Source organism: Phyllobates terribilis, unplaced genomic scaffold, assembly GCF_046119375.1.
Source record: "Phyllobates terribilis strain yellow unplaced genomic scaffold, ASM4611937v1 Scaffold_8__6_contigs__length_399053987, whole genome shotgun sequence".
NCBI lineage: Eukaryota > Metazoa > Chordata > Amphibia > Anura > Dendrobatidae > Phyllobates > Phyllobates terribilis.
Window position 1 is genome coordinate 233,229,679 of NW_027362768.1, and position 72,089 is coordinate 233,301,767.

The following is a 72,089-nucleotide window of genomic DNA, read 5'->3' on the forward strand; positions in this document are numbered from 1 at the left end:
CTATGCTTTATTAAATTGAATTTATGTTGTTTTATCCTATGCTTTATTAAATTGTATTTAATTTGTTTCATCCTATGCTTTATTAAATTGTATTTATGTAGTTTTAGCCTATGCTTTATTAAATTGTATTTATGTTGTTTTATCCTATGCTTTATTAAATTGTATTCATGTTGTTTTATCTTATGCTTTACTAAATTATATTCATGTTGTTTTATCTTATGCTTTATTAAAATGTATTTATGTTGTTTTAACATATGCTTTATTAAATTGTATTTATGTTGTTTTGTATATGCTTTATTAAATTGTATTTTAGTTTTTTATCCTATGTTTCATTAAATTGTATTTATGTTGTTTTATCCTATGCTTTATTAAATTGTATTTATGTTGTTTTGTCCTATGCTTTATTAAATTGTATTTATGTTGTTTTATCCTATGCTTTATTAAATTATATTCATGATGTTTTATCTTATGCTTTATTAAATTGTATTTATGTTGTTTTAACATATGCTTTATTAAATTGTATTCATGTTGTTTTGTCTATGCTTTATTAAATTGTATTGATGTTGTTTATCCTATGTTTCATTAAATTTTATTTATGTTGTTTTATCCTATGCTTTATTAAATTGTATTTATGTTGTTTTGTCCTATTCTTTATTAAATTGTATTTATGTTGTTTTATCCTATGCTTTATTAAATTGTATTTATGTTGTTTTATCCTATGCTTTATTAAATTTTATTTATGTTGTTTTATCCTATGCTTTATTAAATTGTATTTATTTTGTTTTATCCTATGCTTTATTAAATTGTATTTATGTTGTTTTAACCTATGCTTTATTAAATTGTATTTATGTTGTTTTATCCTATGCTTTATTAAATTGTATTTATGTTGTTTTATCCTATGCTTTATTAAATTGAATTTATGTTGTTTTATCCTATGCTTTATTAAATTGTATTTAATTTGTTTTATCCTATGCTTTAATAAATTGTATTTATGTAGTTTTAGCCTATGCTTTATTAAATTGTATTTATGTTGTTTTATCCTATGCTTTATTAAAATGTATTCATGTTGTTTTATCTTATGCTTTACTAAATTATATTCATGTTGTTTTATCTTATGCTTTATTAAATTGTATTTATGTTGTTTTAACATATGTATTATTAAATTGTATTTATGTTGTTTTGTCTATGCTTTATTAAATTGTATTTATGTTGTTTATCCTATGTTTCATTAAATTGTATTTATGTTGTTTTATCCTATGCTTTATTAAATTGTATTTATGTTGTTTTGTCCAATGCTTTATTAAATTGTATTTATGTTGTTTTATCCTATGCTTTATTAAATTGTATTTCTGTGGTTTTATCCTATGCTTTATTAAATTGTATTTATGTTGTTTTAAACTATGCTTTAATAAATTGTATTTATGTTGTTTTGTCCTATGCTTTATTAAATTGTATTTATTTTGTTTTAACCTATGCTTTATTAAATTTTATTTATGTTGTTTTAACCTATGCTTTATTAAATTGTATTTATGTTGTTTTATCCTATGCTTTATTAAATTGTATTTATGTTGTTTTATCCTATGCTTTATTAAATTGTATTTATGTTGTTTTATCCTATGCTTTATTAAATTTTATTTATGTTCTTTTATCCTATGCTTTATTAAATTGTATTTATGTTGTTTTATCCTATGCTTTATTAAATTGTATTTATGTTGTTTTAACCTATGCTTTATTAAATTGTATTTATGTTGTTTTATCCTATGCTTTATTAAATTGTATTTACGTTGTTTTATCCTATGCTTTATTAAATTTTATTTATGTTGTTTTATCCTATGCTTCATTAAATTTTATTTATGTTGTTTTATCCTATGCTTTATTAAATTGAATTTATGTTGTTTTATCCTATGCTTTATTAAATTGTATTTATTCTGTTTTAACCTATGCTTTATTAAATTGTATTTATGTTGTTTTATCCTATGCTTTATTAAATTGTATTTATGTTGTTTTAACCTATGCTTTATTATATTGTATTTATGTTGTTTTATCCTATGCTTTATTTAATTGTATTTATGTTGTTTTAACGTATGCTTTAATAAATTGTATTTATGTTGTTTTATCCTATGCTTTATTAAATTGTTTTTATGTTGTTTTATCCTATGCTTTATTAAATTGTATTTATGTTGTTTTATCCTATGCTTTATTAAATTGTATTTATGTTGTTTTATCCTGTGCTTTATTAAATTGTATTTATGTGGTTTTATCCTATGCTTTATTAAAAAGTATTTATGTTGTTTTATCCTATGCTTTATTAAATTGTATTTATGTTGTTTTATCCTATGCTTTATTAAATTGTATTTATGTTGTTTTAACATATGCTTTATTAAATTTTATTTATGTTGTTTTATCCTATGCTTTATTAAATTGTATTTATGTTGTTTTATCCTATGCTTTATTAAATTGTATTTATGTTGTTTTAACCTATGCTTTATTAAATTGTATTTATGTTGTTTTATCCTATGCTTTATTAAATTGCATTTATGTTGTTTTATCCTATGCTATATTAAATTGTATTCATGTTTTTTTATCTTATGCTTTATTAAATTGTGTTTATGTTGTTTTATCCTATGCTTTATTAAATTGTATTTATGTTGTTTTATCCTATGCTTTATTAAATTGAATTTATGTTGTTTTATCCTATGCTTTATTAAATTGTATTTAATTTGTTTTATCCTATGCTTTATTAAATTGTATTTATGTAGTTTTAGCCTATGCTTTATTAAATTGTATTTATGTTGTTTTATCCTATGCTTTATTAAATTGTATTTATGTTGTTTTATCCTATGCTTTATTAAATTGTATTTATGTTGTTTTATCCTATGCTTTATAAATTGTATTTATGTTGTTTTATCCTATGCTTTATTAAATTGTATTTATGTTGTTTTAACCTATGCTTTATTAAATTATATTTATGCTGTTTTATCCTATGCTTTATTAAAATGTATTTATGTAGTTTTATCCTATGCTTTCTTAAATTGTATTTATGTTGTTTTAACCTATGCATTATTAAATTGTATTCATGTTGTTTTATCTTATGCTTTACTAAATTATATTCATGTTGTTTTATCTTATGCTTTATTAAATTGTATTTATGTTGTTTTAACATATGCTTCATTAAATTGTATTTATGTTGTTTTCTCCTATGCTTTATTAAATTGTATTTATGTTGTTTATCCTGTTTCATTAAATTGTATTTATGTTGTTTTATCCTATGCTTTATTAAATTGCATTTATGTTGTTTTAACCTATGCTTTATTAAATTATATTTATGTTGTTTTATCCTATGCTTTATTAAATTGTATTTATGTTGTTTTATCCTATGCTTTATTAAATTTTATTTATGTTATTTTATCCTATGCTTTATTAAATTGTATTTACGTTGTTTTATCCTATGCTTTATTAAATTTTATTTATGTTGTTTAATCCTATGCTTTATTAAATTTTATTTATGTTGTTTTATCCTCTGCTTTATTAAATTGTGTTTATGTTGTTTTATCCTATGCTTTATTAAATAGAATTTATGTTGTTTTATCCTATGCTTTATTAAATTGTATTTATGTTGTTTTAACCTCTGCTTTATTAAATTGTATTTAGGTTGTTCTATCCTATGCTTTATAAAATTGTATTTATGTTGTTTTAACCTATGCTTTATTAAATTGTATTTATGTTGTTTTATCCTATGCTTTATTTAATTGTATTTATGTTGTTTTAACGTATGCTTTATTAAATTGTATTCATGTTGTTTTATCTTATGCTTTACTAAATTATATTCATGTTGTTTTATCTTATGCTTTATTAAATTGTATTTATGTTGTTTTAACATATGCTTTATTAAATTGTATTTATGTTCTTTTGTCCTATGCTTTATTAAATTGTATTTATGTTGTTTATCCTATGTTTCATTAAATTGTATTTATGTTGTTTTATCCTATGCTTTATTAAATTGTATTTATGTTGTTTTATCCTATGCTTTATTAAATTGTATTTATGTTGTTTTATCCTATGCTTTATTAAATTGTATTTATGTTGTTTTATCCTATGCTTTATTAAATTGCATTTATGTTGTTTTAACCTATGCTTTATTAAATTGTATTTATGTTGTTTTATCCTATGCTTTATTAAATTGTATTTATGTTGTTTAATCCTATGCTTTATTAAATTTTATTTATGTTGTTTTATCCTATGCTTTATTAAATTGTATTTACGTTGTTTTATCCTATGCTTTATTAAATTGTATTTATGTTGTTTTATCCTATGCTTTATTAAATTTTATTTATGTTCTTTTATCCTGTGCTTTATTAAATTGTATTTATGTTGTTTTATCCTATGCTTTATTAAATTGAATTTATGTTGTTTTATCCTATGCTTTATTAAATTGTATTTATGTTGTTTTAACCTATGCTTTATTAAATTGTATTTATGTTGTTTTATCCTATGCTTTATAAAATTGTATTTATGTTGTTTTAACCTATGCTTTATTAAATTGTATTTATGTTGTTTTATCCTATGCTTTATTTAATTATATTTATGTTGTTTTAAATTATGCTTTATTAAATTGTATTTATGTTGTTTTATCCTATGCTTTATTAAATTGTATTTAATTTGTTTTATCCTATGCTTTAATAAATTGTATTTATGTAGTTTTAGCCTATGCTTTATTAAATTGTATTTATGTTGTTTTATCCTATGCTTTATTAAATTGTATTCATGTTGTTTTATCTTATGCTTTACTAAATTATATTCATGTTGTTTTATCTTATGCTTTAATAAATTGTATTTATGTTATTTTAACATAGGCTTTATTAAATTGTGTTTATGTTGTTTTGTCTATGCTTTATTAAATTGTATTTATGTTATTTATCCTATGTTTCATTAAATTTTATTTATGTTGTTTTATCCTATGCTTTATTAAATTGTATTTATGTTGTTTTGTCCTATGCTTTATTAAATTGTATTTATGTTGTTTTATCCTATGCTTTATTAAATTTTATTTATGTTGTTTTATCCTATGCTTTATTAAATTGTATTTATGTTGTTTTATCCTATGCTTTATTAAATTGTATTTATGTTGTTTTAACCTATGCTTTATTAAATTGTATTTATGTTGTTTTATCCTATGTTTTATTAAATTGTATTTATGTTGTTTTATCCTATGCTTTATTAAATTGTATTTCTGTGGTTTTATCCTATGCTTTATTAAATTGTATTTATGTTGTTTTAAACTATGCTTTATTAAATTGTATTTATGTTGTTTTGTCCTATGCTTTATTAAATTGTATTTATGTTGTTTTAACCTATGCTTTATTAAATTTTATTTATGTTGTTTTATCCTATGCTTTATTAAATTGTATTTATGTGGTTTTATCCTATGCTTTATTAAAAAGTATTTATGTTGTTTTATCCTATGCTTTATTAAATTGTATTTATGTTGTTTTATCCTATGCTTTGTTAATTTGTATTTATGTTGTTTTAACCTATGCTTTATTAAATTTTATTTATGTTGTTTTATCCTATGCTTTATTAAATTGTATTTATGTTGTTTTATCCTATGCTTTATTAAATTGTATTTATGTTGTTTTAACCTATGCTTTATTAAATTGTATTTATGTTGTTTTATCCTATGCTTTATTAAATTGTATTTATGTTGTTTTATCCTATGCTTTATTAAATTGTATTTATGTTGTTTTATCCTATGCTTTATTAAATTTTATTTATGTTGTTTTATCCTATGCTTTATTAAATTGTATTTATGTTGTTTTATCCTATGCTTTATTAAATTGTATTTATGTTGTTTTAACCTATGCTTTATTAAATTGTATTTATGTTGTTTTATCCTATGCTTTATTAAATTGTATTTACGTTGTTTTATCCTATGCTTTATTAAATTTTATTTATGTTGTTTTATCCTATGCTTCATTAAATTTTATTTATGTTGTTTTATCCTATGCTTTATTAAATTGAATTTATGTTGTTTTATCCTATGCTTTATTAAATTGTATTTATTTTGTTTTAACCTATGCTTTATTAAATTGTATTTATGTTGTTTTATCCTATGCTTTATTAAATTGTATTTATGTTGTTTTAACCTATGCTTTATTATATTGTATTTACGTTGTTTTATCCTATGCTTTATTTAATTGTATTTATGTTGTTTTAACGTATGCTTTAATAAATTGTATTTATGTTGTTTTATCCTATGCTTTATTAAATTGTTTTTATGTTGTTTTATCCTATGCTTTATTAAATTGTATTTATGTTGTTTTATCCTATGCTTTATTAAATTGTATTTATGTTGTTTTATCCTGTGCTTTATTAAATTGTATTTATGTGGTTTTATCCTATGCTTTATTAAAAAGTATTTATGTTGTTTTATCCTATGCTTTATTAAATTGTATTTATGTTGTTTTATCCTATGCTTTATTAAATTGTATTTATGTTGTTTTAACATATGCTTTATTAAATTTTATTTATGTTGTTTTATCCTATGCTTTATTAAATTGTATTTATGTTGTTTTATCCTATGCTTTATTAAATTGTATTTATGTTGTTTTAACCTATGCTTTATTAAATTGTATTTATGTTGTTTTATCCTATGCTTTATTAAATTGCATTTATGTTGTTTTATCCTATGCTATATTAAATTGTATTCATGTTTTTTTATCTTATGCTTTATTAAATTGTGTTTATGTTGTTTTATCCTATGCTTTATTAAATTGTATTTATGTTGTTTTATCCTATGCTTTATTAAATTGAATTTATGTTGTTTTATCCTATGCTTTATTAAATTGTATTTAATTTGTTTTATCCTATGCTTTATTAAATTGTATTTATGTAGTTTTAGCCTATGCTTTATTAAATTGTATTTATGTTGTTTTATCCTATGCTTTATTAAATTGTATTTATGTTGTTTTATCCTATGCTTTATTAAATTGTATTTATGTTGTTTTATCCTATGCTTTATAAATTGTATTTATGTTGTTTTATCCTATGCTTTATTAAATTTTATTTATGTTGTTTTAACCTATGCTTTATTAAATTATATTTATGCTGTTTTATCCTATGCTTTATTAAAATGTATTTATGTAGTTTTATCCTATGCTTTCTTAAATTGTATTTATGTTGTTTTAACCTATGCATTATTAAATTGTATTCATGTTGTTTTATCTTATGCTTTACTAAATTATATTCATGTTGTTTTATCTTATGCTTTATTAAATTGTATTTATGTTGTTTTAACATATGCTTCATTAAATTGTATTTATGTTGTTTTCTCCTATGCTTTATTAAATTGTATTTATGTTGTTTATCCTGTTTCATTAAATTGTATTTATGTTGTTTTATCCTATGCTTTATTAAATTGCATTTATGTTGTTTTAACCTATGCTTTATTAAATTATATTTATGTTGTTTTATCCTATGCTTTATTAAATTGTATTTATGTTGTTTTATCCTATGCTTTATTAAATTTTATTTATGTTATTTTATCCTATGCTTTATTAAATTGTATTTACGTTGTTTTATCCTATGCTTTATTAAATTTTATTTATGTTGTTTAATCCTATGCTTTATTAAATTTTATTTATGTTGTTTTATCCTCTGCTTTATTAAATTGTGTTTATGTTGTTTTATCCTATGCTTTATTAAATAGAATTTATGTTGTTTTATCCTATGCTTTATTAAATTGTATTTATGTTGTTTTAACCTCTGCTTTATTAAATTGTATTTAGGTTGTTCTATCCTATGCTTTATAAAATTGTATTTATGTTGTTTTAACCTATGCTTTATTAAATTGTATTTATGTTGTTTTATCCTATGCTTTATTTAATTGTATTTATGTTGTTTTAACGTATGCTTTATTAAATTGTATTCATGTTGTTTTATCTTATGCTTTACTAAATTATATTCATGTTGTTTTATCTTATGCTTTATTAAATTGTATTTATGTTGTTTTAACATATGCTTTATTAAATTGTATTTATGTTCTTTTGTCCTATGCTTTATTAAATTGTATTTATGTTGTTTATCCTATGTTTCATTAAATTGTATTTATGTTGTTTTATCCTATGCTTTATTAAATTGTATTTATGTTGTTTTAACATATGCTTTATTAAATTGTATTTATGTTCTTTTGTCCTATGCTTTATTAAATTGTATTTATGTTGTTTATCCTATGTTTCATTAAATTGTATTTATGTTGTTTTATCCTATGCTTTATTAAATTGTATTTATGTTGTTTTATCCTATGCTTTATTAAATTCTATTTATGTTGTTTTATCCTATGCTTTATTAAATTGTATTTATGTTGTTTTATCCTGTGCTTTATTAAATTGTATTTATGTGGTTTTATCCTATGCTTTATTAAAAAGTATTTCTGTTGTTTTATCCTATGCTTTATTAAATCTTATTTATGTTGTTTTATCCTATGCTTTATTTAATTATATTTATGTTGTTTTAAATTATGCTTTATTAAATTGTATTTATGTTGTTTTATCCTATGCTTTATTAAATTGTATTTAATTTGTTTTATCCTATGCTTTAATAAATTGTATTTATGTAGTTTTAGCCTATGCTTTATTAAATTGTATTTATGTTGTTTTATCCTATGCTTTATTAAATTGTATTCATGTTGTTTTATCTTATGCTTTACTAAATTATATTCATGTTGTTTTATCTTATGCTTTAATAAATTGTATTTATGTTATTTTAACATAGGCTTTATTAAATTGTGTTTATGTTGTTTTGTCTATGCTTTATTAAATTGTATTTATGTTGTTTATCCTATGTTTCATTAAATTTTATTTATGTTGTTTTATCCTATGCTTTATTAAATTGTATTTATGTTGTTTTGTCCTATGCTTTATTAAATTGTATTTATGTTGTTTTATCCTATGCTTTATTAAATTTTATTTATGTTGTTTTATCCTATGCTTTATTAAATTGTATTTATGTTGTTTTATCCTATGCTTTATTAAATTGTATTTATGTTGTTTTAACCTATGCTTTATTAAATTGTATTTATGTTGTTTTATCCTATGTTTTATTAAATTGTATTTATGTTGTTTTATCCTATGCTTTATTAAAAAGTATTTATGTTGTTTTATCCTATGCTTTATTAAATTGAATTTATGTTGTTTTATCCTATGCTTTATTAAATTGAATTTAATTTGTTTTATCCTATGCTGTAATAAATTGTATTTATGTAGTTTTAGCCTATGCTTTATTAAATTGTATTTATGTTGTTTTATCCTATGCTTTATTAAATTGTATTCATGTTGTTTTATCTTATGCTTTACTAAATTATATTCATGTTGTTTTATCTTATGCTTTATTAAATTGTATTTATGTTGTTTTAACATATGCTTTTTTAAATTGTATTTATGTTGCTTTGTCTATGCTTTATTAAATTGTATTCATGTTGTTTATCCTATGTTTCATTAAATTGTATTTATGTTATTTTATCCTATGCTTTATTAAATTGTATTTATGTTGTTTTGTCCTATGCTTCATTAAATTGTATTTATGTTGTTTTATCCTATGCTTTATTAAATTGTATTTCTATGGTTTTATCCTGTGCTTTATTAAATTGTATTTATGTTGTTTTAAACTATGCTTTATTAAATTGCATTATGTTGTTTTGTCCTATGCTTTATTAAATTGTATTTATGTTGTTTTAACCTATGCTTTATTAAATTTTATTTATGTTGTTTTATCCTATGCTTTATTAAATTGTATTTATGTTGTTTTATCCTATGCTTTATTAAATTGTATTTATGTTGTTTTATCCTATGCTTTATTAAATTGTATTTATGTTGTTTTATCCTATGCTTTATTAAATTGTATTTATGTTGTTTTATCTTATGCTTTATTAAATTGTATTTATGTTGTTTTATCCTATGCTTTATTAAATTGTATTTATGTTGTTTTATCCTATGCTTTATTAAATTGTATTTATGTTGTTTTAACCTATGCTTTATTAAATTGTATTTATGTTGTTTTATCCTATGCTTTATTAAATTGTATTTATGTTGTTTTATCCTATGCTTTATTTAATTGAATGTATGTTGTTTTATCCTATGCTTTATTAAATTGTATTTAATTTGTTTTATCCTATGCTTTAATAAATTGTATTTATGTAGTTTTAGCCTATGCTTTATTAAATTGTATTTATGTTGTTTTATCCTATGCTTTATTAAATTGTATTTATGTTGTTTTGTCCTATGCTTTATTAAATTGTATTTATGTTGTTTTATCCTATGCTTTATTAAATTGAATTTATGTTGTTTTATCCTATGCTTTATTAAATTGTATTTAATTTGTTTCATCCTATGCTTTATTAAATTGTATTTATGTAGTTTTAGCATATGCTTTATTAAATTGTATTTATGTTGTTTTATCCTATGCTTTATTAAATTGTATTCATGTTGTTTTATCTTATGCTTTACTAAATTATATTCATGTTGTTTTATCTTATGCTTTATTAAAATGTATTTATGTTGTTTTAACATATGCTTTATTAAATTGTATTTATGTTGTTTTGTATATGCTTTATTAAATTGTATTTATGTTTTTTATCCTATGTTTCATTAAATTGTATTTATGTTGTTTTATCCTATGCTTTATTAAATTGTATTTATGTTGTTTTGTCCTATGCTTTATTAAATTGTATTTATGTTGTTTTATCCTATGCTTTATTAAATTATGTTCATGATGTTTTATCTTATGCTTTATTAAATTGTATTTATGTTGTTTTAACATATGCTTTATTAAATTGTATTCATGTTGTTTTGTCTATGCTTTATTAAATTGTATTGATGTTGTTTATCCTATGTTTCATTAAATTTTATTTATGTTGTTTTATCCTATGCTTTATTAAATTGTATTTATGTTATTTTGTCCTATTCTTTATTAAATTGTATTTATGTTGTTTTATCCTATGCTTTATTAAATTGTATTTATGTTGTTTTATCCTATGCTTTATTAAATTTTATTTATGTTGTTTTATCCTATGCTTTATTAAATTGTATTTATTTTGTTTTATCCTATGCTTTATTAAATTGTATTTATGTTGTTTTAACCTATGCTTTATTAAATTGTATTTATGTTGTTTTATCCTATGCTTTATTAAATTGTATTTATGTTGTTTTATCCTATGCTTTATTAAATTGAATTTATGTTGTTTTATCCTATGCTTTATTAAATTGTATTTAATTTGTTTTATCCTATGCTTTAATAAATTGTATTTATGTAGTTTTAGCCTATGCTTTATTAAATTGTATTTATGTTGTTTTATCCTATGCTTTATTAAAATGTATTCATGTTGTTTTATCTTATGCTTTACTAAATTATATTCATGTTGTTTTATCTTATGCTTTATTAAATTGTATTTATGTTGTTTTAACATATGTATTATTAAATTGTATTTATGTTGTTTTGTCTATGCTTTATTAAATTGTATTTATGTTGTTTATCCTATGTTTCATTAAATTGTATTTATGTTGTTTTATCCTATGCTTTATTAAATTGTATTTATGTTGTTTTGTCCAATGCTTTATTAAATTGTATTTATGTTGTTTTATCCTATGCTTTATTAAATTGTATTTCTGTGGTTTTATCCTATGCTTTATTAAATTGTATTTATGTTGTTTTAAACTATGCTTTAATAAATTGTATTTATGTTGTTTTGTCCTATGCTTTATTAAATTGTATTTATTTTGTTTTAACCTATGCTTTATTAAATTTTATTTATGTTGTTTTAACCTATGCTTTATTAAATTGTATTTATGTTGTTTTATCCTATGCTTTATTAAATTGTATTTATGTTGTTTTATCCTATGCTTTATTAAATTGTATTTATGTTGTTTTATCCTATGCTTTATTAAATTTTATTTATGTTCTTTTATCCTATGCTTTATTAAATTGTATTTATGTTGTTTTATCCTATGCTTTATTAAATTGTATTTATGTTGTTTTAACCTATGCTTTATTAAATTGTATTTATGTTGTTTTATCCTATGCTTTATTAAATTGTATTTACGTTGTTTTATCCTATGCTTTATTAAATTTTATTTATGTTGTTTTATCCTATGCTTCATTAAATTTTATTTATGTTGTTTTATCCTATGCTTTATTAAATTGAATTTATGTTGTTTTATCCTATGCTTTATTAAATTGTATTTATTTTGTTTTAACCTATGCTTTATTAAATTGTATTTATGTTGTTTTATCCTATGCTTTATTTAATTGTATTTATGTTGTTTTAACGTATGCTTTATTAAATTGTATTCATGTTGTTTTATCTTATGCTTTACTAAATTATATTCATGTTGTTTTATCTTATGCTTTATTAAATTGTATTTATGTTGTTTTAACATATGCTTTATTAAATTGTATTTATGTTCTTTTGTCCTATGCTTTATTAAATTGTATTTATGTTGTTTATCCTATGTTTCATTAAATTGTATTTATGTTGTTTTATCCTATGCTTTATTAAATTGTATTTATGTTGTTTTATCCTATGCTTTATTAAATTGTATTTATGTTGTTTTATCCTATGCTTTATTAAATTGTATTTATGTTGTTTTATCCTATGCTTTATTAAATTGCATTTATGTTGTTTTAACCTATGCTTTATTAAATTGTATTTATGTTGTTTTATCCTATGCTTTATTAAATTGTATTTATGTTGTTTAATCCTATGCTTTATTAAATTTTATTTATGTTGTTTTATCCTATGCTTTATTAAATTGTATTTACGTTGTTTTATCCTATGCTTTATTAAATTGTATTTATGTTGTTTTATCCTATGCTTTATTAAATTTTATTTATGTTCTTTTATCCTGTGCTTTATTAAATTGTATTTATGTTGTTTTATCCTATGCTTTATTAAATTGAATTTATGTTGTTTTATCCTATGCTTTATTAAATTGTATTTATGTTGTTTTAACCTATGCTTTATTAAATTGTATTTATGTTGTTTTATCCTATGCTTTATAAAATTGTATTTATGTTGTTTTAACCTATGCTTTATTAAATTGTATTTATGTTGTTTTATCCTATGCTTTATTTAATTATATTTATGTTGTTTTAAATTATGCTTTATTAAATTGTATTTATGTTGTTTTATCCTATGCTTTATTAAATTGTATTTAATTTGTTTTATCCTATGCTTTAATAAATTGTATTTATGTAGTTTTAGCCTATGCTTTATTAAATTGTATTTATGTTGTTTTATCCTATGCTTTATTAAATTGTATTCATGTTGTTTTATCTTATGCTTTACTAAATTATATTCATGTTGTTTTATCTTATGCTTTAATAAATTGTATTTATGTTATTTTAACATAGGCTTTATTAAATTGTGTTTATGTTGTTTTGTCTATGCTTTATTAAATTGTATTTATGTTATTTATCCTATGTTTCATTAAATTTTATTTATGTTGTTTTATCCTATGCTTTATTAAATTGTATTTATGTTGTTTTGTCCTATGCTTTATTAAATTGTATTTATGTTGTTTTATCCTATGCTTTATTAAATTTTATTTATGTTGTTTTATCCTATGCTTTATTAAATTGTATTTATGTTGTTTTATCCTATGCTTTATTAAATTGTATTTATGTTGTTTTAACATATGCTTTATTAAATTGTATTTATGTTGTTTTATCCTATGTTTTATTAAATTGTATTTATGTTGTTTTATCCTATGCTTTATTAAATTGTATTTCTGTGGTTTTATCCTATGCTTTATTAAATTGTATTTATGTTGTTTTAAACTATGCTTTATTAAATTGTATTTATGTTGTTTTGTCCTATGCTTTATTAAATTGTATTTATGTTGTTTTAACCTATGCTTTATTAAATTTTATTTATGTTGTTTTATCCTATGCTTTATTAAATTGTATTTATGTGGTTTTATCCTATGCTTTATTAAAAAGTATTTATGTTGTTTTATCCTATGCTTTATTAAATTGTATTTATGTTGTTTTATCCTATGCTTTGTTAATTTGTATTTATGTTGTTTTAACCTATGCTTTATTAAATTTTATTTATGTTGTTTTATCCTATGCTTTATTAAATTGTATTTATGTTGTTTTATCCTATGCTTTATTAAATTGTATTTATGTTGTTTTAACCTATGCTTTATTAAATTGTATTTATGTTGTTTTATCCTATGCTTTATTAAATTGTATTTATGTTGTTTTATCCTATGCTTTATTAAATTGTATTTATGTTGTTTTATCCTATGCTTTATTAAATTTTATTTATGTTGTTTTATCCTATGCTTTATTAAATTGTATTTATGTTGTTTTATCCTATGCTTTATTAAATTGTATTTATGTTGTTTTAACCTATGCTTTATTAAATTGTATTTATGTTGTTTTATCCTATGCTTTATTAAATTGTATTTACGTTGTTTTATCCTATGCTTTATTAAATTTTATTTATGTTGTTTTATCCTATGCTTCATTAAATTTTATTTATGTTGTTTTATCCTATGCTTTATTAAATTGAATTTATGTTGTTTTATCCTATGCTTTATTAAATTGTATTTATTTTGTTTTAACCTATGCTTTATTAAATTGTATTTATGTTGTTTTATCCTATGCTTTATTAAATTGTATTTATGTTGTTTTAACCTATGCTTTATTATATTGTATTTACGTTGTTTTATCCTATGCTTTATTTAATTGTATTTATGTTGTTTTAACGTATGCTTTAATAAATTGTATTTATGTTGTTTTATCCTATGCTTTATTAAATTGTTTTTATGTTGTTTTATCCTATGCTTTATTAAATTGTATTTATGTTGTTTTAACATATGCTTTATTAAATTGTATTCATGTTGTTTTGTCTATGCTTTATTAAATTGTATTGATGTTGTTTATCCTATGTTTCATTAAATTTTATTTATGTTGTTTTATCCTATGCTTTATTAAATTGTATTTATGTTGTTTTGTCCTATTCTTTATTAAATTGTATTTATGTTGTTTTATCCTATGCTTTATTAAATTGTATTTATGTTGTTTTATCCTATGCTTTATTAAATTTTATTTATGTTGTTTTATCCTATGCTTTATTAAATTGTATTTATTTTGTTTTATCCTATGCTTTATTAAATTGTATTTATGTTGTTTTAACCTATGCTTTATTAAATTGTATTTATGTTGTTTTATCCTATGCTTTATTAAATTGTATTTATGTTGTTTTATCCTATGCTTTATTAAATTGAATTTATGTTGTTTTATCCTATGCTTTATTAAATTGTATTTAATTTGTTTTATCCTATGCTTTAATAAATTGTATTTATGTAGTTTTAGCCTATGCTTTATTAAATTGTATTTATGTTGTTTTATCCTATGCTTTATTAAAATGTATTCATGTTGTTTTATCTTATGCTTTACTAAATTATATTCATGTTGTTTTATCTTATGCTTTATTAAATTGTATTTATGTTGTTTTAACATATGTATTATTAAATTGTATTTATGTTGTTTTGTCTATGCTTTATTAAATTGTATTTATGTTGTTTATCCTATGTTTCATTAAATTGTATTTATGTTGTTTTATCCTATGCTTTATTAAATTGTATTTATGTTGTTTTGTCCAATGCTTTATTAAATTGTATTTATGTTGTTTTATCCTATGCTTTATTAAATTGTATTTCTGTGGTTTTATCCTATGCTTTATTAAATTGTATTTATGTTGTTTTAAACTATGCTTTAATAAATTGTATTTATGTTGTTTTGTCCTATGCTTTATTAAATTGTATTTATTTTGTTTTAACCTATGCTTTATTAAATTTTATTTATGTTGTTTTAACCTATGCTTTATTAAATTGTATTTATGTTGTTTTATCCTATGCTTTATTAAATTGTATTTATGTTGTTTTATCCTATGCTTTATTAAATTGTATTTATGTTGTTTTATCCTATGCTTTATTAAATTTTATTTATGTTCTTTTATCCTATGCTTTATTAAATTGTATTTATGTTGTTTTATCCTATGCTTTATTAAATTGTATTTATGTTGTTTTAACCTATGCTTTATTAAATTGTATTTATGTTGTTTTATCCTATGCTTTATTAAATTGTATTTACGTTGTTTTATCCTATGCTTTATTAAATTTTATTTATGTTGTTTTATCCTATGCTTCATTAAATTTTATTTATGTTGTTTTATCCTATGCTTTATTAAATTGAATTTATGTTGTTTTATCCTATGCTTTATTAAATTGTATTTATTTTGTTTTAACCTATGCTTTATTAAATTGTATTTATGTTGTTTTATCCTATGCTTTATTTAATTGTATTTATGTTGTTTTAACGTATGCTTTATTAAATTGTATTCATGTTGTTTTATCTTATGCTTTACTAAATTATATTCATGTTGTTTTATCTTATGCTTTATTAAATTGTATTTATGTTGTTTTAACATATGCTTTATTAAATTGTATTTATGTTCTTTTGTCCTATGCTTTATTAAATTGTATTTATGTTGTTTATCCTATGTTTCATTAAATTGTATTTATGTTGTTTTATCCTATGCTTTATTAAATTGTATTTATGTTGTTTTATCCTATGCTTTATTAAATTGTATTTATGTTGTTTTATCCTATGCTTTATTAAATTGTATTTATGTTGTTTTATCCTATGCTTTATTAAATTGCATTTATGTTGTTTTAACCTATGCTTTATTAAATTGTATTTATGTTGTTTTATCCTATGCTTTATTAAATTGTATTTATGTTGTTTAATCCTATGCTTTATTAAATTTTATTTATGTTGTTTTATCCTATGCTTTATTAAATTGTATTTACGTTGTTTTATCCTATGCTTTATTAAATTGTATTTATGTTGTTTTATCCTATGCTTTATTAAATTTTATTTATGTTCTTTTATCCTGTGCTTTATTAAATTGTATTTATGTTGTTTTATCCTATGCTTTATTAAATTGAATTTATGTTGTTTTATCCTATGCTTTATTAAATTGTATTTATGTTGTTTTAACCTATGCTTTATTAAATTGTATTTATGTTGTTTTATCCTATGCTTTATAAAATTGTATTTATGTTGTTTTAACCTATGCTTTATTAAATTGTATTTATGTTGTTTTATCCTATGCTTTATTTAATTATATTTATGTTGTTTTAAATTATGCTTTATTAAATTGTATTTATGTTGTTTTATCCTATGCTTTATTAAATTGTATTTAATTTGTTTTATCCTATGCTTTAATAAATTGTATTTATGTAGTTTTAGCCTATGCTTTATTAAATTGTATTTATGTTGTTTTATCCTATGCTTTATTAAATTGTATTCATGTTGTTTTATCTTATGCTTTACTAAATTATATTCATGTTGTTTTATCTTATGCTTTAATAAATTGTATTTATGTTATTTTAACATAGGCTTTATTAAATTGTGTTTATGTTGTTTTGTCTATGCTTTATTAAATTGTATTTATGTTATTTATCCTATGTTTCATTAAATTTTATTTATGTTGTTTTATCCTATGCTTTATTAAATTGTATTTATGTTGTTTTGTCCTATGCTTTATTAAATTGTATTTATGTTGTTTTATCCTATGCTTTATTAAATTTTATTTATGTTGTTTTATCCTATGCTTTATTAAATTGTATTTATGTTGTTTTATCCTATGCTTTATTAAATTGTATTTATGTTGTTTTAACATATGCTTTATTAAATTGTATTTATGTTGTTTTATCCTATGTTTTATTAAATTGTATTTATGTTGTTTTATCCTATGCTTTATTAAATTGTATTTCTGTGGTTTTATCCTATGCTTTATTAAATTGTATTTATGTTGTTTTAAACTATGCTTTATTAAATTGTATTTATGTTGTTTTGTCCTATGCTTTATTAAATTGTATTTATGTTGTTTTAACCTATGCTTTATTAAATTTTATTTATGTTGTTTTATCCTATGCTTTATTAAATTGTATTTATGTGGTTTTATCCTATGCTTTATTAAAAAGTATTTATGTTGTTTTATCCTATGCTTTATTAAATTGTATTTATGTTGTTTTATCCTATGCTTTGTTAATTTGTATTTATGTTGTTTTAACCTATGCTTTATTAAATTTTATTTATGTTGTTTTATCCTATGCTTTATTAAATTGTATTTATGTTGTTTTATCCTATGCTTTATTAAATTGTATTTATGTTGTTTTAACCTATGCTTTATTAAATTGTATTTATGTTGTTTTATCCTATGCTTTATTAAATTGTATTTATGTTGTTTTATCCTATGCTTTATTAAATTGTATTTATGTTGTTTTATCCTATGCTTTATTAAATTTTATTTATGTTGTTTTATCCTATGCTTTATTAAATTGTATTTATGTTGTTTTATCCTATGCTTTATTAAATTGTATTTATGTTGTTTTAACCTATGCTTTATTAAATTGTATTTATGTTGTTTTATCCTATGCTTTATTAAATTGTATTTACGTTGTTTTATCCTATGCTTTATTAAATTTTATTTATGTTGTTTTATCCTATGCTTCATTAAATTTTATTTATGTTGTTTTATCCTATGCTTTATTAAATTGAATTTATGTTGTTTTATCCTATGCTTTATTAAATTGTATTTATTTTGTTTTAACCTATGCTTTATTAAATTGTATTTATGTTGTTTTATCCTATGCTTTATTAAATTGTATTTATGTTGTTTTAACCTATGCTTTATTATATTGTATTTACGTTGTTTTATCCTATGCTTTATTTAATTGTATTTATGTTGTTTTAACGTATGCTTTAATAAATTGTATTTATGTTGTTTTATCCTATGCTTTATTAAATTGTTTTTATGTTGTTTTATCCTATGCTTTATTAAATTGTATTTATGTTGTTTTATCCTATGCTTTATTAAATTGTATTTATGTTGTTTTATCCTGTGCTTTATTAAATTGTATTTATGTGGTTTTATCCTATGCTTTATTAAAAAGTATTTATGTTGTTTTATCCTATGCTTTATTAAATTGTATTTATGTTGTTTTATCCTATGCTTTATTAAATTGTATTTATGTTGTTTTAACATATGCTTTATTAAATTTTATTTATGTTGTTTTATCCTATGCTTTATTAAATTGTATTTATGTTGTTTTATCCTATGCTTTATTAAATTGTATTTATGTTGTTTTAACCTATGCTTTATTAAATTGTATTTATGTTGTTTTATCCTATGCTTTATTAAATTGCATTTATGTTGTTTTATCCTATGCTATATTAAATTGTATTCATGTTTTTTTATCTTATGCTTTATTAAATTGTGTTTATGTTGTTTTATCCTATGCTTTATTAAATTGTATTTATGTTGTTTTATCCTATGCTTTATTAAATTGAATTTATGTTGTTTTATCCTATGCTTTATTAAATTGTATTTAATTTGTTTTATCCTATGCTTTATTAAATTGTATTTATGTAGTTTTAGCCTATGCTTTATTAAATTGTATTTATGTTGTTTTATCCTATGCTTTATTAAATTGTATTTATGTTGTTTTATCCTATGCTTTATTAAATTGTATTTATGTTGTTTTATCCTATGCTTTATAAATTGTATTTATGTTGTTTTATCCTATGCTTTATTAAATTTTATTTATGTTGTTTTAACCTATGCTTTATTAAATTATATTTATGCTGTTTTATCCTATGCTTTATTAAAATGTATTTATGTAGTTTTATCCTATGCTTTCTTAAATTGTATTTATGTTGTTTTAACCTATGCATTATTAAATTGTATTCATGTTGTTTTATCTTATGCTTTACTAAATTATATTCATGTTGTTTTATCTTATGCTTTATTAAATTGTATTTATGTTGTTTTAACATATGCTTCATTAAATTGTATTTATGTTGTTTTCTCCTATGCTTTATTAAATTGTATTTATGTTGTTTATCCTGTTTCATTAAATTGTATTTATGTTGTTTTATCCTATGCTTTATTAAATTGCATTTATGTTGTTTTAACCTATGCTTTATTAAATTATATTTATGTTGTTTTATCCTATGCTTTATTAAATTGTATTTATGTTGTTTTATCCTATGCTTTATTAAATTTTATTTATGTTATTTTATCCTATGCTTTATTAAATTGTATTTACGTTGTTTTATCCTATGCTTTATTAAATTTTATTTATGTTGTTTAATCCTATGCTTTATTAAATTTTATTTATGTTGTTTTATCCTCTGCTTTATTAAATTGTGTTTATGTTGTTTTATCCTATGCTTTATTAAATAGAATTTATGTTGTTTTATCCTATGCTTTATTAAATTGTATTTATGTTGTTTTAACCTCTGCTTTATTAAATTGTATTTAGGTTGTTCTATCCTATGCTTTATAAAATTGTATTTATGTTGTTTTAACCTATGCTTTATTAAATTGTATTTATGTTGTTTTATCCTATGCTTTATTTAATTGTATTTATGTTGTTTTAACGTATGCTTTATTAAATTGTATTCATGTTGTTTTATCTTATGCTTTACTAAATTATATTCATGTTGTTTTATCTTATGCTTTATTAAATTGTATTTATGTTGTTTTAACATATGCTTTATTAAATTGTATTTATGTTCTTTTGTCCTATGCTTTATTAAATTGTATTTATGTTGTTTATCCTATGTTTCATTAAATTGTATTTATGTTGTTTTATCCTATGCTTTATTAAATTGTATTTATGTTGTTTTAACATATGCTTTATTAAATTGTATTTATGTTCTTTTGTCCTATGCTTTATTAAATTGTATTTATGTTGTTTATCCTATGTTTCATTAAATTGTATTTATGTTGTTTTATCCTATGCTTTATTAAATTGTATTTATGTTGTTTTATCCTATGCTTTATTAAATTCTATTTATGTTGTTTTATCCTATGCTTTATTAAATTGTATTTATGTTGTTTTATCCTGTGCTTTATTAAATTGTATTTATGTGGTTTTATCCTATGCTTTATTAAAAAGTATTTCTGTTGTTTTATCCTATGCTTTATTAAATCTTATTTATGTTGTTTTATCCTATGCTTTATTTAATTATATTTATGTTGTTTTAAATTATGCTTTATTAAATTGTATTTATGTTGTTTTATCCTATGCTTTATTAAATTGTATTTAATTTGTTTTATCCTATGCTTTAATAAATTGTATTTATGTAGTTTTAGCCTATGCTTTATTAAATTGTATTTATGTTGTTTTATCCTATGCTTTATTAAATTGTATTCATGTTGTTTTATCTTATGCTTTACTAAATTATATTCATGTTGTTTTATCTTATGCTTTAATAAATTGTATTTATGTTATTTTAACATAGGCTTTATTAAATTGTGTTTATGTTGTTTTGTCTATGCTTTATTAAATTGTATTTATGTTGTTTATCCTATGTTTCATTAAATTTTATTTATGATGTTTTATCCTATGCTTTATTAAATTGTATTTATGTTGTTTTGTCCTATGCTTTATTAAATTGTATTTATTTTGTTTTATCCTATGCTTTATTAAATTTTATTTATGTTGTTTTATCCTATGCTTTATTAAATTGTATTTATGTTGTTTTATCCTATGCTTTATTAAATTGTATTTATGTTGTTTTAACCTATGCTTTATTAAATTGTATTTATGTTGTTTTATCCTATGTTTTATTAAATTGTATTTATGTTGTTTTATCCTATGCTTTATTAAAAAGTATTTATGTTGTTTTATCCTATGCTTTATTAAATTGAATTTATGTTGTTTTATCCTATGCTTTATTAAATTGAATTTAATTTGTTTTATCCTATGCTGTAATAAATTGTATTTATGTAGTTTTAGCCTATGCTTTATTAAATTGTATTTATGTTGTTTTATCCTATGCTTTATTAAATTGTATTCATGTTGTTTTATCTTATGCTTTACTAAATTATATTCATGTTGTTTTATCTTATGCTTTATTAAATTGTATTTATGTTGTTTTAACATATGCTTTTTTAAATTGTATTTATGTTGCTTTGTCTATGCTTTATTAAATTGTATTCATGTTGTTTATCCTATGTTTCATTAAATTGTATTTATGTTATTTTATCCTATGCTTTATTAAATTGTATTTATGTTGTTTTGTCCTATGCTTCATTAAATTGTATTTATGTTGTTTTATCCTATGCTTTATTAAATTGTATTTCTATGGTTTTATCCTGTGCTTTATTAAATTGTATTTATGTTGTTTTAACCTATGCTTTATTAAATTTTATTTATGTTGTTTTATCCTATGCTTTATTAAATTGTATTTATGTTGTTTTATCCTATGCTTTATTAAATTGTATTTATGTTGTTTTATCCTATGCTTTATTAAATTGTATTTATGTTGTTTTATCCTATGCTTTATTAAATTGTATTTATGTTGTTTTATCTTATGCTTTATTAAATTGTATTTATGTTGTTTTATCCTATGCTTTATTAAATTGTATTTATGTTGTTTTATCCTATGCTTTATTAAATTGTATTTATGTTGTTTTAACCTATGCTTTATTAAATTGTATTTATGTTGTTTTATCCTATGCTTTATTAAATTGTATTTATGTTGTTTTATCCTATGCTTTATTTAATTGAATGTATGTTGTTTTATCCTATGCTTTATTAAATTGTATTTAATTTGTTTTATCCTATGCTTTAATAAATTGTATTTATGTAGTTTTAGCCTATGCTTTATTAAATTGTATTTATGTTGTTTTATCCTATGCTTTATTAAATTGTATTTATGTTGTTTTGTCCTATGCTTTATTAAATTGTATTTATGTTGTTTTATCCTATGCTTTATTAAATTGAATTTATGTTGTTTTATCCTATGCTTTATTAAATTGTATTTAATTTGTTTCATCCTATGCTTTATTAAATTGTATTTATGTAGTTTTAGCATATGCTTTATTAAATTGTATTCATGTTGTTTTATCTTATGCTTTACTAAATTATATTCATGTTGTTTTATCTTATGCTTTATTAAAATGTATTTATGTTGTTTTAACATATGCTTTATTAAATTGTATTTATGTTGTTTTGTATATGCTTTATTAAATTGTATTTATGTTTTTTATCCTATGTTTCATTAAATTGTATTTATGTTGTTTTATCCTATGCTTTATTAAATTGTATTTATGTTGTTTTGTCCTATGCTTTATTAAATTGTATTTATGTTGTTTTATCCTATGCTTTATTAAATTATGTTCATGATGTTTTATCTTATGCTTTATTAAATTGTATTTATGTTGTTTTAACATATGCTTTATTAAATTGTATTCATGTTGTTTTGTCTATGCTTTATTAAATTGTATTGATGTTGTTTATCCTATGTTTCATTAAATTTTATTTATGTTGTTTTATCCTATGCTTTATTAAATTGTATTTATGTTGTTTTGTCCTATTCTTTATTAAATTGTATTTATGTTGTTTTATCCTATGCTTTATTAAATTGTATTTATGTTGTTTTATCCTATGCTTTATTAAATTTTATTTATGTTGTTTTATCCTATGCTTTATTAAATTGTATTTATTTTGTTTTATCCTATGCTTTATTAAATTGTATTTATGTTGTTTTAACCTATGCTTTATTAAATTGTATTTATGTTGTTTTATCCTATGCTTTATTAAATTGTATTTATGTTGTTTTATCCTATGCTTTATTAAATTGAATTTATGTTGTTTTATCCTATGCTTTATTAAATTGTATTTAATTTGTTTTATCCTATGCTTTAATAAATTGTATTTATGTAGTTTTAGCCTATGCTTTATTAAATTGTATTTATGTTGTTTTATCCTATGCTTTATTAAAATGTATTCATGTTGTTTTATCTTATGCTTTACTAAATTATATTCATGTTGTTTTATCTTATGCTTTATTAAATTGTATTTATGTTGTTTTAACATATGTATTATTAAATTGTATTTATGTTGTTTTGTCTATGCTTTATTAAATTGTATTTATGTTGTTTATCCTATGTTTCATTAAATTGTATTTATGTTGTTTTATCCTATGCTTTATTAAATTGTATTTATGTTGTTTTGTCCAATGCTTTATTAAATTGTATTTATGTTGTTTTATCCTATGCTTTATTAAATTGTATTTCTGTGGTTTTATCCTATGCTTTATTAAATTGTATTTATGTTGTTTTAAACTATGCTTTAATAAATTGTATTTATGTTGTTTTGTCCTATGCTTTATTAAATTGTATTTATTTTGTTTTAACCTATGCTTTATTAAATTGTATTTATGTTGTTTTATCCTATGCTTTATTAAATTGTATTTATGTTGTTTTATCCTATGCTTTATTAAATTGTATTTATGTTGTTTTATCCTATGCTTTATTAAATTTTATTTATGTTCTTTTATCCTATGCTTTATTAAATTGTATTTATGTTGTTTTATCCTATGCTTTATTAAATTGTATTTATGTTGTTTTAACCTATGCTTTATTAAATTGTATTTATGTTGTTTTATCCTATGCTTTATTAAATTGTATTTACGTTGTTTTATCCTATGCTTTATTAAATTTTATTTATGTTGTTTTATCCTATGCTTCATTAAATTTTATTTATGTTGTTTTATCCTATGCTTTATTAAATTGAATTTATGTTGTTTTATCCTATGCTTTATTAAATTGTATTTATTTTGTTTTAACCTATGCTTTATTAAATTGTATTTATGTTGTTTTATCCTATGCTTTATTAAATTGTATTTATGTTGTTTTAACCTATGCTTTATTATATTGTATTTATGTTGTTTTATCCTATGCTTTATTTAATTGAATTTATGTTGTTTTATCCTATGCTTTATTAAATTGTATTTATTTTGTTTTAACCTATGCTTTATTAAATTGTATTTATGTTGTTTTATCCTATGCTTTATTAAATTGTATTTATGTTGTTTTATCCTGTGCTTTATTAAATTGTATTTATGTGGTTTTATCCTATGCTTTATTAAAAAGTATTTATGTTGTTTTATCCTATGCTTTATTAAATTGTATTTATGTTGTTTTAACATATGCTTTATTAAATTTTATTTATGTTGTTTTATCCTATGCTTTATTAAATTGTATTTATGTTGTTTTATCCTATGCTTTATTAAATTGTATTTATGTTGTTTTAACCTATGCTTTATTAAATTGCATTTATGTTGTTTTATCCTATGCTTTATTAAATTGTATTCATGTTTTTTTATCTTATGCTTTATTAAATTGTGTTTATGTTGTTTTATCCTATGCTTTATTAAATTGTATTTATGTTGTTTTATCCTATGCTTTATTAAATTGAATTTATGTTGTTTTATCCTATGCTTTATTAAATTGTATTTAATTTGTTTTATCCTATGCTTTATTAAATTGTATTTATGTAGTTTTAGCCTTTGCTTTATTAAATTGTATTTATGTTGTTTTATCCTATGCATTATTAAATTGTATTTATGTTGTTTTATCCTATGCTTTATTAAATTGTATTTATGTTGTTTTATCCTATGCTTTATAAATTGTATTTATGTTGTTTTATCCTATGCTTTATTAAATTTTATTTATGTTGTTTTAACCTATGCTTTATTAAATTATATTTATGCTGTTTTATCCTATGCTTTATTAAAATGTATTTATGTAGTTTTATCCTATGCTTTCTTAAATTGTATTTATGTTGTTTTAACCTATGCTTTATTAAATTGTATTCATGTTGTTTTATCTTATGCTTTACTAAATTATATTCATGTTGTTTTATCTTATGCTTTATTAAATTGTATTTATGTTGTTTTAACATATGCTTTATTAAATTGTATTTATGTAGTTTTCTCCTATGCTTTATTAAATTGTATTTATGTTGTTTATCCTGTTTCATTAAATTGTATTTATGTTGTTTTATCCTATGCTTTATTAAATTGCATTTATGTTGTTTTATCCTATGCTTTATTAAATTGTATTTATTTTGTTTTATCCTATGCTTTATTAAATTGTATTTATGTTGTTTTAACCTATGCTTTATTAAATTGTATTTATGTTGTTTTATCCTATGCTTTATTAAATTGTATTTATGTTGTTTTATCCTATGCTTTATTAAATTGAATTTATGTTGTTTTATCCTATGCTTTATTAAATTGTATTTATGTTGTTTTAACCTCTGCTTTATTAAATTGTATTTAGGTTGTTTTATCCTATGCTTTATAAAATTGTATTTATGTTGTTTTAACCTATGCTTTATTAAATTGTATTTATGTTGTTTTATCCTATGCTTTATTTAATTGTATTTATGTTGTTTTAACGTATGCTTTATTAAATTGTATTCATGTTGTTTTATCTTATGCTTTACTAAATTATATTCATGTTGTTTTATCTTATGCTTTATTAAATTGTATTTATGTTGTTTTAACATATGCTTTATTAAATTGTATTTATGTTGTTTTGTCCTATGCTTTATTAAATTGTATTTATGTTGTTTATCCTATGTTTCATTAAATTGTATTTATGTTGTTTTATCCTATGCTTTATTAAATTGTATTTATGTTGTTTTATCCTATGCTTTATTAAATTGTATTTATGTTGTTTTATCCTATGCTTTATTAAATTGTATTTATGTTGTTTTATCCTATGCTTTATTAAATTGCATTTATGTTGTTTTAACCTATGCTTTATTAAATTGTATTTATGTTGTTTTATCCTATGCTTTATTAAATTGTATTTATGTTGTTTTATCCTATGCTTTATTAAATTTTATTTATGTTGTTTTATCCTATGCTTTATTAAATTGTATTTACGTTGTTTTATCCTATGCTTTATTAAATTGTATTTATGTTGTTTTATCCTATGCTTTATTAAATTGAATTTATGTTGTTTTATCCTATGCTTTATTAAATTGTATTCATGTTGTTTTAACCTATGCTTTATTAAATTGTATTTATGTTGTTTTATCCTATGCTTTATAAAATTGTATTTATGTTGTTTTAACCTATGCTTTATTAAATTGTATTTATGTTGTTTTATCCTATGCTTTATTTAATTGTATTTATGTTGTTTTAAATTATGCTTTATTAAATTGTATTTATGTTGTTTTATCCTATGCTTTATTAAATTGTATTCATGTTGTTTTATCCTATGCTTTATTAAATTGTATTTATGTTGTTTTATCCTATGCTTTATTTAATTGTATTTATGTTGTTTTATCCTGTGCTTTATTAAATTGTATTTATGTGGTTTTATCCTATGCTTTATTAAAAAGTATTTATGTTGTTTTATCCTATGCTTTATTAAATTGTATTTATGTTGTTTTATCCTATGCTTTATTAAATTGTATTTATGTTGTTTTAACCTATGCTTTATTAAATCTTATTTATGTTGTTTTATCCTATGCTTTATTAAATTGTATTTATGTAGTTTTAGCCTATGCTTTATTAAATTGTATTTATGTTATTTTATCCTATGCTTTATTAAATTGTATTTATGTTGTTTTATCCTATGCTTTATTAAATTGTATTTATGTTGTTTTATCCTATGCTTTATAAATTGTATTTATGTTGTTTTATCCTATGCTTTATTATGTTGTATTTATGTTGTTTTGTCCGATGCTTTATGAAATTGTATTTATGTTGTTTTAACCTATGCTTTATTAAATTGTATTTATGTTGTTTTATCCTATGCTTTATTAAAATGTATTTATGTAGTTTTATACTATGCTTTCTTAAATTGTATTTATGTTGTTTTAGCCTATGCTTTATTAAATTGTATTTATGTTGTTTTATCCTATGCTTTATTAAATTGTATTTATGTTTTTTTATCGTATGCTTTATTAAATTGTATTTATGTTGTTTTATCCTATGCTTTATTAAATTTTATTTATGTTGTTTTAACCTATGCTTTATTAAATTATATTTATGTTGTTTTATCCTATGCTTTATTAAAATGTATTTATGTAGTTTTATCCTATGCTTTCTTAAATTGTATTTATGTTGTTTTAACCTATGCTTTATTAAATTGTATTCATGTTGTTTTATTTTATGCTTTACTAAATTATATTCATGTTGTTTTATCTTATGCTTTATTAAATTGTATTTATGTTGTTTTAACATATGCTTTATTAAATTGTATTTATGTTGTTTTGTCCTATGCTTTATTAAATTGTATTTATGTTGTTTATCCTATGTTTCATTAAATTGTATTTATGTTGTTTTATCCTTTGCTTTATTAAATTGTATTTATGTTGTTTTATCCTATGCTTTATTAAATTGTATTTATGTTGTTTTATCCTATGCTTTATTAAATTGTATTTATGTTGTTTTATCCTATGCTTTATTAAATTTTATTTATGTTGTTTTATCCTATGCTTTATTAAATTGTATTTAAGTTGTTTTATCCTATGCTTTATTAAATTGCATTTATGTTGTTTTAACCTATGCTTTATTAAATTGTATTTATGTTGTTTTATCCTATGCTTTATTAAATTGTATTTATGTTGTTTTATCCTATGCTTTATTAAATTGTATTTATGTTGTTTTATCCTATGCTTTATTAAATTGTATTTACGTTGTTTTATCCTATGCTTTATTAAATTTTATTTATGTTGTTTTATCCTATGCTTTATTAAATTTTATTTATGTTGTTTTATCCTGTGCTTTATTAAATTGTATTTATGTTGTTTTATCCTATGCTTTATTAAATTGAATTTATGTTGTTTTATCCTATGCTTTATTAAATTGTATTTATGTTGTTTTAACCTATGCTTTATTAAATTGTATTTATGTTGTTTTATCCTATGCTTTATAAAATTGTATTTATGTTGTTTTAACCTATGCTTTATTAAATTGTATTTATGTTGTTTTATCCTATGCTTTATTTAATTGTATTTATGTTGTTTTAACGTATGCTTTATTAAATTGTATTTATGTTGTTTTATCCTATGCTTTATTAAATTGTATTTATGTTGTTTTATCCTATGCTTTATTAAATTGTATTTATGTTGTTTTATCCTATGCTTTATTAAATTGTATTTATGTTGTTTTATCCTATGCTTTATTAAATTCTATTTATGTTGTTTTATCCTATGCTTTATTAAATTGTATTTATGTTGTTTTATCCTGTGCTTTATTAAATTGTATTTATGTGGTTTTATCCTATGCTTTATTAAAAAGTATTTCTGTTGTTTTATCCTATGCTTTATTAAATCTTATTTATGTTGTTTTATCCTATGCTTTATTAAATTGTATTTATGTTGTTTTAACCTATGCTTTATTAAATTGTATTTATGTTATTTTATCCTATGCTTTATTAAATTGTATTTATGTTGTTTTATCCTATGCTTTATTAAATTGCATTTATGTTGTTTTATCCTATGCTTTATAAATTGTATTTATGTTGTTTTATCCTATGCTTTATTAAATTGTATTTATGTTGTTTTGTCCGATGCTTTATTAAATTGTATTTATGTAGTTTTATCCTATGCTTTATTAAATTGTATTTATGTTGTTTTATCCTATGCTTTATTAAAATGTATTTATGTAGTTTTATACTATGCTTTCTTAAATTGTATTTATGTTGTTTTAGCCTATGCTTTATTAAATTGTATTTATGTTGTTTTATCCTATGCTTTATTAAATTGTATTTATGTTTTTTTATCCTATGCTTTATTAAATTGTATTTATGTTGTTTTATCCTATGCTTTATAAATTGTATTTATGTTGTTTTATCCTATGCTTTATTAAATTTTATTTATGTTGTTTTAACCTATGCTTTATTAAATTATATTTATGTTGTTTTATCCTATGCTTTATTAAAATGTATTTATGTAGTTTTATACTATGCTTTCTTAAATTGTATTTATGTTGTTTTAGCCTATGCTTTATTAAATTGTATTTATGTTGTTTTATCCTATGCTTTATTAAATTGTATTTATGTTTTTTTATCCTATGCTTTATTAAATTGTATTTATGTTGTTTTATCCTATGCTTTATAAATTGTATTTATGTTGTTTTATCCTATGCTTTATTAAATTTTATTATGTTGTTTTAACCTATGCTTTATTAATTTATATTTATGTTGTTTTATCCTATGCTTTATTAAAATGTATTTATGTAGTTTTATCCTATGCTTTCTTAAATGGTATTTATGTTGTTTTAACCTATGCTTTATTAAGTTGTATTCATGTTGTTTTATCTTATGCTTTACTAAATTATATTCATGTTGTTTTATCTTATGCTTTATTAAATTGTATTTATGATGTTTTAACATATGCTTTATTAAATTGTATTTATGTTGTTTTGTCCTATGCTTTATTAAATTGTATTTATGTTGTTTATCCTATGTTTCATTAATTTGTATTTATGTTGTTTTATCCTATGCTTTATTAAATTGTATTTATGTTGTTTTATCCTATGCTTTATTAAATTGTATTTATGTTGTTTTATCCTATGCTTTATTAAATTGTATTTATGTTGTTTTATCCTATGCTTTATTAAATTTTATTTATGTTGTTTTATCCTATGCTTTATTAAATTGTATTTAAGTTGTTTTATCCTATGCTTTATTAAATTGCATTTATGTTGTTTTAACCTATGCTTTATTAAATTGTATTTATGTTGTTTTATCCTATGCTGTATTAAATTGTATTTATTTGTTTTATCCTATGCTTTATTAAATTGTATTTATGTTGTTTTATCCTATGCTTTATTAAATTGTATTTACGTTGTTTTATCCTATGCTTTATTAAATTTTATTTATGTTGTTTTATCCTATGCTTTATTAAATTTTATTTATGTTGTTTTATCCTGTGCTTTATTAAATTGTATTTATGTTGTTTTATCCTATGCTTTATTAAATTGAATTTATGTTGTTTTATCCTATGCTTTATTAAATTGTATTTATGTTGTCTTAACCTATGCTTTATTAAATTGTATTTATGTTGTTTTATCCTATGCTTTATAAAATTGTATTTATGTTGTTTTAACCTATGCTTTATTAAATTGTATTTATGTTGTTTTATCCTATGCTTTATTTAATTGTATTTATGTTGTTTTAACGTATGCTTTATTAAATTGTATTTATGTTGTTTTATCCTATGCTTTATTAAATTGTATTTATGTTGTTTTATCCTATGCTTTATTAAATTGTATTTATGTTGTTTTATCCTATGCTTTATTAAATTGTATTTATGTTGTTTTATCCTGTGCTTTATTAAATTGTATTTATGTGGTTTTATCCTATGCTTTATTAAAAAGTATTTATGTTGTTTTATCCTATGCTTTATTAAATTGTATTTATGTTGTTTTATCCTATGCTTTATTAAATTGTATTTATGTTGTTTTAACCTATGCTTTATGAAATTGTATTTATGTTATTTTATCCTATGCTTTATTAAATTGTATTTATGTTGTTTTATCCTATGCTTTATTAAATTGTATTTATGTTGTTTTATCCTATGCTTTATAAATTGTATTTATGTTGTTTTATCCTATGCTTTATTAAATTGTATTTATGTTGTTTTGTCCGATGCTTTATTAAATTGTATTTATGTTGTTTTATCCTATGCTTTATTAAATTGTATTTATGTTGTTTTATCCTATGCTTTATTAAAATGTATTTATGTAGTTTTATACTATGCTTTCTTAAATTGTATTTATGTTGTTTTAGCCTATGCTTTATTAAATTGTATTTATGTTGTTTTATCCTATGCTTTATTAAATTGTATTTATGTTTTTTTATCCTATGCTTTATTAAATTGTATTTATGTTGTTTTATCCTATGCTTTATAAATTGTATTTATGTTGTTTTATCCTATGCTTTATTAAATTTTATTTATGTTGTTTTAACCTATGCTTTATTAAATTATATTTATGTTGTTTTATCCTATGCTTTATTAAAATGTATTTATGTAGTTTTATACTATGCTTTCTTAAATTGTATTTATGTTGTTTTAGCCTATGCTTTATTAAATTGTATTTATGTTGTTTTATCCTATGCTTTATTAAATTGTATTTATGTTTTTTTATCCTATGCTTTATTAAATTGTATTTATGTTGTTTTATCCTATGCTTTATAAATTGTATTTATGTTGTTTTATCCTATGCTTTATTAAATTTTATTTATGTTGTTTTAACCTATGCTTTATTAAATTATATTTATGTTGTTTTATCCTATGCTTTATTAAAATGTATTTATGTAGTTTTATCCTATGCTTTCTTAAATGGTATTTATGTTGTTTTAACCTATGCTTTATTAAATTGTATTCATGTTGTTTTATCCTATGCTTTATTAAATTGTATTTATGTTGTTTTAACCTATGCTTTATTAAATTGTATTTATGTTATTTTATCCTATGCTTTATTAAATTGTATTTATGTTGTTTTATCCTATGCTTTATTAAATTGCATTTATGTTGTTTTATCCTATGCTTTATAAATTGTATTTATGTTGTTTTATCCTATGCTTTATTAAATTGTATTTATGTTGTTTTGTCCGATGCTTTATTAAATTGTATTTATGTAGTTTTATCCTATGCTTTATTAAATTGTATTTATGTTGTTTTATCCTATGCTTTATTAAAATGTATTTATGTAGTTTTATACTATGCTTTCTTAAATTGTATTTATGTTGTTTTAGCCTATGCTTTATTAAATTGTATTTATGTTGTTTTATCCTATGCTTTATTAAATTGTATTTATGTTTTTTTATCCTATGCTTTATTAAATTGTATTTATGTTGTTTTATCCTATGCTTTATAAATTGTATTTATGTTGTTTTATCCTATGCTTTATTAAATTTTATTTATGTTGTTTTAACCTATGCTTTATTAATTTATATTTATGTTGTTTTATCCTATGCTTTATTAAAATGTATTTATGTAGTTTTATCCTATGCTTTCTTAAATGGTATTTATGTTGTTTTAACCTATGCTTTATTAAGTTGTATTCATGTTGTTTTATCTTATGCTTTACTAAATTATATTCATGTTGTTTTATCTTATGCTTTATTAAATTGTATTTATGATGTTTTAACATATGCTTTATTAAATTGTATTTATGTTGTTTTGTCCTATGCTTTATTAAATTGTATTTATGTTGTTTATCCTATGTTTCATTAAATTGTATTTATGTTGTTTTATCCTATGCTTTATTAAATTGTATTTATGTTGTTTTATCCTATGCTTTATTAAATTGTATTTATGTTGTTTTATCCTATGCTTTATTAAATTGTATTTATGTTGTTTTATCCTATGCTTTATTAAATTTTATTTATGTTGTTTTATCCTATGCTTTATTAAATTGTATTTAAGTTGTTTTATCCTATGCTTTATTAAATTGCATTTATGTTGTTTTAACCTATGCTTTATTAAATTGTATTTATGTTGTTTTATCCTATGCTTTATTAAATTGTATTTATGTTGTTTTATCTTATGCTTTATTAAATTGTATTTATGTTGTTTTATCCTATGCTTTATTAAATTGTATTTACGTTGTTTTATCCTATGCTTTATTAAATTTTATTTATGTTGTTTTATCCTATGCTTTATTAAATTTTATTTATGTTGTTTTATCCTGTGCTTTATTAAATTGTATTTATGTTGTTTTATCCTATGCTTTATTAAATTGAATTTATGTTGTTTTATCCTATGCTTTATTAAATTGTATTTATGTTGTTTTAACCTATGCTTTATTAAATTGTATTTATGTTGTTTTATCCTATGCTTTATAAAATTGTATTTATGTTGTTTTATCCTATGCTTTATAAAATTGTATTTATGTTGTTTTATCCTATGCTCTATTAAATTGTATTTATGTTGTTTTATCCTGTGCTTTATTAAATTGTATTTATGTGGTTTTATCCTATGCTTTATTAAAAAGTATTTATGTTGTTTTATCCGATGCTTTATTAAATTGTATTTATGTTGTTTTATCCTATGCTTTATTAAATTGTATTTATGTTGTTTTAACCTATAAAATCCAGAAAATTGGCTAAAAACGACTAAATATCAAGGACTCATTGGGCGAATCGCTCTGGAACTGAAATCAGAATGCTCACTGACATTTCCCCTATCTGAAAGTCTGATAAACACCGGAAAAATGAATAAGTATAAAAAAAAATTTTTTTAAACTTTTTTCAATTTTAACCCTATGGGATATATATTCTATCCACACACATTTGGAACTCTCCTGGGGGTACCCTCACACATATTATTCCCTCATTTAGTGGATATTTTCACAAAAAAGTGAAATTTTCAAAAATCCAGAAAATTGGCTGAAAACTACGAAATATCAAGGACTCATTGGGCGAATCGCTATGTAACTGAAATCAGAATGCTCACTGACATTTCCCCTATCTGAAAGTCTGATAAACGCCGGAAAAATGAATAAGTATAAAAAAAATTTTTTTTTAAACTTTTTTCAATTTTAAACCTATGGGATATATATTCTACCCACACACATTTGGAACTCTCCTGGGGTACCCTCACACATATTATTCCCTCATTTAGTGGATATTTTCACAAAAAAGTGAAATTTTCAAAAATCCAGAAAATTGGCTGAAAACGACTAAATATCAAGGACTCATTGGGCGAATCGCTTTGGAACTGAAATCGGAATGTTCACTGACATTTCCCCTATCTGAAAGTCTGATAAACGCCGGAAAAATACATAAGTATAAAAAATTTTTTTTTTTAAACTTTGTTCAATTTTAACCCTATGGGATATATATTCTACCCACACACATTTGGAACTCTCCTGGGGTCCCCTCACACATATTGTTCCCTCATTTAGTGGATATTTTCACAAAAAAATGAAATTTTCAAAAATCCAGAAAATTGGCTGAAAATGACGAAATATCAAGGACTCATTGGGCGAATCGCTCTGGAACTGAAATCAGAATGCTCACTGACATTTCACCTATCTGAAAGTCTGATAAACACCGGAAAAATGAATAAGTATAAAAAAAATTTTTTTTTAAACTTTTTTCAATTTTAACCCTATGGGATATATATTCTACCCACACACATTTGGAACTCTCCTGGGGTACCCTCACACATATTATTCCCTCATTTAGTGGATATTTTCACAAAAAAGTGAAATTTTCAAAAATCCAGAAAATTGGCTGAAAATGACGAAATATCAAGGACTCATTGGGCGAATCGCTCTGGAACTGAAATCGGAACGCTCACTGACATTTACCCTATCTGAAAGTCTGATAAACGCCGGAAAAATGAATAAGTATAAAAAAAAAATTTTTTTAAACTTTTTTCAATTTTAACCCTATGGGATATATATTCTACCCACACACATTTGGAACTCTCCTGGGGTACCCTCACACATATTATTCCCTCATTTAGTGGATATTATCACAAAAAAGTGACATTTTAAAAAATCCAGAAAATTGGCTAAAAACGACTAAATATCAAGGACTCATTGGGCGAATCGCTCTGGAACTGAAATCAGAATGCTCACTGACATTTCCCCTATCTGAAAGTCTGATAAACACCGGAAAAATGAATAAGTATAAAAAAAAAATTTTTTTTAACTTTTTTCAATTTTAACCCTATGGGATATATATTCTACCCACACACATTTGGAACTCTCCTGGGGTACCCTCACACATATTATTCCCTCATTTAGTGGATATTTTCACAAAAAAGTGAAATTTTCAAAAATCCAGAAAATTGGCTGAAAACGACTAAATATCAAGGAGTCATTGGGTGAATCGCTCTGGAACTGAAATCAGAATGCTCACTGACATTTCCCCTATCTGAAAGTCTGATAAACGCCAGAAAAATGACTAAGTCCAAAAAAAATTTTTTTCAACTTTTTTCAATTTTATCCCCGTGGGATATATATTCTACCCACACACATTTGGAACTCTCCTGGGGTACCCTCACACATATTATTCCCTCATTTAGTGGATATTATCACAAAAAAGTGACATTTTCAAAAATCCAGAAAATTGGCTGAAAACGACTAAATATCAAGGACTCATTGGGCGAATCGCTCTGGAACTGAAATCGGAATGTTCACTGACATTTCCCCTATCTGAAAGTCTGATAAACGCTGGAAAAATGACAGTCCAAAAAAAAATTTTTTTTCAACTTTTTTCAATTTTACCCCCGTGGGATATATATATTCTACCCACACACATTTAGAACTCTCCTGGGGTACCCTCACACATATTATTCCCTCATTTAGTGGATATTTTCACAAAAAAAGTGAAATTTTCAAAAATCCAGAAAATTGGCTGAAAACGACGAAATATGAAGGACTCATTGGGCGAATCGCTATGGAACTGAAATCAGAATGCTCACTGACATTTCCCCTATCTGAAAGTCTGATAAACGCCGGAAAAATGAATAAGTATAAAAAAAAATTTATTCAAACTTTTTTCAATTTTAACCCTATGGGATATATATTCTACCCACACACATTTGGAACTCTCCTGGGGTACCCTCACACATATTATTCCCTCATTTAGTGGATATTTTCACAAAAAAGTGAAATTTTAAAAAATCCAGACAATTGGCTAAAAACGACTAAATATCAAGGACTCATTGGGCGAATCGCTCTGGAACTGAATTCGGAACGCTCACTGACATTTCCCCTATCTGAACGTCTGATAAACGCTGGAAAAATGACAGTCCAAAAAAAATTTTTTTTCCAACTTTTTTCAATTTTACCCCCGTCGGATATATATATTCTACCCACACACATTTGGAACTCTCCTGGGGTACCCTCACACATATTATTCCCTCATTTAGTGGATATTTTCACAAAAAAGTGAAATTTACAAAAATCCAGAAAATTGGCTGAAAACGGCGAAATATCAAGGACTCATTGGGCGAATAGCTATGGAACTGAAATCAGAATGCTCACTGACATTTCACCTATCTGAAAGTCTGATAAACGCCGGAAAAATGAATAAGTCCAAGAAAAAAATTTTTCAACTTTGTTCAATTTTACCCCTGTGGGATATATATTCTACCCACACACATTTGGTACTCTCCTGGGGTACCCTCACACATATTATTCCCTCATTTAGTGGATATTATCACAAAAAAGTGACATTTTAAAAAATCCAGAAAATTGGCTAAAAACGACTAAATATCAAGGACTCATTGGGCGAATCGCTCTGGAACTGAAATCAGAATGCTCACTGACATTTCCCCTATCTGAAAGTCTGATAAACACCGGAAAAATGAATAAGTATAAAAAAAAAAATTTTTTTAAACTTTTTTCAATTTTAACCCTATGGGATATATATTCTACCCACACACATTTGGAACTCTCCTGGGGTACCCTCACACATATTATTCCCTCATTTAGTGGATATTTTCACAAAAAAGTGAAATTTTCAAAAATCCAGAAAATTGGCTGAAAACGACGAAATATCAAGGACTCATTGGGCGAATCGCTATGGAACTGAAATCAGAATGCTCACTGACATTTCCCCTATCTGAAAGTCTGATAAACGCCGGAAAAATGAATAAGTATAAAAATTTTTTTTTTTTAAACTTTTTTCAATTTTAAACCTATGGGATATATATTCTACCCACACACATTTGGAACTCTCCTGGGGTACCCTCACACATATTATTCCCTCATTTAGTGGATATTTTCACAAAAAAGTGAAATTTTCAAAAATCCAGAAAATTGGCTGAAAACGACTAAATATCAAGGACTCATTGGGCGAATCGCTTTGGAACTGAAATCGGAATGTTCACTGACATTTCCCCTATCTGAAAGTCTGATAAACGCCGGAAAAATACATAAGTATAAAAAAATTTTTTTTTTAAACTTTGTTCAATTTTAACCCTATGGGATATATATTCTACCCACACACATTTGGAACTCTCCTTGGGTCCCCTCACACATATTGTTCCCTCATTTAGTGGATATTTTCACAAAAAAATGAAATTTTCAAAAATCCAGAAAATTGGCTGAAAATGACGAAATATCAAGGACTCATTGGGCGAATCGCTCTGGAACTGAAATCGGAACGCTCACTGACATTTACCCTATCTGAAAGTCTGATAAACGCCGGAAAAATGAATAAGTATAAAAAAAAATTTTTTTTAAACTTTTTTCAATTTTAACCCTATGGGATATATATTCTACCCACACACATTTGGAACTCTCCTGGGGTACCCTCACACATATTATTCCCTCATTTAGTGGATATTATCACAAAAAAGTGACATTTTAAAAAATCCAGAAAATTGGCTAAAAACGACTAAATATCAAGGACTCATTGGGCGAATCGCTCTGGAACTGAAATCAGAATGCTCACTGACATTTCCCCTATCTGAAAGTCTGATAAACACCGGAAAAATGAATAAGTATAAAAAAAAAATTTTTTTAAACTTTTTTCAATTTTAACCCTATGGGATATATATTATACCCACACACATTTGGAACTCTCCTGGGGTACCCTCACACATATTATTCCCTCATTTAGTGGATATTTTCACAAAAAAGTGAAATTTTCAAAAATCCAGAAAATTGGCTGAAAACGACTAAATATCAAGGACTCATTGGGCGAATCGCTCTGGAACTGAAATCAGAATGCTCACTGACATTTCCCCTATCTGAAAGTCTGATAAACGCTGGAAAAATGACTAATTCCAAAAAAAAAATATTTTTCAACTTTTTTAAATTTTACCACCGTGGGATATATATATTCTACCCACACACATTTGAAACTCTCTTGGGGTACCCTCACACATATTATTCCCTCATTTAGTGGATATTTTCACAAAAAAAGTGACATTTTAAAATACAGAAAATTGGCTGAAAACGATGAAATATCAAGGACTCACTGGGCGAATCGCTCTGGAACTGAATTCGGAACGCTCACTGACATTTTCCCTATCTGAACATCTGATAAACGCTGGAAAAATGACAGTCCAAAAAAAATTTTTTTTCCAACTTTTTTCAATTTTACCCCCGTCGGATATATATATTCTACCCACACACATTTGGAACTCTCCTGGGGTACCCTCACACATATTATTCCCTCATTTAGTGGATATTTTCACAAAAAAGTGAAATTTACAAAAATCCAGAAAATTGGCTGAAAACGGCGAAATATCAAGGACTCATTGGGCGAATCGCTATGGAACTGAAATCAGAATGCTCACTGACATTTCCCCTATCTGAAAGTCTGATAAACGCCGGAAAAATGAATAAGTCCAAGAAAAAAATTTTTTCAACTTTGTTCAATTTTACCCCTGTGGGATATATATTCTACCCACACACATTTGGAACTCTCCTGGGGTACCCTCACACATATTATTCCCTCATTTAGTGGATATTTTCACAAAAAAGTGAAATTTTCAAAAATCCAGAAAATTGGCTGAAAACGACTAAATATCAAGGACTAATTGGGCGAATCGCTATGGAACTGAAATCAGAATGCTGACTGACATTTCCCCTATCTGAAAGTCTGATAAACGCTGGAAAAATGACAGTCCAAAAAAAAATTTTTTTCAACTTTTTTCAATTTTACCCCCGTGGGATATATATTCTACCCACACACATTTGGAACTCTCCTGGGGTATCCTCACACATATTATTCCCTCATTTAGTGGATATTTTCACAAAAAAATGAAATTTTCAAAAATCCAGAAAATTGGCTGAAAACGACTAAATATCAAGGACTCATTGGGCGAATCGCTCTGGAACTGAAATCGGAATGTTCACTGATATTTCCCCTATCTGAAAGTCTGATAAACGCCATAAAAATGACTAAGTCCAAAAAAAAATTTTTTTCAACTTTTTTTAATTTTATCCCCGTGGGATATATATTCTACCCAGACACATTTGGAACTCTCCTGTGGTACCCTCACACATATTATTCCCTCATTTAGTGGATATTTTCACAAAAAAGTGAAATTTTCAAAAATCCAGAAAATTGGCTGAAAACGACTAAATATCAAGGACTCATTGGGCGAATCGCTCTGGAACTGAAATCGGAATGTTCACTGATATTTCCCCTATCTGAAAGTCTGATAAACGCTGGAAAAATGACTAATTCCAAAAAAAATATATTTTTCAACTTTTTTAAATTTTACCCCCGTGGGATATATATATTCTACCCACACACATTTGAAACTCTCTTGGGGTACCCTCACACCTATTATTCCCTCATTTAGTGGATATTTTCACAAAAAAAGTGACATTTTCAAAAATCCAGAAAATTGGCTGAAAACGATGAAATATCAAGGACTCACTGGGCGAATCGCTCTGGAACTGAATTCGGAACGCTCACTGACATTTTCCCTATCTGAAAGTATGATAAACGCCGGAAAAATGACTAAGTCCAAAAAAAAATTTTTTTAAACCTTTTTCAATTTTATCCTCGTGGGATATATATTCTACCCACACACATTTGGAACTCTCCTGGGGTACCTTCACACATATTATTCCCTAATTTAGTGGATATTTTCACAAAAAAGTGAAATTTTCAAAAATCCAGAAAATTGGCTGAAAACAACTAAATATCAAGGACTCATTGGGCGAATCGCTCTTGAACTGAATTCAGAACGCTCACTGACATTTCCCCTATCTGAAAGTATGATAAACGCCGGAAAAATAACTAAGTCCAAAAAAAAAATTTTTTCAACTTTGTTCAATTTTACCCCTCTGGGATATATGTTCTACCCACACACATTTGGAACTCTCCTGGGGTACCCTCACACATATTTTTCCTTCATTTAGTGGATATTTTCACAAAAAAGTGAAATTTTCAAAAATCCAGAAAATTGGCTGAAAATGTCTAAATATCAAGGACTCATTGGGCGAATCGCTCTGGAACTGAAATCAGAATGCTCACTGACATTTCCCCTATCTGAAAGTCTGATAAACGCTGGAAAAATGACTAAGTCCAAAAAAATATTTTTTTTCAACTTTTTTCAATTTTACCCCCGTGGGATATATATTCTACCCACAAACATTTGGAACTCTCCTGGGGTACCCTCACACATATTATTCTCTCATTTAGTGGATATTTTCACAAAAAAGTGAAATTTTCAAATATCCAGAAAATTGGCTGAAAACGACTAAATATCAAGGACTCATTGGGCGAATCGCTCTGGAACTGAAATCAGAATGCTCACTGACATTTCCCCTATCTGAAAGTCTGATAAACGCCGGAAAAATAAATAAGTATATAAAAAAATATTTTTTAAACTTTGTTCAATTTTAACCCTATGGGATATATATTCTACCCACACACATTTGGAACTATCCTGGGGTGCACTCACACATATTATTCCCTCATTTAGTGGATATTTTCACAAAAAAGTGAAATTTTCAAAAATCCAGAAAATTGGCTGAAAACGTCAAAAAATCAAGGACTCATTGGGCGAATCGCTCTGGAACTGAAATCGGAATGCTCACTGACATTTGCCCTATCTGAAAGTCTGATAAACGCCAGAAAAATTACTAAGTCCGAAAAAAAAATTTTTTCAACTTTTTTCAATTTTACCCCCGTGGGATATATATTCTACCCACACACATTTGGAACTCTCCTGGGGTACCCTCACACATATTATTCCCTCATTTAGTGGATATTTTCACAAAAAAGTGAAATTTTCAAAAATCCAGAAAATTGGCTGAAAACAACTAAATATCAAGGACTCATTGGGCGAATCGCTCTGGAACTGAAATCAGAATGCTCACTGACATTTCCCCTATCTGAAAGTCTGATAAACGCCAGAAAAATTACTAAGTCCGAAAAAAAAAAATTTTCAATTTTTTTCAATTTTACCCCCGTGGGATATATATTCTACCCACACACATTTGGAACTCTCCTGGGGTACCCGCACACATATTATTTCCTCATTTAGTGGATATTTTCACAAAAAAGTGACATTTTCAAAAATCCAGAAAATTGGCTGAAAACAACTAAATATCAAGGACTCATTGGGCGAATCGCTCTGGAACTGAAATGGGAATGTTCACTGACATTTCCCCTATCTGAAAGTCTGATAAACGCTGGAAAAAAGACTAAGTCCAAAAAAATTTTTTTTAAAACTTTTTTCAATTTTACCCCCGTGGGATATATATTCTACCCACACACATTTGGAACTCTCCTGGGGTACCCTCACACATATTATTCCCTCATTTAGTGGATATTTTCACAAAAAAATGAAATTTTCAAAAATCCAGAAAATTGGCTGAAAACGACTAAATATCAAGGACTCATTGAGCGAATCGCTCTGGAACTGAAATGGGAATGTTCACTGACATTTCCCCTATCTGAAAGTCTGATAAACGCCGGAAAAATGACTAAGTCCGAAAAAAAAAAATTTCAACTTTGTTCAATTTTACCCCTGTGGGATATATATTCTACCCACACACATTTGGAACTATCCTGGGGTGCACTCACACATATTATTCCCTCATTTAGTGGATATTTTCACAAAAAAGTGAAATTTTCAAAAATCCAGAAAATTGGCTGAAAACGTCAAAAAATCAAGGACTCATTGGGCGAATCGCTCTGGAACTGAAATCGGAATGCTCACTGACATTTCCCCTATCTGAAAGTCTGATAAACGCCGGAAAAATTACTAAGTCCAAAAAAATTTTTTTTCAACTTTTTTCAATTTTATCCCCGTGGGATATATATTCTACCCACACACATTTGGAACTCTCCTGGGGTACCCTCACACATATTATTCCCTCATTTAGTGGATATTTTCACAAAAAAGTGAAATTTTCAAAAATCCAGAAAATTGGCTGAAAACGACTAAATATCAAGGACTCATTGAGCGAATCGCTCTGGAACTGAAATCGGAATGTTCACTGACATTTGCCCTATCTGAAAGTCTGATAAACGCCAGAAAAATTACTAAGTCCGAAAAAAAAAAATTTTCAACTTTTTTCAATTTTACCCCCGTGGGATATATATTCTACCCACACACATTTGGAACTCTCCTGGGGTACCCTCACACATATTATTCCCTCATTTAGTGGATATTTTCACAAAAAAGTGAAATTTTCAAAAATCCAGAAAATTGGCTGAAAACGACTAAATATCAAGGACGCATTGAGCGAATCGCTCTGGAACTGAAATCGGAACGCTCACTGACATTTACCCTATCTGAAAGTATGATAAACGCCGGAAAAATGACTAAGTCCGAAAAAAAAAAATTTCAACTTTGTTCAATTTTACCCCTGTGGGATATATATTCTACCCACACACATTTGGAACTATCCTGGGGTGCACTCACACATATTATTCCCTCATTTAGTAAATATTTTCACAAAAAAGTGAAATTTTCAAAAATCCAGAAAATTGGCTGAAAACGTCAAAAAATCAAGGACTCATTGGGCGAATCGCTCTGGAACTGAAATCGGAATGCTCACTGACATTTCCCCTATCTGAAAGTCTGATAAACGACGGAAAAATTACTAAGTCCAAAAAAATTTTTTTTTAACTTTTTTCAATTTTATCCCCGTGGGATATATATTCTACCCACACACATTTGGAACTCTCCTGGGGTACCCTCACACATATTATTCCCTCATTTAGTGGATATTTTCACAAAAAAGTGAAATTTTCAAAAATCCAGAAAATTGGCTGAAAACGACTAAATATCAAGGACTCATTGAGCGAATCGCTCTGGAACTGAAATCGGAATGTTCACTGACATTTCCCCTATCTGAAAGTCTGATAAACGCCGGAAAAATGACTAAGTCCAAAAAAAAAATTTTTTTCAACTTTTTTCAATTTTACCCTTGTGGGATATATATTCTACCCACACACATTTGGAACTCTCCTGGGGTACACTCACACATATTATTCCCTCATTTAGTGGATATTTTCACAAAAAAGTGAAATTTTCAAAAATCCAGAAAATTGGCTGAAAACGTCAAAAAATCAAGGACTCATTGGGCGAATCGCTCTGGAACTGAAATCAGAATGCTCACTGACATTTCCCCTATCTGAAAGTCTGATAAACGCCAGAAAAATTACTAAGTCCGAAAAAAAAAAATTTTCAACTTTTTTCAATTTTACCCCCGTGGGATATATATTCTACCCACACACATTTGGAACTCTCCTGGGGTACCCGCACACATATTATTTCCTCATTTATTGGATATTTTCACAAAAAAGTGACATTTTCAAAAATCCAGAAAATTGGCTGAAAACGACTAAATATCAAGGACTCATTGGGCGAATCACTCTGGAACTGAAATGCGAATGTTCACTGACATTTCCCCTATCTGAAAGTCTGATAAACGCTGGAAAAAAGACTAAGTCCAAAAAAAATTTTTTTTAAAACTTTTTTCAATTTTACCCCCGTGGGATATATATTCTACCCACACACATTTGGAACTCTCCTGGGGTATCCTCACACATATTATTCCCTCATTTAGTGGATATTTTCACAAAAAAATGAAATTTTCAAAAATCCAGAAAATTGGCTGAAAACGACTAAATATCAAGGACTCATTGAGCGAATCGCTCTGGAACTGAAATGGGAATGTTCACTGACATTTCCCCTATCTGAAAGTCTGATAAACGCCGGAAAAAAGACTAAGTCCCCAAAAAATTTTTTTAAAACTTTTTTCAATTTTACCCCCGTGGGATGTATATTCTACCCACACGCATTTGGAACTCTCCTGGGGTACCCTCACACATATTATTCCCTCATTTAGTGGATATTTTCACAAAAAAGTGAAATTTTCAAAAATCCAGAAAATTGGCTGAAAACGACTAAATATCAAGGACTCATTGAGCGAATCGCTCTGGAACTGAAATCGGAATGTTCACTGACATTTGCCCTATCTGAAAGTCTGATAAACGCCGGAAAAATGACTAAGTCCAAAAAAATTTTTTTTTCAATTTTACCCCCTTGGGATATATATTCTACCCACACACATTTGGAACTCTCCTGGGGTACCCTCACACATATTATTCCCTCATTTAGTGGATATTTTCACAAAAAAGTGAAATTTTCAAAAATCCAGAAAATTAGCTAAAAACGACTAAATATCAAGGACTCATTGGGCGAATCGCTCTGGAACTGAATTCGGAATGCTCACTGACATTTCCCCTATCTGAAAGTCTGATAAACGCTGGAAAAATGACTAAGTCCAAAAAAAAAATTTTTTTCAACTTTTTTCAATTTTAGCCCTGTGGGATATATATTCTACCCACACACATTTGGAACTCTCCTGGGGTACCCTCACACATATTATTCCCTCATTTAGTGGATATTTTCACAAAAAAGTGAAATTTTCAAAAATCCAGAAAATTGGCTGAAAACGACTAAATATCAAGGACTCATTGAGCGAATCGCTCTGGAACTGAAATCGGAACGCTCACTGACATTTACCCTATCTGAAAGTATGATAAACGCCGGAAAAATGACTAAGTCCGAAAAAAAAAAATTTCAACTTTGTTCAATTTTACCCCTGTGGGATATATATTCTACCCACACACATTTGGAACTATCCTGGGGTGCACTCACACATATTATTCCCTCATTTAGTGGATATTTTCACAAAAAAGTGAAATTTTCAAAAATCCAGAAAATTGGCTAAAAACGTCAAAAAATCAAGGACTCATTGGGCGAATCGCTCTGGAACTGAAATCGGAATGCTCACTGACATTTCCCCTATCTGAAAGTCTGATAAACGCCGGAAAAATGACTAAGTCCAAAAAAATTTTTTTTCAACTTTTTTCAATTTTATCCCCGTGGGATATATATTCTACCCACACACATTTGGAACTCTCCTGGGGTACCCTCACACATATTATTCCCTCATTTAGTGGATATTTTCACAAAAAAGTGAAATTTTCAAAAATCCAGAAAATTGGCTGAAAACGACTAAATATAAAGGACTCATTGAGCGAATCGCTCTGGAACTGAAATCGGAATATTCACTGACATTTGCCCTATCTGAAAGTCTGATAAACGCTGGAAAAATGACTAAGTCCAAAAAAAAATTTTTTTTCAACTTTTTTCAATTTTACCCCCGTGGGATATATATTCTACCCACACACATTTGGAACTCTCCTGGGGTACCCTCACACATATTATTCCCTCATTTAGTGGATATTTTCACAAAAAAGTGACATTTTCAAAAATCCAGAAAATTGGCTGAAAACGACTAAATATCAAGGACAAATTGGGCGAATCGCTCTGGAACTGAAATCGGAATGTTCACTGACATTTCCCCTATCTGAAAGTCTGATAAACGCCGGAAAAATGACTAAGTCCAAAAAAAAAATTTTTTCAACTTTTTTCAATTTTACCCCTGTGGGATATATGTTCTACCCACACACATTTGGAACTCTCCTGGGGTACACTCACACATATTATTCCCTCATTTAGTGGATATTTTCACAAAAAAGTGAAATTTTCAAAAATCCAGAAAATTGGCTGAAAACGTCTAAAAATCAAGGACTCATTGGGCGAATCGCTCTAGAACTGAAATCGGAATGCTCACTGACATTTCCCCTATCTGAAAGTCTGATAAACGCCGGAAAAATGACTAAGTCCAAAAAAAATTTTTTTCAACTTTTTTCAATTTTATCCCCGTGGGATATATATTCTACCCACACACATTTGGAACTCTCCTGGGGTACCCTCACACATATTATTCCCTCATTTAGTGGATATTTTCACAAAAAAGTGAAATTTTCAAAAATCCAGAAAATTGGCTGAAAACAACTAAATATCAAGGACTCATTGGGCGAATCGCTCTGGAACTGAAATCAGAATGCTCACTGACATTTCCCCTATCTGAAAGTCTGATAAACGCCAGAAAAATTACTAAGTCCGAAAAAAAAAAATTTTCAACTTTTTTCAATTTTACCCCCGTGGGATATATATTCTACCCACACACATTTGGAACTCTCCTGGGGTACCCTCACACATATTATTCCCTTATTTAGTGGATATTTTCACAAAAAAGTGACATTTTCAAAAATCCAGAAAATTGGCTGAAAACGACTAACTATCAAGGACTCATTGGGCGAATCACTCTGGAACTGAAATGGGAATGTTCACTGACATTTCCCCTATCTGAAAGTCTGATAAACGCTGGAAAAAAGACTAAGTCCAAAAAAATTTTTTTTAAAACTTTTTTCAATTTCACCCCCGTGGGATATATATTCTACCCACACACATTTGGAACTCTCCTGGGGTACCCTCACACATATTATTCCCTCATTTAGTGGATATTTTCACAAAAAAATGAAATTTTCAAAAATCCAGAAAATTGGCTGAAAACGACTAAATATCAAGGACTCATTGAGCGAATCGCTCTGGAACTGAAATGGGAATGTTCACTGACATTTCCCCTATCTGAAAGTCTGATAAACGCCGGAAAAAAGACTAAGTCCCCAAAAAATTTTTTTAAAACTTTTTTCAATTTTACCCCCGTGGGATGTATATTCTACCCACACGCATTTGGAACTCTCCTGGGGTACCCTCACACATATTATTCCCTCATTTAGTGGATATTTTCACAAAAAAGTGAAATTTTCAAAAATCCAGAAAATTGGCTGAAAACGACTAAATATCAAGGACTCATTGAGCGAATCGCTCTGGAACTGAAATCGGAATGTTCACTGACATTTGCCCTATCTGAAAGTCTGATAAACGCCGGAAAAATGACTAAGTCCAAAAAAATTTTTTTTTCAATTTTACCCCCTTGGGATATATATTCTACCCACACATTTGGAACTCTCCTGGGGTACCCTCACACATATTATTCCCTCATTTAGTGGATATTTTCACAAAAAAGTGAAATTTTCAAAAATCCAGAAAATTGGCTAAAAACGACTAAATATCAAGGACTCATTGGGCGAATCGCTCTGGAACTGAATTCGGAATGCTCACTGACATTTCCCCTATCTGAAAGTCTGATAAACGCTGGAAAAATGACTAAGTCCAAAAAAAAAATTTTTTTCAACTTTTTTCAATTTTAGCCCTGTGGGATATATATTCTACCCACACACATTTGGAACTCTCCTGGGGTACCCTCACACATATTATTCCCTCATTTAGTGGATATTTTCACAAAAAAGTGAAATTTTCAAAAATCCAGAAAATTGGCTAAAAACGACTAAATATCAAGGACTCATTGGGCGAATCGCTCGGGAACTGAAATCAGAATGCTCACTGACATTTCCCCTATCTGAAAGTCTGATAAACGCCGGAAAAATGACTAAGTCCAAAAAAATTTTTTTTCAACTTTTTTCAATTTTATCCCCGTGGGATATATATTCTACCCACACACATTTGGAACTCTCCTGGGGTACCCTCACACATATTATTCCCTCATTTAGTGGATATTTTCACAAAAAAGTTAAATTTTCAAAAATCCAGAAAATTGGCTGAAAACGACTAAATATCAAGGACTCATTGAGCGAATCGCTCTGGAACTGAAATCGGAATGTTCACTGACATTTGCCCTATCTGAAAGTATGATAAACGCTGGAAAAATGACTAAGTCCAAAAAAAAAAATTTTTTCAACTTTTTTCAATTTTACCCCCGTGGGATATATATTCTACCCACACACATTTGGAACTCTCCTGGGGTACCCTCACACATATTATTCCCTCATTTAGTGGATATTTTCACAAAAAAGTGACATTTTCAAAAATCCAGAAAATTGGCTGAAAACGACTAAATATCAAGGACAAATTGGGCGAATCGCTCTGGAACTGAAATCGGAATGTTCACTGACATTTCCCCTATCTGAAAGTCTGATAAACGCCGGAAAAATGACTAAGTCCAAAAAAAAAATTTTTTTCAACTTTTTTCAATTTTACCCCTGTGGGATATATGTTCTACCCACACACATTTGGAACTCTCCTGGGGTACACTCACACATATTATTCCCTCATTTAGTGGATATTTTCACAAAAAAGTGAAATTTTCAAAAATCCAGAAAATTGGCTGAAAACGTCTAAAAATCAAGGACTCATTGGGCGAATCGCTCTAGAACTGAAATCGGAATGCTCACTGACATTTCCCCTATCTGAAAGTCTGATAAACGCCGGAAAAATGACTAAGTCCAAAAAAAATTTTTTTCAACTTTTTTCAATTTTATCCCCGTGGGATATATATTCTACCCACACACATTTGGAACTCTCCTGGGGTACCCTCACACATATTATTCCCTCATTTAGTGGATATTTTCACAAAAAAGTGAAATTTTCAAAAATCCAGAAAATTGGCTGAAAACAACTAAATATCAAGGACTCATTGGGCGAATCGCTCTGGAACTGAAATCAGAATGCTCACTGACATTTCCCCTATCTGAAAGTCTGATAAACGACCAGAAAAATTACTAAGTCCGAAAAAAAAAAATTTTCAACTTTTTTCAATTTTACCCCCGTGGGATATATATTCTACCCACACACATTTGGAACTCTCCTGGGGTACCCTCACACATATTATTCCCTTATTTAGTGGATATTTTCACAAAAAAGTGACATTTTCAAAAATCCAGAAAATTGGCTGAAAACGACTAACTATCAAGGACTCATTGGGCGAATCACTCTGGAACTGAAATGGGAATGTTCACTGACATTTCCCCTATCTGAAAGTCTGATAAACGCTGGAAAAAAGACTAAGTCCAAAAAAATTTTTTTTAAAACTTTTTTCAATTTTACCCCCGTGGGATATATATTCTACCCACACACATTTGGAACTCTCCTGGGGTACCCTCACACATATTATTCCCTCATTTAGTGGATATTTTCACAAAAAAATGAAATTTTCAAAAATCCAGAAAATTGGCTGAAAACGACTAAATATCAAGGACTCATTGAGCGAATCGCTCTGGAACTGAAATGGGAATGTTCACTGACATTTCCCCTATCTGAAAGTCTGATAAACGCCGGAAAAAAGACTAAGTCCCCAAAAAATTTTTTTAAAACTTTTTTCAATTTTACCCCCGTGGGATGTATATTCTACCCACTCGCATTTGGAACTCTCCTGGGGTACCCTCACACATATTATTCCCTCATTTAGTGGATATTTTCACAAAAAAGTGAAATTTTCAAAAATCCAGAAAATTGGCTGAAAACGACTAAATATCAAGGACTCATTGAGCGAATCGCTCTGGAACTGAAATCGGAATGTTCACTGACATTTGCCCTATCTGAAAGTCTGATAAACGCCGGAAAAATGACTAAGTCCAAAAAAATTTTTTTTTCAATTTTACCCCCTTGGGATATATATTCTACCCACACATTTGGAACTCTCCTGGGGTACCCTCACACATATTATTCCCTCATTTAGTGGATATTTTCACAAAAAAGTGAAATTTTCAAAAATCCAGAAAATTGGCTAAAAACGACTAAATATCAAGGACTCATTGGGCGAATCGCTCTGGAACTGAATTCGGAATGCTCACTGACATTTCCCCTATCTGAAAGTCTGATAAACGCTGGAAAAATGACTAAGTCCAAAAAAAAAATTTTTTTCAACTTTTTTCAATTTTAGCCCTGTGGGATATATATTCTACCCACACACATTTGGAACTCTCCTGGGGTACCCTCACACATATTATTCCCTCATTTAGTGGATATTTTCACAAAAAAGTGAAATTTTCAAAAATCCAGAAAATTGGCTAAAAACGACTAAATATCAAGGACTCATTGGGCGAATCGCTCGGGAACTGAAATCAGAATGCTCACTGACATTTCCCCTATCTGAAAGTCTGATAAACGCCGGAAAAATGACTAAGTCCAAAAAAATTTTTTTTCAACTTTTTTCAATTTTATCCCCGTGGGATATATATTCTACCCACACACATTTGGAACTCTCCTGGGGTACCCTCACACATATTATTCCCTCATTTAGTGGATATTTTCACAAAAAAGTTAAATTTTCAAAAATCCAGAAAATTGGCTGAAAACGACTAAATATCAAGGACTCATTGAGCGAATCGCTCTGGAACTGAAATCGGAATGTTCACTGACATTTGCCCTATCTGAAAGTATGATAAACGCTGGAAAAATGACTAAGTCCAAAAAAAAAATTTTTTTCAACTTTTTTCAATTTTACCCCCGTGGGATATATATTCTACCCACACACATTTGGAACTCTCCTGGGGTACCCTCACACATATTATTCCCTCATTTAGTGGATATTTTCACAAAAAAGTGACATTTTCAAAAATCCAGAAAATTGGCTGAAAACGACTAAATATCAAGGACAAATTGGGCGAATCGCTCTGGAACTGAAATCGGAATGTTCACTGACATTTCCCCTATCTGAAAGTCTGATAAACGCCGGAAAAATGACTAAGTCCAAAAAAAAAATTTTTTTCAACTTTTTTCAATTTTACCCCTGTGGGATATATATTCTACCCACACACATTTGGAACTCTCCTGGGGTACACTCACACATATTATTCCCTCATTTAGTGGATATTTTCACAAAAAAGTGAAATTTTCAAAAATCCAGAAAATTGGCTGAAAACGTCAAAAAATCAAGGACTTATTGGGCGAATCGCTCTGGAACTGAAATCGGAATGCTCACTGACATTTCCCCTATCTGAAAGTCTGATAAACGCCGGAAAAATGACTAAGTCCAAAAAAAATTTTTTTCAACTTTTTTCAATTTTATCCCCGTGGGATATATATTCTACCCACACACATTTGGAACTCTCCTGGGGTACCCTCACACATATTATTCCCTCATTTAGTGGATATTTTCACAAAAAAGTGAAATTTTCAAAAATCCAGAAAATTGGCTGAAAACAACTAAATATCAAGGACTCATTGGGCGAATCGCTCTGGAACTGAAATCAGAATGCTCACTGACATTTCCCCTATCTGAAAGTCTGATAAACGCCAGAAAAATTACTAAGTCCGAAAAAAAAAAATTTTCAACTTTTTTCAATTTTACCCCCGTGGGATATATATTCTACCCACACACATTTGGAACTCTCCTGGGGTACCCGCACACATATTATTTCCTCATTTAGTGGATATTTTCACAAAAAAGTGACATTTTCAAAAATCCAGAAAATTGGCTGAAAACGACTAAATATCAAGGACTCATTGGGCGAATCACTCTGGAACTGAAATGGGAATGTTCACTGACATTTCCCCTATCTGAAAGTCTGATAAACGCTGGAAAAAAGACTAAGTCCAAAAAAATTTTTTTTAAAACTTTTTTCAATTTTACCCCCGTGGGATATATATTCTACCCACACACATTTGGAACTCTCCTGGGGTACCCTCACACATATTATTCCCTCATTTAGTGGATATTTTCACAAAAAAATGAAATTTTCAAAAATCCAGAAAATTGGCTGAAAACGACTAAATATCAAGGACTCATTGAGCGAATCGCTCTGGAACTGAAATGGGAATGTTCACTGACATTTCCCCTATCTGAAAGTCTGATAAACGCCGGAAAAAAGACTAAGTCCCCAAAAAATTTTTTTAAAACTTTTTTCAATTTTACCCCCGTGGTATGTATATTCTACCCACACGCATTTGGAACTCTCCTGGGGTACCCTCACACATATTATTCCCTCATTTAGTGGATATTTTCACAAAAAAGTGAAATTTTCAAAAATCCAGAAAATTGGCTGAAAACGACTAAATATCAAGGACTCATTGAGCGAATCGCTCTGGAACTGAAATCGGAATGTTCACTGACATTTGCCCTATCTGAAAGTCTGATAAACGCCGGAAAAATGACTAAGTCCAAAAAAATTTTTTTTTCAATTTTACCCCCTTGGGATATATATTCTACCCACACATTTGGAACTCTCCTGGGGTACCCTCACACATATTATTCCCTCATTTAGTGGATATTTTCACAAAAAAGTGAAATTTTCAAAAATCCAGAAAATTGGCTAAAAACGACTAAATATCAAGGACTCATTGGGCGAATCGCTCTGGAACTGAATTCGGAATGCTCACTGACATTTCCCCTATCTGAAAGTCTGATAAACGCTGGAAAAATGACTAAGTCCAAAAAAAAAATTTTTTTCAACTTTTTTCAATTTTAGCCCTGTGGGATATATATTCTACCCACACACATTTGGAACTCTCCTGGGGTACCCTCACACATATTATTCCCTCATTTAGTGGATATTTTCACAAAAAAGTGAAATTTTCAAAAATCCAGAAAATTGGCTAAAAACGACTAAATATCAAGGACTCATTGGGCGAATCGCTCGGGAACTGAAATCAGAATGCTCACTGACATTTCCCCTATCTGAAAGTCTGATAAACGCCGGAAAAATGACTAAGTCCAAAAAAATTTTTTTTCAACTTTTTTCAATTTTATCCCCGTGGGATATATATTCTACCCACACACATTTGGAACTCTCCTGGGGTACCCTCACACATATTATTCCCTCATTTAGTGGATATTTTCACAAAAAAGTTAAATTTTCAAAAATCCAGAAAATTGGCTGAAAACGACTAAATATCAAGGACTCATTGAGCGAATCGCTCTGGAACTGAAATCGGAATGTTCACTGACATTTGCCCTATCTGAAAGTATGATAAACGCTGGAAAAATGACTAAGTCCAAAAAAAAAATTTTTTTCAACTTTTTTCAATTTTACCCCCGTGGGATATATATTCTACCCACACACATTTGGAACTCTCCTGGGGTACCCTCACACATATTATTCCCTCATTTAGTGGATATTTTCACAAAAAAGTGACATTTTCAAAAATCCAGAAAATTGGCTGAAAACGACTAAATATCAAGGACAAATTGGGCGAATCGCTCTGGAACTGAAATCGGAATGTTCACTGACATTTCCCCTATCTGAAAGTCTGATAAACGCCGGAAAAATGACTAAGTCCAAAAAAAAAATTTTTTTCAACTTTTTTCAATTTTACCCCTGTGGGATATATATTCTACCCACACACATTTGGAACTCTCCTGGGGTACACTCACACATATTATTCCCTCATTTAGTGGATATTTTCACAAAAAAGTGAAATTTTCAAAAATCCAGAAAATTGGCTGAAAACGTCAAAAAATCAAGGACTTATTGGGCGAATCGCTCTGGAACTGAAATCGGAATGCTCACTGACATTTCCCCTATCTGAAAGTCTGATAAACGCCGGAAAAATGACTAAGTCCAAAAAAAATTTTTTTCAACTTTTTTCAATTTTATCCCCGTGGGATATATATTCTACCCACACACATTTGGAACTCTCCTGGGGTACCCTCACACATATTATTCCCTCATTTAGTGGATATTTTCACAAAAAAGTGAAATTTTCAAAAATCCAGAAAATTGGCTGAAAACAACTAAATATCAAGGACTCATTGGGCGAATCGCTCTGGAACTGAAATCAGAATGCTCACTGACATTTCCCCTATCTGAAAGTCTGATAAACGCCAGAAAAATTACTAAGTCCGAAAAAAAAAAATTTTCAACTTTTTTCAATTTTACCCCCGTGGGATATATATTCTACCCACACACATTTGGAACTCTCCTGGGGTACCCGCACACATATTATTTCCTCATTTAGTGGATATTTTCACAAAAAAGTGACATTTTCAAAAATCCAGAAAATTGGCTGAAAACGACTAAATATCAAGGACTCATTGGGCGAATCACTCTGGAACTGAAATGGGAATGTTCACTGACATTTCCCCTATCTGAAAGTCTGATAAACGCTGGAAAAAAGACTAAGTCCAAAAAAATTTTTTTTAAAACTTTTTTCAATTTTACCCCCGTGGGATATATATTCTACCCACACACATTTGGAACTCTCCTGGGGTACCCTCACACATATTATTCCCTCATTTAGTGGATATTTTCACAAAAAAATGAAATTTTCAAAAATCCAGAAAATTGGCTGAAAACGACTAAATATCAAGGACTCATTGAGCGAATCGCTCTGGAACTGAAATGGGAATGTTCACTGACATTTCCCCTATCTGAAAGTCTGATAAACGCCGGAAAAAAGACTAAGTCCCCAAAAAATTTTTTTAAAACTTTTTTCAATTTTACCCCCGTGGTATGTATATTCTACCCACACGCATTTGGAACTCTCCTGGGGTACCCTCACACATATTATTCCCTCATTTAGTGGATATTTTCACAAAAAAGTGAAATTTTCAAAAATCCAGAAAATTGGCTGAAAACGACTAAATATCAAGGACTCATTGAGCGAATCGCTCTGGAACTGAAATCGGAATGTTCACTGACATTTGCCCTATCTGAAAGTCTGATAAACGCCAGAAAAATGACTAAGTCCAAAAAAATTTTTTTTTCAATTTTACCCCCTTGGGATATATATTCTACCCACACATTTGGAACTCTCCTGGGGTACCCTCACACATATTATTCCCTCATTTAGTGGATATTTTCACAAAAAAGTGAAATTTTCAAAAATCCAGAAAATTGGCTAAAAACGACTAAATATCAAGGACTCATTGGGCGAATCGCTCTGGAACTGAATTCGGAATGCTTACTGACATTTCCCCTATCTGAAAGTCTGATAAACGCTGGAAAAATGACTAAGTCCAAAAAAAAAATTTTTTTCAACTTTTTTCAATTTTAGCCCTGTGGGATATATATTCTACCCACACACATTTGGAACTCTCCTGGGGTACCCTCACACATATTATTCCCTCATTTAGTGGATATTTTCACAAAAAAGTGAAATTTTCAAAAATCCAGAAAATTGGCTAAAAACGACTAAATATCAAGGACTCATTGGGCGAATCGCTCGGGAACTGAAATCAGAATGCTCACTGACATTTCCCCTATCTGAAAGTCTGATAAACGCCGGAAAAATGACTAAGTCCAAAAAAATTTTTTTTCAACTTTTTTCAATTTTATCCCCGTGGGATATATATTCTACCCACACACATTTGGAACTCTCCTGGGGTACCCTCACACATATTATTCCCTCATTTAGTGGATATTTTCACAAAAAAGTTAAATTTTCAAAAATCCAGAAAATTGGCTGAAAACGACTAAATATCAAGGACTCATTGAGCGAATCGCTCTGGAACTGAAATCGGAATGTTCACTGACATTTGCCCTATCTGAAAGTATGATAAACGCTGGAAAAATGACTAAGTCCAAAAAAAAAATTTTTTTCAACTTTTTTCAATTTTACCCCCGTGGGATATATATTCTACCCACACACATTTGGAACTCTCCTGGGGTACCCTCACACATATTATTCCCTCATTTAGTGGATATTTTCACAAAAAAGTGACATTTTCAAAAATCCAGAAAATTGGCTGAAAACGACTAAATATCAAGGACAAATTGGGCGAATCGCTCTGGAACTGAAATCGGAATGTTCACTGACATTTCCCCTATCTGAAAGTCTGATAAACGCCGGAAAAATGACTAAGTCCAAAAAAAAAATTTTTTTCAACTTTTTTCAATTTTACCCCTGTGGGATATATATTCTACCCACACACATTTGGAACTCTCCTGGGGTACACTCACACATATTATTCCCTCATTTAGTGGATATTTTCACAAAAAAGTGAAATTTTCAAAAATCCAGAAAATTGGCTGAAAACGTCAAAAAATCAAGGACTTATTGGGCGAATCGCTCTGGAACTGAAATCGGAATGCTCACTGACATTTCCCCTATCTGAAAGTCTGATAAACGCCGGAAAAATGACTAAGTCCAAAAAAAATTTTTTTCAACTTTTTTCAATTTTATCCCCGTGGGATATATATTCTACCCACACACATTTGGAACTCTCCTGGGGTACCCTCACACATATTATTCCCTCATTTAGTGGATATTTTCACAAAAAAGTGAAATTTTCAAAAATCCAGAAAATTGGCTGAAAACAACTAAATATCAAGGACTCATTGGGCGAATCGCTCTGGAACTGAAATCAGAATGCTCACTGACATTTCCCCTATCTGAAAGTCTGATAAACGCCAGAAAAATTACTAAGTCCGAAAAAAAAAAATTTTCAACTTTTTTCAATTTTACCCCCGTGGGATATATATTCTACCCACACACATTTGGAACTCTCCTGGGGTACCCGCACACATATTATTTCCTCATTTAGTGGATATTTTCACAAAAAAGTGACATTTTCAAAAATCCAGAAAATTGGCTGAAAACGACTAAATATCAAGGACTCATTGGGCGAATCACTCTGGAACTGAAATGGGAATGTTCACTGACATTTCCCCTATCTGAAAGTCTGATAAACGCTGGAAAAAAGACTAAGTCCAAAAAAATTTTTTTTAAAACTTTTTTCAATTTTACCCCCGTGGGATATATATTCTACCCACACACATTTGGAACTCTCCTGGGGTACCCTCACACATATTATTCCCTCATTTAGTGGATATTTTCACAAAAAAATGAAATTTTCAAAAATCCAGAAAATTGGCTGAAAACGACTAAATATCAAGGACTCAATGAGCGAATCGCTCTGGAACTGAAATGGGAATGTTCACTGACATTTCCCCTATCTGAAAGTCTGATAAACGCCGGAAAAAAGACTAAGTCCCCAAAAAATTTTTTTAAAACTTTTTTCAATTTTACCCCCGTGGGATGTATATTCTACCCACACGCATTTGGAACTCTCCTGGGGTACCCTCACACATATTATTCCCTCATTTAGTGGATATTTTCACAAAAAAGTGAAATTTTCAAAAATCCAGAAAATTGGCTGAAAACGACTAAATATCAAGGACTCATTGAGCGAATCGCTCTGGAACTGAAATCGGAATGTTCACTGACATTTGCCCTATCTGAAAGTCTGATAAACGCCGGAAAAATGACTAAGTCCAAAAAAATTTTTTTTTCAATTTTACCCCCTTGGGATATATATTCTACCCACACATTTGGAACTCTCCTGGGGTACCCTCACACATATTATTCCCTCATTTAGTGGATATTTTCACAAAAAAGTGAAATTTTCAAAAATCCAGAAAATTGGCTAAAAACGACTAAATATCAAGGACTCATTGGGCGAATCGCTCTGGAACTGAATTCGGAATGCTCACTGACATTTCCCCTATCTGAAAGTCTGATAAACGCTGGAAAAATGACTAAGTCCAAAAAAAAAATTTTTTTCAACTTTTTTCAATTTTAGCCCTGTGGGATATATATTCTACCCACACACATTTGGAACTCTCCTGGGGTACCCTCACACATATTATTCCCTCATTTAGTGGATATTTTCACAAAAAAGTGAAATTTTCAAAAATCCAGAAAATTGGCTAAAAACGACTAAATATCAAGGACTCATTGGGCGAATCGCTCGGGAACTGAAATCAGAATGCTCACTGACATTTCCCCTATCTGAAAGTCTGATAAACGCCGGAAAAATGACTAAGTCCAAAAAAATTTTTTTTTCAATTTTACCCCCTTGGGATATATATTCTACCCACACATTTGGAACTCTCCTGGGGTACCCTCACACATATTATTCCCTCATTTAGTGGATATTTTCACAAAAAAGTGAAATTTTCAAAAATCCAGAAAATTGGCTAAAAACGACTAAATATCAAGGACTCATTGGGCGAATCGCTCGGGAACTGAAATCAGAATGCTCACTGACATTTCCCCTATCTGAAAGTATGATAAACGCCGGAAAAATGACTAAGTCCAAAAAAATTTTTTTTCAACTTTTTTCAATTTTATCCCCGTGGGATATATATTCTACCCACACACATTTGGAACTCTCCTGGGGTACCCTCACACATATTATTCCCTCATTTAGTGGATATTTTCACAAAAAAGTGACATTTTCAAAAATCCAGAAAATTGGCTGAAAACGACTAAATATCAAGGACAAATTGGGCGAATCGCTCTGGAACTGAAATCGGAATGTTCACTGACATTTCCCCTATCTGAAAGTCTGATAAACGCCGGAAAAATGACTAAGTCCAAAAAAAAATTTTTTTCAACTTTTTTCAATTTTACCCCTGTGGGATATATATTCTACCCACACACATTTGGAACTCTCCTGGGGTACACTCACACATATTATTCCCTCATTTAGTGGATATTTTCACAAAAAAGTGAAATTTTCAAAAATCCAGAAAATTGGCTGAAAACGTCAAAAAATCAAGGACTTATTGGGCGAATCGCTCTGGAACTGAAATCGGAATGTTCACTGACATTTCCCCTATCTGAAAGTCTGATAAACGCCGGAAAAAAGACTAAGTCCCCAAAAAATTTTTTTAAAACTTTTTTCAATTTTACCCCCGTGGGATGTATATTCTACCCACACGCATTTGGAACTCTCCTGGGGTACCCTCACACATATTATTCCCTCATTTAGTGGATATTTTCACAAAAAAGTGAAATTTTCAAAAATCCAGAAAATTGGCTGAAAACGACTAAATATCAAGGACTCATTGAGCGAATCGCTCTGGAACTGAAATCGGAATGTTCACTGACATTTGCCCTATCTGAAAGTCTGATAAACGCCGGAAAAATGACTAAGTCCAAAAAAATTTTTTTTTCAATTTTACCCCCTTGGGATATATATTCTACCCACACATTTGGAACTCTCCTGGGGTACCCTCACACATATTATTCCCTCATTTAGTGGATATTTTCACAAAAAAGTGAAATTTTCAAAAATCCAGAAAATTGGCTAAAAACGACTAAATATCAAGGACTCATTGGGCGAATCGCTCTGGAACTGAATTCGGAATGCTCACTGACATTTCCCCTATCTGAAAGTCTGATAAACGCTGGAAAAATGACTAAGTCCAAAAAAAAAATTTTTTTCAACTTTTTTCAATTTTAGCCCTGTGGGATATATATTCTACCCACACACATTTGGAACTCTCCTGGGGTACCCTCACACATATTATTCCCTCATTTAGTGGATATTTTCACAAAAAAGTGAAATTTTCAAAAATCCAGAAAATTGGCTAAAAACGACTAAATATCAAGGACTCATTGGGCGAATCGCTCGGGAACTGAAATCAGAATGCTCACTGACATTTCCCCTATCTGAAAGTCTGATAAACGCCGGAAAAATGACTAAGTCCAAAAAAATTTTTTTTCAACTTTTTTCAATTTTATCCCCGTGGGATATATATTCTACCCACACACATTTGGAACTCTCCTGGGGTACCCTCACACATATTATTCCCTCATTTAGTGGATATTTTCACAAAAAAGTGAAATTTTCAAAAATCCAGAAAATTGGCTGAAAACGACTAAATATCAAGGACTCATTGAGCGAATCGCTCTGGAACTGAAATCGGAATGTTCACTGACATTTGCCCTATCTGAAAGTATGATAAACGCTGGAAAAATGACTAAGTCCAAAAAAAAAATTTTTTTCAACTTTTTTCAATTTTACCCCCGTGGGATATATATTCTACCCACACACATTTGGAACTCTCCTGGGGTACCCTCACACATATTATTCCCTCATTTAGTGGATATTTTCACAAAAAAGTGACATTTTCAAAAATCCAGAAAATTGGCTGAAAACGACTAAATATCAAGGACAAATTGGGCGAATCGCTCTGGAACTGAAATCGGAATGTTCACTGACATTTCCCCTATCTGAAAGTCTGATAAACGCCGGAAAAATGACTAAGTCCAAAAAAAAAATTTTTTTCAACTTTTTTCAATTTTACCCCTGTGGGATATATATTCTACCCACACACATTTGGAACTCTCCTGGGGTACACTCACACATATTATTCCCTCATTTAGTGGATATTTTCACAAAAAAGTGAAATTTTCAAAAATCCAGAAAATTGGCTGAAAACGTCAAAAAATCAAGGACTTATTGGGCGAATCGCTCTGGAACTGAAATCGGAATGCTCACTGACATTTCCCCTATCTGAAAGTCTGATAAACGCCGGAAAAATGACTAAGTCCGAAAAAAAAAAATTTTCAACTTTTTTCAATTTTACCCCCGTGGGATATATATTCTACCCACACACATTTGGAACTCTCCTGGGGTACCCGCACACATATTATTTCCTCATTTAGTGGATATTTTCACAAAAAAGTGACATTTTCAAAAATCCAGAAAATTGGCTGAAAACGACTAAATATCAAGGACTCATTGGGCGAATCACTCTGGAACTGAAATGGGAATGTTCACTGACATTTCCCCTATCTGAAAGTCTGATAAACGCTGGAAAAAAGACTAAGTCCAAAAAAATTTTTTTTAAAACTTTTTTCAATTTTACACCCGTGGGATATATATTCTACCCACACACATTTGGAACTCTCCTGGGGTACCCTCACACATATTATTCCCTCATTTAGTGGATATTTTCACAAAAAAATGAAATTTTCAAAAATCCAGAAAATTGGCTGAAAACGACTAAATATCAAGGACTCAATGAGCGAATCGCTCTGGAACTGAAATGGGAATGTTCACTGACATTTCCCCTATCTGAAAGTCTGATAAACGCCGGAAAAAAGACTAAGTCCCCAAAAAATTTTTTTAAAACTTTTTTCAATTTTACCCCCGTGGGATGTATATTCTACCCACACGCATTTGGAACTCTCCTGGGGTACCCACACACATATTATTCCCTCATTTAGTGGATATTTTCACAAAAAAGTGAAATTTTCAAAAATCCAGAAAATTGGCTGAAAACGACTAAATATCAAGGACTCATTGAGCGAATCGCTCTGGAACTGAAATCGGAATGTTCACTGACATTTGCCCTATCTGAAAGTCTGATAAACGCCGGAAAAATGACTAAGTCCAAAAAAATTTTTTTTTCAATTTTACCCCCTTGGGATATATATTCTACCCACACATTTGGAACTCTCCTGGGGTACCCTCACACATATTATTCCCTCATTTAGTGGATATTTTCACAAAAAAGTGAAATTTTCAAAAATCCAGAAAATTGGCTAAAAACGACTAAATATCAAGGACTCATTGGGCGAATCGCTCTGGAACTGAATTCGGAATGCTCACTGACATTTCCCCTATCTGAAAGTCTGATAAACGCTGGAAAAATGACTAAGTCCAAAAAAAAAATTTTTTTCAACTTTTTTCAATTTTAGCCCTGTGGGATATATATTCTACCCACACACATTTGGAACTCTCCTGGGGTACCCTCACACATATTATTCCCTCATTTAGTGGATATTTTCACAAAAAAGTGAAATTTTCAAAAATCCAGAAAATTGGCTAAAAACGACTAAATATCAAGGACTCATTGGGCGAATCGCTCGGGAACTGAAATCAGAATGCTCACTGACATTTCCCCTATCTGAAAGTCTGATAAACGCCGGAAAAATGACTAAGTCCATAAAAATTTTTTTTCAACTTTTTTCAATTTTATCCCCGTGGGATATATATTCTACCCACACACATTTGGAACTCTCCTGGGGTACCCTCACACATATTATTCCCTCATTTAGTGGATATTTTCACAAAAAAGTGACATTTTCAAAAATCCAGAAAATTGGCTGAAAACGACTAAATATCAAGGACAAATTGGGCGAATCGCTCTGGAACTGAAATCGGAATGTTCACTGACATTTCCCCTATCTGAAAGTCTGATAAACGCCGGAAAAATGACTAAGTCCAAAAAAAAATTTTTTTCAACTTTTTTCAATTTTACCCCTGTGGGATATATATTCTACCCACACACATTTGGAACTCTCCTGGGGTACACTCACACATATTATTCCCTCATTTAGTGGATATTTTCACAAAAAAGTGAAATTTTCAAAAATCCAGAAAATTGGCTGAAAACGTCAAAAAATCAAGGACTTATTGGGCGAATCGCTCTGGAACTGAAATCGGAATGTTCACTGACATTTCCCCTATCTGAAAGTCTGATAAACGCCGGAAAAAAGACTAAGTCCCCAAAAAATTTTTTTAAAACTTTTTTCAATTTTACCCCCGTGGGATGTATATTCTACCCACACGCATTTGGAACTCTCCTGGGGTACCCTCACACATATTATTCCCTCATTTAGTGGATATTTTCACAAAAAAGTGAAATTTTCAAAAATCCAGAAAATTGGCTGAAAACGACTAAATATCAAGGACTCATTGAGCGAATCGCTCTGGAACTGAAATCGGAATGTTCACTGACATTTGCCCTATCTGAAAGTCTGATAAACGCCGGAAAAATGACTAAGTCCAAAAAAATTTTTTTTTCAATTTTACCCCCTTGGGATATATATTCTACCCACACATTTGGAACTCTCCTGGGGTACCCTCACACATATTATTCCCTCATTTAGTGGATATTTTCACAAAAAAGTGAAATTTTCAAAAATCCAGAAAATTGGCTAAAAACGACTAAATATCAAGGACTCATTGGGCGAATCGCTCTGGAACTGAATTCGGAATGCTCACTGACATTTCCCCTATCTGAAAGTCTGATAAACGCTGGAAAAATGACTAAGTCCAAAAAAAAAATTTTTTTCAACTTTTTTCAATTTTAGCCCTGTGGGATATATATTCTACCCACACACATTTGGAACTCTCCTGGGGTACCCTCACACATATTATTCCCTCATTTAGTGGATATTTTCACAAAAAAGTGACATTTTCAAAAATCCAGAAAATTGGCTGAAAACGACTAAATATCAAGGACAAATTGGGCGAATCGCTCTGGAACTGAAATCGGAATGTTCACTGACATTTGCCCTATCTGAAAGTCTGATAAACGCCGGAAAAATGACTAAGTCCAAAAAAATTTTTTTTTCAATTTTACCCCCTTGGGATATATATTCTACCCACACATTTGGAACTCTCCTGGGGTACCCTCACACATATTATTCCCTCATTTAGTGGATATTTTCACAAAAAAGTGAAATTTTCAAAAATCCAGAAAATTGGCTAAAAACGACTAAATATCAAGGACTCATTGGGCGAATCGCTCTGGAACTGAATTCGGAATGCTCACTGACATTTCCCCTATCTGAAAGTCTGATAAACGCTGGAAAAATGACTAAGTCCAAAAAAAAAATTTTTTTCAACTTTTTTCAATTTTAGCCCTGTGGGATATATATTCTACCCACACACATTTGGAACTCTCCTGGGGTACCCTCACACATATTATTCCCTCATTTAGTGGATATTTTCACAAAAAAGTGAAATTTTCAAAAATCCAGAAAATTGGCTAAAAACGACTAAATATCAAGGACTCATTGGGCGAATCGCTCGGGAACTGAAATCAGAATGCTCACTGACATTTCCCCTATCTGAAAGTCTGATAAACGCCGGAAAAATGACTAAGTCCATAAAAATTTTTTTTCAACTTTTTTCAATTTTATCCCCGTGGGATATATATTCTACCCACACACATTTGGAACTCTCCTGGGGTACCCTCACACATATTATTCCCTCATTTAGTGGATATTTTCACAAAAAAGTGACATTTTCAAAAATCCAGAAAATTGGCTGAAAACGACTAAATATCAAGGACAAATTGGGCGAATCGCTCTGGAACTGAAATCGGAATGTTCACTGACATTTCCCCTATCTGAAAGTCTGATAAACGCCGGAAAAATGACTAAGTCCAAAAAAAAATTTTTTTCAACTTTTTTCAATTTTACCCCTGTGGGATATATATTCTACCCACACACATTTGGAACTCTCCTGGGGTACACTCACACATATTATTCCCTCATTTAGTGGATATTTTCACAAAAAAGTGAAATTTTCAAAAATCCAGAAAATTGGCTGAAAACGTCAAAAAATCAAGGACTTATTGGGCGAATCGCTCTGGAACTGAAATCGGAATGTTCACTGACATTTCCCCTATCTGAAAGTCTGATAAACGCCGGAAAAAAGACTAAGTCCCCAAAAAATTTTTTTAAAACTTTTTTCAATTTTACCCCCGTGGGATGTATATTCTACCCACACGCATTTGGAACTCTCCTGGGGTACCCTCACACATATTATTCCCTCATTTAGTGGATATTTTCACAAAAAAGTGAAATTTTCAAAAATCCAGAAAATTGGCTGAAAACGACTAAATATCAAGGACTCATTGAGCGAATCGCTCTGGAACTGAAATCGGAATGTTCACTGACATTTGCCCTATCTGAAAGTCTGATAAACGCCGGAAAAATGACTAAGTCCAAAAAAATTTTTTTTTCAATTTTACCCCCTTGGGATATATATTCTACCCACACATTTGGAACTCTCCTGGGGTACCCTCACACATATTATTCCCTCATTTAGTGGATATTTTCACAAAAAAGTGAAATTTTCAAAAATCCAGAAAATTGGCTAAAAACGACTAAATATCAAGGACTCATTGGGCGAATCGCTCTGGAACTGAATTCGGAATGCTCACTGACATTTCCCCTATCTGAAAGTCTGATAAACGCTGGAAAAATGACTAAGTCCAAAAAAAAAATTTTTTTCAACTTTTTTCAATTTTAGCCCTGTGGGATATATATTCTACCCACACACATTTGGAACTCTCCTGGGGTACCCTCACACATATTATTCCCTCATTTAGTGGATATTTTCACAAAAAAGTGACATTTTCAAAAATCCAGAAAATTGGCTGAAAACGACTAAATATCAAGGACAAATTGGGCGAATCGCTCTGGAACTGAAATCGGAATGTTCACTGACATTTCCCCTATCTGAAAGTCTGATAAACGCCGGAAAAATGACTAAGTCCAAAAAAAAATTTTTTTCAACTTTTTTCAATTTTACCCCTGTGGGATATATATTCTACCCACACACATTTGGAACTCTCCTGGGGTACACTCACACATATTATTCCCTCATTTAGTGGATATTTTCACAAAAAAGTGAAATTTTCAAAAATCCAGAAAATTGGCTGAAAACGTCAAAAAATCAAGGACTTATTGGGCGAATCGCTCTGGAACTGAAATCGGAATGTTCACTGACATTTCCCCTATCTGAAAGTCTGATAAACGCCGGAAAAAAGACTAAGTCCCCAAAAAATTTTTTTAAAACTTTTTTCAATTTTACCCCCGTGGGATGTATATTCTACCCACACGCATTTGGAACTCTCCTGGGGTACCCTCACACATATTATTCCCTCATTTAGTGGATATTTTCACAAAAAAGTGAAATTTTCAAAAATCCAGAAAATTGGCTGAAAACGACTAAATATCAAGGACTCATTGAGCGAATCGCTCTGGAACTGAAATCGGAATGTTCACTGACATTTGCCCTATCTGAAAGTCTGATAAACGCCGGAAAAATGACTAAGTCCAAAAAAATTTTTTTTTCAATTTTACCCCCTTGGGATATATATTCTACCCACACATTTGGAACTCTCCTGGGGTACCCTCACACATATTATTCCCTCATTTAGTGGATATTTTCACAAAAAAGTGAAATTTTCAAAAATCCAGAAAATTGGCTAAAAACGACTAAATATCAAGGACTCATTGGGCGAATCGCTCTGGAACTGAATTCGGAATGCTCACTGACATTTCCCCTATCTGAAAGTCTGATAAACGCTGGAAAAATGACTAAGTCCAAAAAAAAAATTTTTTTCAACTTTTTTCAATTTTAGCCCTGTGGGATATATATTCTACCCACACACATTTGGAACTCTCCTGGGGTACCCTCACACATATTATTCCCTCATTTAGTGGATATTTTCACAAAAAAGTGAAATTTTCAAAAATCCAGAAAATTGGCTAAAAACGACTAAATATCAAGGACTCATTGGGCGAATCGCTCGGGAACTGAAATCAGAATGCTCACTGACATTTCCCCTATCTGAAAGTCTGATAAACGCCGGAAAAATGACTAAGTCCAAAAAAATTTTTTTTCAACTTTTTTCAATTTTATCCCCGTGGGATATATATTCTACCCACACACATTTGGAACTCTCCTGGGGTACCCTCACACATATTATTCCCTCATTTAGTGGATATTTTCACAAAAAAGTGAAATTTTCAAAAATCCAGAAAATTGGCTGAAAACGACTAAATATCAAGGACTCATTGAGCGAATCACTCTGGAACTGAAATCGGAATGTTCACTGACATTTGCCCTATCTGAAAGTATGATAAACGCTGGAAAAATGACTAAGTCCAAAAAAAAAAATTTTTTCAACTTTTTTCAATTTTACCCCCGTGGGATATATATTCTACCCACACACATTTGGAACTCTCCTGGGGTACCCTCACACATATTATTCCCTCATTTAGTGGATATTTTCACAAAAAAGTGACATTTTCAAAAATCCAGAAAATTGGCTGAAAACGACTAAATATCAAGGACAAATTGGGCGAATCGCTCTGGAACTGAAATCGGAATGTTCACTGACATTTCCCCTATCTGAAAGTCTGATAAACGCCGGAAAAATGACTAAGTCCAAAAAAAATTTTTTTCAACTTTTTTCAATTTTATCCCCGTGGGATATATATTCTACCCACACACATTTGGAACTCTCCTGGGGTACCCTCACACATATTATTCCCTCATTTAGTGGATATTTTCACAAAAAAGTGAAATTTTCAAAAATCCAGAAAATTGGCTGAAAACAACTAAATATCAAGGACTCATTGGGCGAATCGCTCTGGAACTGAAATCAGAATGCTCACTGACATTTCCCCTATCTGAAAGTCTGATAAACGCCAGAAAAATTACTAAGTCCGAAAAAAAAAAATTTTCAACTTTTTTCAATTTTACCCCCGTGGGATATATATTCTACCCACACACATTTGGAACTCTCCTGGGGTACCCGCACACATATTATTTCCTCATTTAGTGGATATTTTCACAAAAAAGTGACATTTTCAAAAATCCAGAAAATTGGCTGAAAACGACTAAATATCAAGGACTCATTGGGCGAATCGCTCTGGAACTGAAATGCGAATGTTCACTGACATTTCCCCTATCTGAAAGTCTGATAAACGCTGGAAAAATGACTAAGTCCAAAAAAAATTTTTTTTAAAACTTTTTTCAATTTTACCCCCGTGGGATATATATTCTACCCACACACATTTGGAACTCTCCTGGGTTATCCTCACACATATTATTCCCTTATTTAGTGGATATTTTCACAAAAAAGTGAAATTTTCAAAAATCCAGAAAATTGGCTGAAAACGACTAACTATCAAGGACTCATTGGGCGAATCACTCTGGAACTGAAATGGGAATGTTCACTGACATTTCCCCTATCTGAAAGTCTGATAAACGCTGGAAAAAAGACTAAGTCCAAAAAAATTTTTTTTAAAACTTTTTTCAATTTTACCCCCGTGGGATATATATTCTACCCACACACATTTGGAACTCTCCTGGGGTACCCTCACACATATTATTCCCTCATTTAGTGGATATTTTCACAAAAAAATGAAATTTTCAAAAATCCAGAAAATTGGCTGAAAACGACTAAATATCAAGGACTCATTGAGCGAATCGCTCTGGAACTGAAATGGGAATGTTCACTGACATTTCCCCTATCTGAAAGTCTGATAAACGCCGGAAAAAAGACTAAGTCCCCAAAAAATTTTTTTAAAACTTTTTTCAATTTTACCCCCGTGGGATGTATATTCTACCCACACGCATTTGGAACTCTCCTGGGGTACCCTCACACATATTATTCCCTCATTTAGTGGATATTTTCACAAAAAAGTGAAATTTTCAAAAATCCAGAAAATTGGCTGAAAATGACTAAATATCAAGGACTCATTGAGCGAATCGCTCTGGAACTGAAATCGGAATGTTCACTGACATTTGCCCTATCTGAAAGTCTGATAAACGCCGGAAAAATGACTAAGTCCAAAAAAATTTTTTTTTCAATTTTACCCCCTTGGGATATATATTCTACCCACACATTTGGAACTCTCCTGGGGTACCCTCACACATATTATTCCCTCATTTAGTGGATATTTTCACAAAAAAGTGAAATTTTCAAAAATCCAGAAAATTGGCTAAAAACGACTAAATATCAAGGACTCATTGGGCGAATCGCTCGGGAACTGAAATCAGAATGCTCACTGACATTTCCCCTATCTGAAAGTCTGATAAACGCCGGAAAAATGACTAAGTCCAAAAAAATTTTTTTTCAACTTTTTTCAATTTTATCCCCGTGGGATATATATTCTACCCACACACATTTGGAACTCTCCTGGGGTACCCTCACACATATTATTCCCTCATTTAGTGGATATTTTCACAAAAAAGTGAAATTTTCAAAAATCCAGAAAATTGGCTAAAAACGACTAAATATCAAGGACTCATTGGGCGAATCGCTCTGGAACTGAATTCGGAATGCTCACTGACATTTCCCCTATCTGAAAGTCTGATAAACGCTGGAAAAATGACTAAGTCCAAAAAAAAAATTTTTTTCAACTTTTTTCAATTTTAGCCCTGTGGGATATATATTCTACCCACACACATTTGGAACTCTCCTGGGGTACCCTCACACATATTATTCCCTCATTTAGTGGATATTTTCACAAAAAAGTGAAATTTTCAAAAATCCAGAAAATTGGCAAAAAACGACTAAATATCAAGGACTCATTGGGCGAATTGCTCGGGAACTGAAATCAGAATGCTCACTGACATTTCCCCTATCTGAAAGTCTGATAAACGCCGGAAAAATGACTAAGTCCAAAAAAAAAATTTTTTCAACTTTTTTCAATTTTATCCTCATGGGATATATATATTCTACCCACACACATTTGTAACTCTCTTGGGGTACCCTCACACATATTATTCCCTCATTTAGTGGATATTTTCACAAAAAAGTGAAATTTTCAAAAATTCATAAAATTGGCTGAAAACGACGAAATATCAAGGACTCATTGGGCGAATCACTCTGGAACTGAAATCGGAATGTTCACTGACATTTCCCCTATCTGAAAGTCTGATAAACGCCGGAAAAATGACTAAGTCCAAAAAAAAAAATTTTTCAACTTTTTTCAATTTTATCCCCATGGGATATATATATTCTACCCACATACATTTGGAACTCTCTTGGGGTACCCTCACACATATTATTCCCTCATTTAGTGGATATTTTCACAAAAAAGTGAAATTTTCAAAAATCCATAAAATTGGCTGAAAACGACGAAATATCAAGGACTCATTGGGCGAATCACTCTGGAACTGAAATCAGAATGCTCACTGACATTTCCCCTATCTGAAAGTCTGATAAACGCCGGAAAAATAAGTAGGTATAAAAAAAAAATTTTTTTTCAACTTTTTTCAATTTTACCCCTGTGGGATATATATTCTACCCACACATTTGGAACTCTCCTGGGGTACCCTCACACATATTATTCCCTCATTTAGTGGATATTTTCACAAAAAAGTGAAATTTTCAAAAATCCAGAAAATTGGCTGAAAACGACTAAATATCAAGGACTCATTGAGCGAATCACTCTGGAACTGAAATCGGAATGTTCACTGACATTTGCCCTATCTGAAAGTCTGATAAACGCCAGAAAAATTACTAAGTCCGAAAAAAAAAATTTTTCAACTTTTTTCAATTTTACCCCCGTGGGATATATATTCTACCCACACACATTTGGAACTCTCCTGGGGTACCCTCACACATGTTATTCCCTCATTTAGTGGATATTTTCACAAAAAAGTGACATTTTCAAAAATCCAGAAAATTGGCTGAAAACGACTAAATATCAAGGACTCATTGGGCGAATCGCTCTGGAACTGAAATGGGAATGTTCACTGACATTTCCCCTATCTGAAAGTCTGATAAACGCCGGAAAAAAGACTAAGTCCCAAAAAAATTTTTTTAAAACTTTTTTCAATTTTACCCCCGTGGGATATATATTCTACCCACACGCATTTGGAACTCTACTGGGGTACCCTCACACATATTATTCCCTCATTTAGTGGATATTTTCACAAAAAAAGTGAAATTTTCAAAAATCCAGAAAATTGGCTGAAAACGACTAAATATCAAGGACTCATTGAGCGAATCGCTCTGGAACTGAAATCGGAATGTTCACTGACATTTGCCCTATCTGAAAGTCTGATAAACGCCGGAAAAAAGACTAAGTCCAAAAAAATTTTTTTTTAAACTATTTTCAATTTTACCCCCGTGGGATATATATTCTACCCACACACATTTGGAACTCTCCTGGGGTACCCTCACACATATTATTCCCTCATTTAGTGGATATTTTCACAAAAAAGTGAAATTTTCAAAAATCCAGAAAATTGGCTAAAAACGACTAAATATCAAGGACTCATTGGGCGAATCGCTCTGGAACTGAAATCAGAATGCTCACTGACATTTCCCCTATCTGAAAGTCTGATAAACGCCAGAAAAATTACTAAGTCCGAAAAAAAAAATTTTTCAACTTTTTTCAATTTTACTCCCGTGGGATATATATTCTACCCACACACATTTGGAACTCTCCTGGGGTACCCTCACACATATTATTCCCTCATTTAGTGGATATTTTCACAAAAAAGTGACATTTTCAAAAATCCAGAAAATTGGCTGAAAACGACTAAATATCAAGGACTCATTGGGCGAATCGCTCTGGAACTGAAATTGGATTGTTCACTGACATTTCCCCTATCTGAAAGTCTGATAAACGCCGGAAAAAAGACAGTCCAAAAAAATTTTTTTTTAAAACTTTTTTCAATTTTACCCCCGTGGGATATATATTCTACCAACACACATTTGGAACTCTCCTGGGGTACCCTCACACATATTATTCCCTCATTTAGTGGATATTTTCACAAAAAAGTGAAATTTTCAAAAATCCATAAAATTGGCTGAAAACGACGAAATATCAAGGACTCATTGGGCGAATCATTCTGGAACTGAAATCGGAATGTTCACTGACATTTCCCCTATCTGAAAGTCTGATAAACGCCGGAAAAATGACTAAGTCCAAAAAAAAAATTTTTTCAACTTTTTTCAATTTTATCCCCATGGGATATATATATTCTACCCACACACATTTGGAACTCTCTTGGGGTACCCTCACACATATTATTCCCTCATTTAGTGGATATTTTCACAAAAAAGTGAAATTTTCAAAAATCCATAAAATTGGCTGAAAACGACGAAATATCAAGGACTCATTGGGCGAATCACTCTGGAACTGAAATCAGAATGCTCACTGACATTTCCCCTATCTGAAAGTCTGATAAACGCCGGAAAAATAAATAAGTATAAAAAAAAAATTTTTTTAAACTTTGTTCAA